The sequence below is a fragment of the Carcharodon carcharias genome, chromosome 12, assembly GCF_017639515.1.
Source record: "Carcharodon carcharias isolate sCarCar2 chromosome 12, sCarCar2.pri, whole genome shotgun sequence".
Taxonomy (NCBI): domain Eukaryota; kingdom Metazoa; phylum Chordata; class Chondrichthyes; order Lamniformes; family Lamnidae; genus Carcharodon; species Carcharodon carcharias.
Window position 1 is genome coordinate 150134058 of NC_054478.1, and position 70777 is coordinate 150204834.

General features: G+C 51.4%; 1 protein-coding gene across 1 annotated transcript; it reads right to left on the minus strand.

The window, feature by feature from the left end:
* Positions 1-572: 572 nt before the first annotated feature.
* On the minus strand, positions 573-56894 carry LOC121284744 (mucin-5AC-like; the record flags this gene model as incomplete). The annotated part of the gene is made up of 12 exons (XM_041200295.1): positions 56770-56894; positions 41183-41246; positions 36529-36755; positions 25181-25289; positions 9218-9495; positions 7022-7305; positions 6205-6570; positions 5435-5653; positions 4686-5241; positions 3247-3549; positions 1470-1841; positions 573-1017 (listed from the first exon to the last, which is right to left on the minus strand). Coding segments are annotated over exons 1-12 (3348 nt in total), but the record flags the coding sequence as incomplete, so codon positions are not given.
* Between the last annotated feature and the right edge of the window lie 13883 nt (positions 56895-70777).

Genomic DNA, 70777 nt, shown 5'->3' on the forward strand with positions numbered 1-70777 from the left:
GAGGAACAGGAGGGGGAGATGGTGGAGGAACAGGAGGGGCAGATGGTGGAGGAAGTGGAGGGGGAGATGGTGGAGGAGGATGTGGTGGAGGGGGAGGTGGAGGGGGAGGTGGAGAGGGAGAGGGTAGAGGAACAGGAGGGGGAGATGGTGGAGGAACAGGAGGGGGAGATGGTGGAGGAAGTGGAGGGGAGATGGTGGAGGAAGAGGAGGGGAAGATGGTGGAGGAGGATGTGGTGGAGGGGGAGATGGTGGAGGAGGATGTGGTGGAGGGGGAGCTGGTGGAGGAAGAGGAGGGGGAGATGGTGGAGGAACAGGTGGGGGAGATGGTGGAGGGGGAAATGGTAGAGGAAGAGGAGGGGGAGATGGTGGAGGAGGAGGGGGAGATGGTGGAGGAGGAGGGGGAGATGGTGGTGGAAGAGGAGGGGAGATGGTGGAGGAAGAGGAGGGGGAGATGGTGGAGGAGGAGGGGGAGATGGTGGTGGAAGAGGAGGGGAGATGGTGGAGGAAGAGGAGGGGGAGAAGCTGGAGGAACGGGAGGGGGAGATGGTGGAGGAGGATGTGGTGGAGAGGGAGATGGTGGAGGAAGAGGAGGGGGAGATGGTGGAGGAAGAGGAGGGGGAGATGGTAGAGGAAGGGGAGCTGGAGGGGGAGATGATGGAGGAAGAGGAGGGGGAGATGGTGGAGGAGGGGCAGGTGGTGGAGGAAGAGGAAGGGGAGATGGTGGAGGAAGAGGAGGGGGAGATGGTGGAGGAAGAAGAGGAGGGGGAGATGGTGGAGGAAGAAGAGGAGGGGGAGATGGTGGAGGAGGATGTGATGGAGGAGGAAGAGGAGGGGGAGATGGTGGAGGAAGAGGAGGGGGAGATGGTGGAGGAGGATGTGGTGGAGGGGGAGATGGTGGAGGAGGATGTGGTGGAGGGGGAGATGGTGGAGGAACAGGAGGGTGAGATGGTGGAGGAAGATGAGGGGGAGATGGTGGAGGAAGAGGAGGGGGAGATGGTGGAGGAAGAGGAGGGGGAGATGGTGGAGGAGGATGTGGTGGAGGGGGAGATGGTGGAGGAGGATGTGGTGGAGGGGGAGATGGTGGAGGAGGATGTGGTGGAGGGGGAGATGGTGGAGGAACAGGAGGGTGAGATGGTGGAGGAAGATGAGGGGGAGATGGTGGAGGAACAGGAGGGTGAGATGGTGGAGGATGTGGTGGAGGGGGAGGTGGAGGGGGAGGTGGAGAGGGAGAGGGTGGAGGAACAGGAGGGGGAGATAGTGGAGGAAGAGGAGGGGGAGATGGTGGAGGAGGATGTGGTGGAGGGGGAGGTGGAGGGGGAGGTGGAGAGGGAGAGGGTGGAGGAACAGGAGGGGGAGATGGTGGAGGAACAGGAGGGCGAGATGGTGGAGGAAGAGGAGGGGAAGATGGTGGAGGAGGATGTGGTGGAGGGGAGATGGTGGTGGAGGATGTGGTGGAGGGGGAGATGGTGGAGGAAGAGGAGGGGGAGATGGTGGAGGAAGAGGAGGGGGAGATGGTGGAGGAAGAGGAGGGGGAGATAGTGGAGGAAGAGGAGGGGGAGATGGTGGAGGAGGATGTGGTGGAGGGGGAGATGGTGGAGGAAGAGGAGGGGGAGATGGTGGAGGAAGAGGAGGGGGAGATGGTGGAGGAAGAGGAGGGGGAGATGGTGGAGGAAGTGGAGGGGAAGATGGTGGAGGAGGATGTGGTGGAGGGGGAGATGGTGGAGGAACAGGAGGGGGAGATGGTGGAGGAAGAGGAGGGGGAGATGGTGGAGGAGGATGTGGTGGAGGGGGAGATGGTGGAGGAAGAGGAGGGGGAGATGTTGGAGGAAGAGGAGGGGGAGATGGTGGAGGAGGAAGTGGTGGAGGGGGAGGTGGAGGGGGCGATGGTGGAGGAACAGGAGGGGGAGATGGTGGAGGAAGAGGAGGGGAAGATGGTGGAGGAACAGGAGGAGGAGATGGTGGAGGAACAGGAGGGGGAGATGGTGGAGGAACAGGAGGGGGAGATAGTAGAGGAAGAGGAGGGCGAGATGGTGGAGTAGGATGTGGTGGAGGGGGAGGTGGAGGGGGAGGTGGAGAGGGAGAGGGTGGAGGAACGTGAGGGGGAGATGGTGGAGGAACAGGAGGGGGAGATAGTGGAGGAACAGGAGGGGGAGATGATGGAGGAACAGGAGGGGGAGATGGTGGAGGAACAGGAGGCGGAGATGGTGGAGGAAGTGGAGGGGGAGATGGTGGAGGAAGAGGAGGGGAAGATGGTGGAGGAGGATGTGGTGGAGGGGGAGATGGTGGTGGAGGATGTGGTGGAGGGGGAGATGGTGGAGGAAGAGGAGGGGGAGATGGTGGAGGAAGAGGAGGGGGAGATGGTGGAGGAAGAGGAGGGGGAGATGGTGGAGGAAGAGGAGGGGGAGATGGTGGAGGAGGATGTGGTGGAGGGGGAGATGGTGGAGGAAGAGGAGGGGTAGATGGTGGAGGAAGAGGAGGGGGAGATGGTGGAGGAGGATGTGGTGGAGGGGGAGATGGTGGAGGAACAGGAGGGGGAGATGGTGGAGGAAGTGGAGGGGAAGATGGTGGAGGAGGATGTGGTGGAGGGGGAGATGGTGGAGGAACAGGAGAGGGAGATGGTGGAGGAAGAGGAGGGGGAGATGGTGGAGGAGGATGTGGTGGAGGGGGAGATGGTGGAGGAAGAGGAGGGGGAGATGTTGGAGGAAGAGGAGGGGGAGATGGTGGAGGAGGATGTGGTGGAGGGGGAGGTGGAGGGGGGATGATGGAGGAACAGGAGGGGGAGATGGTGGAGGAACAGGAGGGGGAGATGGTGGAGGAAGAGGAGGGGGAGAAGGTGGAGGAACAGGAGGGGGAGATGGTGGAGGAAGAGGAGGGGGAGATGGTGGAGGAAAAGGAGGGGGAGATGGTGGAGGAAGTGGAGGGGGAGATGGTGGAGAAAGTGGAGGGGGAGATGGTGGAGGAAGAGGAGGGGAAGATGGTGGAGGAGGATGTGGTGGAGGGGGAGATGGTGGAGGAGGATGTGGTGGAGGGGGAGATGGTGGAGGAAGAGGAGGGGGAGATGGTGGAGGAACAGGTGGGGGAGATGGTGGAGGGGGAAATGGTACAGGAAGAGGAGGGGGAGATGGTGGAGGAGGAGGGGGAGATGGTGGTGGAAGAGGAGGGGAGATGGTGGAGGAAGAGGAGGGGGAGAAGGTGGAGGAACGGGAGGGGGAGATGGTGGAGGAGGGGTAGGTGGAGGGGGAGATGGTGGAGGAAGAGGAGGGGGAGATGGTGGAGGAGGGGGAGGTGGAGGGGGAGATGGTGGAGGAAGAGGAGGGGGAGATGGTAGAGGAAGGGGAGCTGGAGGGGGAGATGGTGGAGGAAGAGGAAGGGGAGATGGTGGAGGAAGAGGAGGGGGAGATGGTGGAGGAAGAAGAGGAGGGGGAGATGGTGGAGGAAGAAGAGGAGGGGGAGATGGTGGAGGAGGATGTGATGGAGGAGGAAGAGGAGGGGGAGATGGTGGAGGAAGAGGAGGGGGAGATGGTGGAGGAGGATGTGGTGGAGGGGGAGATGGTGGAGGAAGAGGAGGGGAGATGGTGGAGGAACAGGAGGGGGAGATGGTGGAGGAAGAGGAGGGGGAGATGGTGGAGGAGGATGTGGTGGAGGGGGAGATGGTGGAGGAACAGGAGGGGGAGATGGTGGAGGAAGTGGAGGGGAAGATGGTGGAGGAGGATGTGGTGGAGGGGGAGATGGTGGAGGAACAGGAGGGGGAGATGGTGGAGGAAGAGGAGGGGGAGATGGTGGAGGAGGATGTGGTGGAGGGGGAGATGGTGGAGGAAGAGGAGGGGGAGATGGTGGAGGAAGAGGAGGGGGAGATGGTGGAGGAGGATGTGGTGGAGGGGGAGGGGGAGGTGGAGGGGGAGATGGTGGAGGAACACGAGGGGGAGATGGTGGAGGAAGAGGAGGGGGAGATGGTGGAGGAACAGGAGGGGGAGATGGTGGAGGAACAGGAGGGGGAGATGGTGGTGGAAGAGGAGGGGTGGATGGTGGAGGAACAGGAGGGCGAGATGGTGGAGGAAGAGGAGGGGAAGATGGTGGAGGAGGATGTGGTGGAGGGGGAGATGGTGGAGGAGGATGTGGTGGAGGGGGAGCTGGTGGAGGAAGAGGAGGGGGAGATGGTTTAGGAAGAGGAGGGGGAGATGGTGGAGGAGGGGGAGGTGGAGGGGGAGCTGGTGGAGGAAGAGGAGGGGGAGATGGTAGAGGAAGGGGAGCTGGAGGGGGAGATGGTGGAGGAAGAGGAGGGGGAGAAGGTGGAGGAGGATGTGGTGGAGGGGGAGGTGGTGGAGAAAGAGGAGGGGGATGTGGTGGAGGGAGAGATGGTGGAGGAGGATGTGTTGGAGGAAGAGGAGGGGGAGATGGTAGACAAACAGGAGGGGAGATGGTGGAGGAGGAGATGGTGGAGGAGGATGTGGTGGAGGGGGAGATGGTGGAGGAAGAGGAGGGGGAGATGGTGGAGGAAGAGGAGGGGGAGATGGTGGAGGAGGAGGAGAGGGAGATGGTGGAGGAGGGGGAGGTGGAGGGGGAGATGGTGGAGGAAGAGGAGGGGAGATGGTAGAGGAAGAGGAGGTGGAGATGGTGGAGGAAGAGGAGGGGGAGATGGTGGAGGGGGGGAGGGGGAGATGGTAGAGGAAGAGGAGGTGGAGATGGTGGAGGAAGAGGAGGGGGAGATGGTGAAGGAGGGGGAGCTGGTGGAGGAAGAGGAGGGGGAGATGGTGGAGGAGGGGGAGCTGGTGGAGGAACAGGAGGAGGAGATGGTGAAGGAAGAGGAGGGGGAGATGGTGGAGGAAGAGGAGGGGGAGATGGTGGAGGAGGGGGAGGTGGAGGGGGAGATGGTGGAGGAAGATGAGGGGGAGATGGTGGAGGAAGAGGAGGGGGAGATGGTGGAGGAAGAGGAGGGGGAGATGGTGGAGGAGGGGGAGGTGGAGGGGTAGATGGTGGTGGAAGAGGAGGTGGAGATGGTGGGGGAAGAGGAGGGGCAGATGGTGGAGGAGGATGTAGTGGAGGAAGAGGAGGGGGAGATGGTGGATGAGGATGTGGTGGAGGAGGAGGGGGGGGTGGATTGGGAGGTGGTGGTGGAAGAGGAGGGGGAGGTGGTGGAGGGGGAGATGGTGGAGGAATAGGAGGGGGAGATGGTGGAGGAAGAGGAGGGGGCGATGGTGGAGGAGGAGGAGGGGGAGATGCTGGAGGAGGGGGAGGTGGAGCGGGAGATGGTGGAGGAAGAGGAGGGGGAGATGTTGGAGGAGGGGGAGGTGGAGGGGAGATGGTGGAGGAAGAGGAGGGGGAGATGGTGGAGGAGGGGGCGGTGGAGGGGGAGATGGTGGAGGAACAGGAGGGGGGGTGGTGGGGGAAGAGGAGGGGGGGATGCTGGAAGAGGGTGAGGTGGAGGGGGAGATGGTGGAGGAAGAGGAGGGGGAGATCGTGGAGGAAGAGGAGGGGGAGATGGTGGAGGAACAGGAGGGGGAGATGGTGGAGGAAGAGGAGGGGGAGATTGTGGAGGAAGAGGAGGGGGAGATGTTGGAGGAACAGGAGGGCGACATGGTGGAGGAGGATGTTGTGGAGGAAGAGGAGGGGGATGTGGTGGATGGGGAGGTGGTGTTGGAAGAGGAGGGGGAGGTGGTGGAGGGGGAGATGATGGAGGAACAGGAGGGGGAGATGGTGGAGGAAGAGGAGGGGGTGATGGTGGAGGAAGAGGAGGGGGAGATGGTGGAGGAACAGGAGGGGGAGATGGTGGAGGAAGAGGAGGGGGTGATGGTGGAGGAAGAGGAGGGGGAGATGGTGGAGGAGGATGTGGTGGAGGGGGAGATGGTGGAGGAAGAGGAGGGGGAGATGGTGGAGGAACAGGAGGGTGAGATGGTGGAGGAGGGGTAGGTGGAGGGGGAGATGGTGGAGGAAGAGGAGGGGGAGATGGTGGAGGAGGGGGAGGTGGAGGGGGAGATGGTGGAGGAAGAGGAGGGGGAGGTGGTGGTGCAGGGGGAGGTGGAGGGGGAGATGGTGGAGGAAGAGGAGGGGGAGATGTTGGAGGAGGGGGAGCTGGTGGAGGAAGAGGAAGGGGAGATGGTGGAGGAAAAGGAGTGAGAGATGGTGGAGGAAGAGGGGGGGAGATGGTGGAGGAAGAGCAGGGGGAGATGGTGGAGGTGGGGGAGGTGGAGGGGGAGATGGTGGAGGAAGAGGAGTGGGAGATGGTGGAGAAAGAGGAGGGGGAGATGGTGGAGGAGGATGTGGTGGAGGAGGAGGAGGGAGAGGTTGTGGAGGCGCAGCTGGTGGAGGAAGAGGAGGGGCATGTGGTGGAGGGGGAAATGGTGGAGGAGGATGTGGTGGAGGAAGAGGCGGGGGAGGTGGCGCAGGGGGAGATGGTGGATGAAGAGGAGGGGGAGGAGGAGGAGGGGAAGGTGGTGGAGGAAGAGGAGGGGGAGATGGTGGAGGAACAGGAGGGGGATATGGTGGAGGAGGATGTTGTGGAGGAAGAGGGGGTGCTGGTGGAGCAGGACGTGGTGGAGGAAGAGGAGGGGGAGGTGGTGGATGGGGAGGTGGGGTGGAAGAGGATGGGGAGGTAGTGGAGGGTGAGATGGTGGAGGAATAGGGGGAGATGGTGGAGGAAGAGCAGGGGGTGATGGTGGAGGAAGAGGAGGGGGAGATGGTGGAGGAGGATGTGGTGGAGGGGGAGATGGTGGAGGAAGAGGAGGGGGAGATGGTGGAGAAACAGGTGGGGGAGATGGTGGAGGGGGAAATGGTAGAGGAAGAGGAGGGGGAGATGGTGGAGGAGGAGGGGGAGATGGTGGTGGAAGAGGAGGGGAGATGGTAGAGGAAGAGGAGGGGGAGAAGGTGGAGGAACGGGAGGGGGAGATGGTGGAGGAGAATGTGGTGGAGAGGGAGATGGTGGAGGAAGAGGAGGGGGAGATGGTTTAGGAAGAGGAGGGGGAGATGGTGGAGGAGGGGGAGGTGGAGGGGGAGATGGTGGAGGAGGGGGAGGGGGAGATGGTAGAGGAAGGGGAGCTGGAGGGGGAGATGGTGGAGGAAGAGGAGGGGGAGATGGTGGAGGAGGGGAAGGTGGTGGAGGAAGAGGAAGGGGAGATGGTGGAGGAAGAGGAGGGGGAGATGGTGGAGGAAGAAGAGGAGGGGGAGATGGTGGAGGAAGAAGAGGAGGGGGAGATGGTGGAGGAAGAAGAGGAGGGGGAGATGGTGGAGGAGGATGTGATGGAGGAGGAAGAGGAGGGGGAGATGGTGGAGGAAGAGGAGGGGGAGATGGTGGAGGAAGAGGAGGGGGAGATGGTGGAGGAGGATGTGGTGGAGGGGGAGATGGTGGAGGAAGAGGAGGGGAGATGGTGGAGGAACAGGAGGGGGAGATGGTGGAGGAAGAGGAGGGGGAGATGGTGGAGGAGGATGTGGTGGAAGGGGAGATGGTGGAGGAACAGGAGGGGGAGATGGTGGAGGAAGTGGAGGGGAAGATGGTGGAGGAGGATGTGGTGGAGGGGGAGATGGTGGAGGAACAGGAGGGGGAGATGGTGGAGGAAGAGGAGGGGGAGATGGTGGAGGAGGATGTGGTGGAGGGGGAGATGGTGGAGGAAGAGGAGGGGGAGATGGTGGAGGAAGAGGAGGGGGAGATGGTGGAGGAGGATGTGGTGGAGGGGGAGGGGGAGGTGGAGGGGGAGATGGTGGAGGAACACGAGGGGGAGATGGTGGAGGAAGAGGAGGGGGAGATGGTGGAGGAACAGGAGGGGGAGATGGTGGAGGAACAGGAGGGGGAGATGGTGGTGGAAGAGGAGGGGGAGATGGTGGAGGAACAGGAGGGCGAGATGGTGGAGGAAGAGGAGGGGAAGATGGTGGAGGAGGATGTGGTGGAGGGGGAGATGGTGGAGGAGGATGTGGTGGAGGGGGAGCTGGTGGAGGAAGAGGAGGGGGAGATGGTTTAGGAAGAGGAGTGGGAGATGGTGGAGGAGGGGGAGGTGGAGGGGGAGCTGGTGGAGGAAGAGGAGGGGGAGATGGTAGAGGAAGGGGAGCTGGAGGGGGAGATGGTGGAGGAAGAGGAGGGGGAGATGGTGGAGGAGGATGTGGTGGAGGGGGAGGTGGTGGAGAAAGAGGAGGGGGATGTGGTGGAGGGAGAGATGGTGGAGGAGGATGTGGTGGAGGAAGAGGAGGGGGAGACGGTGGACAAACAGGAGGGGAGATGGTGGAGGAGGAGATGGTGGAGGAGGATGTGGTGGAGGGGGAGATGGTGGAGGAAGAGGAGGGGGAGATGGTGGAGGAAGAGGAGGGGGAGATGGTGGAGGAGGAGGAGAGGGAGATGGTGGAGGAGGGGGAGGTGGAGGGGGAGATGGTGGAGGAAGAGGAGGGGAGATGGTAGAGGAAGAGGAGGTGGAGATGGTGGAGGAAGAGGAGGGGGAGATGGTGGAGGGGGGAGGGGGAGATGGTAGAGGAAGAGGAGGTGGAGATGGTGGAGGAAGAGGAGGGGGAGATGGTGGAGGAGGGGGAGCTGGTGGAGGAAGAGGAGGGGGAGATGGTGGAGGAGGGGGAGCTGGTGGAGGAAGAGGAGGAGGAGATGGTGAAGGAAGAGGAGGGGGAGATGGTGGAGGAAGAGGAGGGGGAGATGGTGGAGGAGGGGGAGGTGGAGGGGGAGATGGTGGAGGAAGATGAGGGGGAGATGGTGGAGGAAGAGGAGGGGGAGATGGTGGAGGAAGAGGAGGGGGAGATGGTGGAGGAGGGGGAGGTGGAGGGGTAGATGGTGGTGGAAGAGGAGGTGGAGATGGTGGGGGAAGAGGAGGGGCAGATGGTGGAGGAGGATGTAGTGGAGGAAGAGGAGGGGGAGATGGTGGATGAGGATGTGGTGGAGGAGGAGGGGGGGTGGATAGGGAGGTGGTGGTGGAAGAGGAGGGGGAGGTGGTGGAGGGGGAGATGGTGGAGGAATAGGAGGGGGAGATGGTGGAGGAAGAGGAGGGGGCGATGGTGGAGGAGGAGGAGGGGGAGATGCTGGAGGAGGGGGAGGTGGAGCGGGAGATGGTGGAGGAAGAGGAGGGGGAGATGTTGGAGGAGGGGGAGGTGGAGGGGAGATGGTGGAGGAAGAGGAGGGGGAGATGGTGGAGGAGGGGGCGGTGGAGGGGGAGATGGTGGAGGAACAGGAGGGGGGGTGGTGGGGGAAGAGGAGGGGGGGATGCTGGAAGAGGGTGAGGTGGAGGGGGAGATGGTGGAGGAAGAGGAGGGGGAGATCGTGGAGGAAGAGGAGGGGGAGATGGTGGAGGAACAGGAGGGGGAGATGGTGGAGGAACAGGAGGGGGAGATGGTGGAGGAAGAGGAGGGGGAGATTGTGGAGGAAGAGGAGGGGGAGATGTTGGAGGAACAGGAGGACGACATGGTGGAGGAGGATGTTGTGGAGGAAGAGGAGGGGGTTGTGGTGGATGGGGAGGTGGTGTTGGAAGAGGAGGGGGAGGTGGTGGAGGGGGAGATGATGGAGGAACAGGAGGGGGAGATGGTGGAGGAAGAGGAGGGGGTGATGGTGGAGGAAGAGGAGGGGGAGATGGTGGAGGAACAGGAGGGGGAGATGATGGAGGAAGAGGAGGGGGTGATGGTGGAGGAAGAGGAGGGGAGATGGTGGAGGAGGATGTGGTGGAGGGGGAGATGGTGGAGGAAGAGGAGGGGGAGCTGGTGGAGGAACAGGAGGGTGAGATGGTGGAGGAGGGGTAGGTGGAGGGGGAGATGGTGGAGGAAGAGGAGGGGGAGATGGTGGAGGAGGGGGAGGTGGAGGGGGAGATGGTGGAGGAAGAGGAGGGGGAGGTGGTGGTGCAGGGTGAGGTGGAGGGGGAGATGGTGGAGGAAGAGGAGGGGGAGATGTTGGAGGAGGGGGAGCTGGTGGAGGAAGAGGAAGGGGAGATGGTGGAGGAAAAGGAGTGAGAGATGGTGGAGGAAGAGGGGGGGAGATGGTGGAGGAAGAGCAGGGGGAGATGGTGGAGGTGGGGGAGGTGGAGGGGGAGATGGTGGAGGAAGAGGAGTGGGAGATGGTGGAGAAAGAGGAGGGGGAGATGGTGGAGGAGGATGTGGTGGAGGAGGAGGAGGGAGAGGTTGTGGAGGCACAGCTGGTGGAGGAAGAGGAGGGGCATGTGGTGGAGGGGGAAATGGTGGACGAGGATGTGGTGGAGGAAGAGGCGGGGGAGGTGGCGCAGGGGGAGATGGTGGATGAAGAGGAGGGGGAGGAGGAGGAGGGGAAGGTGGTGGAGGAAGAGGAGGGGGAGATGGTGGAGGAACAGGAGGGGGATATGGTGGAGGAGGATGTTGTGGAGGAAGAGGGGGTGCTGGTGGAGCAGGATGTGGTGGAGGAAGAGGAGGGGGAGGTGGTGGATGGGGAGGTGGGGTGGAAGAGGATGGGGAGGTAGTGGAGGGTGAGATGGTGGAGGAATAGGGGGAGATGGTGGAGGAAGAGCAGGGGGTGATGGTGGAGGAAGAGGAGGGGGAGATGGTGGAGGAGGATGTGGTGGAGGGGGAGATGGTGGAGAAAGAGGAGGGGGAGATGGTGGAGGAACAGGAGGGTGAGATGGTGGAGGAGGGGTAGGTGGAGGCCGAGATGGTGGTGGAAGAGGAGGGGGAGATGGTGGAGGGGGGGAGGGGGAGATGGTGGAGGAAGAGGAGGGGGAGATGGTGGAGGAGGGGGAGGTGGAGGGGGAGATGGTGGAGGAAGAGGAGGGGGAGATGGTGGAGGAGGGGGAGCTGGTGGAGGAAGAGGAGGAGGAGATGGTGAAGGAAGAGGAGGGGGAGATGGTGGAGGAAGAAGAGGGGGAGATGGTGGAGGAGGGGGAGGTGGAGGTGGAGATGGTGGAGGATGAGGAGGGGGAGATGGTGCAGGAAGAGGAGGGGAGATGGTGGAGGAGGGGGAGGTGGAGGGTTAGATGGTGGAGGAAGAGGAGGTGGAGATGGTGGGGGAAGAGGAGGGGCAGATGGTGGAGGAGGATGTAGTGGAGGAAGAGGAGGGGGAGATGGTGGATGAGGATGTGGTGGAGGAGGAGGAGGGGGGGTGGATAGGGAGGTGGTGGTGGAAGAGGAGGGGGAGGTGGTGGAGGGGGAGATGGTGGAGGAATAGGAGGGGGCGATGGTGGAGGAGGAGGAGGGGGCGATGGTGGAGGAGGAGGAGGGGGAGATGGTGGAGGAGGGGGAGGTGGAGCGGGAGATGGTGGAGGAAGAGGAGGGGGAGATGTTGGAGGAGAGGGAGGTGGAGGGGAGATGGTGGAGGAAGAGGAGGGGGAGATGGTGGAGGAGGGGGCGGTGGAGGGGGAGATGGTGGAGGAACAGGAGGGGGGGTGGTGGGGGAAGAGGAGGGGGACATGCTGGAAGAGGGTGAGGTGGAGGGGGAGATGGTGGAGGAAGAGGAGGGGGAGATGGTGGAGGAAGAGGAGGAGGAGATGGTGGAGGAAGAGGAGGGGGAGATCATGGAGGAAGAGGAGGGGGAGATGGTGGAGGAAGAGGAGGGGGAGATGGTGGAGGAAGAGGAGGGGGAGATGGTGGAGGAAGAGGAGGGGGAGATTGTGGAGGAAGAGGAGGGGGAGATGTTGGAGGAACAGGAGGGCGACATGGTGGAGGAGGATGTTGTGGAGGAAGAGGAGGGGGAGGTGGTGGATGGGGAGGTGGTGTTGGAAGAGGAGGGGGAGGTGGTGGAGGGGGAGATGGTGGAGGAACAGGAGGGGGAGATGGTGGAGGAAGAGGAGGGGGTGATGGTGGATGAAGAGGAGGGGGAGATGGTGGAGGAGGATGTGGTGGAGGGGGAGATGGTGGAGGAAGAGGAGGGGGAGATGGTGGAGGAACAGTAGGGTGAGATGGTGGAGGAGGGGTAGGTGGAGGGGGAGATGGTGGAGGAAGAGGAGGGGGGGATGGTGGAGGAGGCGGAGGTGGAGGGGGAGATGGTGGAGGAAGAGGAGGGGGAGGTGGTGGTGCAGGGGGAGGTGGAGGGGGAGATGGTGGAGGAAGAGGAGGGGGAGATGTTGGAGGAGGGGGAGCTGGTGGAGGAAGAGGAAGGGGAGATGGTGGAGGAAGAGGAGTGAGATATGGTGGAGGAAGAGGAGGGGGAGATGGTGGAGGAAGAGCAGGGGGAGATGGTGGAGGTGGGGGAGGTGGAGGGGGAGATGGTGGAGGAAGAGGAGGGGGAGATGGTTGAGAAAGAGGAGGGGGAGATGGTGGAGGATGTGGTGGAGGAGGAGGAGGGAGAGGTTGTGGAGGCGCAGCTGGTGGAGGAAGAGGAGGGGCATGTGGTGGAGGGGGAAATGGTGGAGGAGGATGTGGTGGAGGAAGAGGCGGGGGAGGTGGTGCAGGGGGAGATGGTGGATGAAGAGGAGGGGGAGGAGGAGGAGGGGAAGGTGGTGGAGGAAGAGGAGGGGGTGGTGGTGGAGGAAGAGGAGGGGGAGGTGGTGGATGGGGAGGTGGGGTGGAAGAGGATGGGGAGGTAGTGGAGGGTGTGATGGTGGAGGAATAGGGGGAGATGGTGGAGGAAGAGCAGGGGGTGATGGTGGAGGAAGAGGAGGGGGAGATGGTGGAGGTGGATGTGGTGGAGGGGGAGATGGTGGAGAAAGAGGAGGAGGAGATGGTGGAGGAACAGGAGGGTGAGATGGTGGAGGAGGGGTAGGTGGAGGCGGAGATGGTGGAGGAAGAGGAGGGGGAGATGGTGGAGGAGGGGGAGGTGGAGGGGGAGATGGTGGAGGAAGAGGAGGGGGAGGTGGTGGAGGAGGGCGAGGTGGAGGGGGAGATGGTGGAGGAAGAGGATGGGGAGATGGTGGGAAAGAGGAGGGGGAGCTGGTGGAGGAAGAGGAGTGGGAGATGGTGGAGGAAGAGGAGTGGGAGATGGTGGAGGAGAGGAGGGGGAGATGGTGGAGGAAGAGGAGGGGGAGATGGTGGAGGAAGAGGAGGAGGAGATGGTGGAGGAAGAGGAGGGGGAGATCATGGAGGAAGAGGAGGGGGAGATGGTGGAGGAACAGGAGGGGGAGATGGTGGAGGAAGAGGAGGGGGAGATGGTGGAGGAAGAGGAGGGGGAGATTGTGGAGGAAGAGGAGGGGGAGATGTTGGAGGAACAGGAGGGCGACATGGTGGAGGAGGATGTTGTGGAGGAAGAGGAGGGGGAGGTGGTGGATGGGGAGGTGGTGTTGGAAGAGGAGGGGGAGGTGGTGGATGGGGAGATGGTGGAGGAACAGGAGGGGGAGATGGTGGAGGAAGAGGAGGGGGTGATGGTGGATGAAGAGGAGGGGGAGATGGTGGAGGAGGATGTGGTGGAGGGGGAGATGGTGGAGGAAGAGGAGGGGGAGATGGTGGAGGAACAGTAGGGTGAGATGGTGGAGGAGGGGTAGGTGGAGGGGGAGATGGTGGAGGAAGAGGAGGGGTGGATGGTGGAGGAGGCGGAGGTGGAGGGGGAGATGGTGGAGGAAGAGGAGGGGGAGGTGGTGGTGCAGGGGGAGGTGGAGGGGGAGATGGTGGAGGAAGAGGAGGGGGAGATGTTGGAGGAGGGGGAGCTGGTGGAGGAAGAGGAAGGGGAGATGGTGGAGGAAGAGGAGTGAGAGATGGTGGAGGAAGAGGAGGGGGAGATGGTGGAGGAAGAGCAGGGGGAGATGGTGGAGGTGGGGGAGGTGGAGGGGGAGATGGTGGAGGAAGAGGAGGGGGAGATGGTTGAGAAAGAGGAGGGGGAGATGGTGGAGGAGGATGTGGTGGAGGAGGAGGAGGGAGAGGTTGTGGAGGCGCAGCTGGTGGAGGAAGAGGAGGGGCATGTGGTGGAGGGGGAAATGGTGGAGGAGGATGTGGTGGAGGAAGAGGCGGGGGAGGTGGTGCAGGGGGAGATGGTGGATGAAGAGGAGGGGGAGGAGGAGGAGGAAGGTGGTGGAGGAAGAGGAGGGGGTGGTGGTGGAGGAAGAGGAGGGGGAGGTGGTGGATGGGGAGGTGGGGTGGAAGAGGATGGGGAGGTAGTGGAGGGTGTGATGGTGGAGGAATAGGGGGAGATGGTGGAGGAAGAGCAGGGGGTGATGGTGGAGGAAGAGGAGGGGGAGATGGTGGAGGAGGATGTGGTGGAGGGGGAGATGGTGGAGAAAGAGGAGGAGGAGATGGTGGAGGAACAGGAGGGTGAGATGGTGGAGGAGGGGTAGGTGGAGGCGGAGATGGTGGAGGAAGAGGAGGGGGAGATGGTGGAGGAGGGGGAGGTGGAGAGGGAGATGGTGGAGGAAGAGGAGGGGGAGGTGGTGGAGGAGGGCGAGGTGGAGGGGGAGATGGTGGAGGAAGAGGATGGGGAGATGGTGGGAAAGAGGAGGGGGAGCTGGTGGAGGAAGAGGAGTGGGAGATGGTGGAGGAAGAGGAGTGGGAGATGGTGGAGGAGAGGAGGGGGAGATGGTGGAGGAAGAGGAGGGGGAGATGGTGGAGGAGGATATGGTGGAGGGAGAGGTGGTGGAGGCGGAGGTGGTGGAGGAAGAGGAAGGGGAGATGGTGGAGGAAGAGCAGGGGGAGATGGTGGAGGTGGGGGAGGTGGAGCGGGAGATGGTGGAGGAAGAGGAGGGGGAGATGGTGGAGGAAGAGGAGGGGGAGATGTTGGAGGAGGGGGAGGTGGAGGGGTAGATGGTGGAGGAAGAGGAGGTGGAGATGGTGGGTGAAGAGGAGGGGGAGATGGTGGAGGAGGATGTGGTGGAGGAAGAGGAGGGGGAGATGGTGGAGGAGGGGGAGCTGGTGGAGGAAGAGGAAGGGGAGATGGTGGAGGAAGAGGAGTGAGAGATGGTGGAGGAAGAGGAGGGGGAGATGGTGGAGGAAGAGCAGGGGGAGATGGTGGAGGTGGGGGAGGTGGAGCGGGAGATTGTGGAGGAGGATGTGGTGGAGGAAGAGGAGGGAGAGGTTGTGGAGGCGGAGGTGGTGGAGGAAGAGGAGGGGCATGTGGTGGATGGGGAAATGGTGGAGGAGGATGTGGTGGAGGAAGAGGAGGGGGAGGTGGTGGAGGGGGAGATTGTGGATGAAGAGGAGGGGGAGGAGGAGGAGGGGAAGGTGGTGGAGGAAGAGGAGTGGGAGGTGGTGGAGGGGGAGATGGTGGGAAAGAGGAGGGGGAGATGCTGGAGGAAGAGGAGGGGTTGATGGTGGAGGAAGAGGAGGGGGAGTTTGTGGAGGAGGGGGAGGTGGAGGGGGAGATGGTGGAGGAGAGGAGGGGGAGATGGTGGAGGAAGAGGAGGGGCATGTGGTGGAGGGGGAAATGGTGGAGGAGGATGTGGTGGAGGAAGAGGAGGGGGAGGTGGTGGAGGGGGAGATGGTGGATGAAGTGCAGGGGGAGGAGGAGGAGGGGGAGGTGGTGGAGGAAGAGGAGGGGCATGTGGTGGAGGGGGAAATGGTGGAGGAGGATGTGGTGGAGGAAGAGGAGGGGGAGGTGGTGGAGGGGGAGATGGTGGATGAAGAGCAGGGGGAGGAGGAGGAGGGGGAGGTGGTGGAGGAAGAGGAGGCTTAGGTGGTGGAGGGGGAGGTGGTGGGAAAGAGGAGGGGGAGATGCTGGAGGAAGAGGAGGGGTTGATAGTGGAGGAAGAGGAGGGGGAGATGGTGGAGGAACAAGAGGGGGATATGGTGGAGGAGGATGTTTTCGAGGAAGAGGGGGTGATGGTGGAGCAGGATGTGGTGGAGGAAGAGGAGAGGGAGGTGGTGGATGGGGAGGTGGTGGTGGAAGAGGAGGGGGAGGTAGTGGAGGGGGAGATGGTGGAGGAATAGGAGGGGGAGATGGTGGAGGAAGAGGAGGCGGCGATGGTGGAGGAAGAGGAGGGGGAGTTGGTGGAGGAGGATGTGGTGGAGGGGGAGATGGTGGAGGAAGAGGAGGGGAAGATGGTGGAGGAACAGGAGGGTGAGATGGTGGAGGAGGGTGAGGTGGAGGGGAGATGGTGGAGGAGGGAGCGGTGGAGGGGGAGATGGTGGAGGAACAGGAGGGGGGGTGGTGGGGAAGAGGAGGGGGAGATTCTGGAGGAGTGTGAGGTGGAGGGGGAGATGGTGGAGGAAGAGGAGGAGGAGATGGTGGAGGAAGAGGAGGGGGAGATGGTGGAGGAAGAGGAGGGGGAGATGGAGGAACAGGAGGGGGAGATGGTGGAGGAAGAGGAGGGGGAGATGGTGGAGGAGGTAGAGGGGAGGGGGAGCTGGTTGAGGAATAGGAGGGGAAGATGGTGGAGGAGGGGGAGGTGGAGGGGAGATGGTGGAGGAAGAGGAGGGGGAGATTGTGGAGGAAGAGGAGAGGGAGATGTTGGAGGAACACGAGGGGGACATGGTGGAGGAGGATGTTGTGGAGGAAGAGGAGGGGGAGGTGGTGGATGGGGAGGTGGTGTTGGAAGAGGAGGGGGAGATGGTGGAGGAAGAGGAGGGGGTGATGGTGGAGGAAGAGGAGGGGGAGATGGTGGAGGAGGATGTGGTGGAGGGGGAGATGGTGGAGGAAGAGGAGGGGGAGATGGTGGAGGAACAGTAGGGTGAGATGGTGGAGGAGGGGTAGGTGGAGGGGGAGATGGTGGAGGAAGAGGAGGGCGAGATGGTGGAGAAGGGGTAGGTGGAGGGGGAGATGGTGGAGGAAGAGGAGGGGGAGGTGGTGGAGGAGGGGGAGGTGGAGGGGGAGATGGTGGAGGAAGAGGAGGGGGAGATGGTGGAGAAAGAGGAGGGGGAGATGGTGGAGGAGGATGTGGTGGAGGATGAGGAGGGAGAGGTGGTGGAGGCGGAGGTGGTGGAGGAAGAGGAGGGACATGTGGTGGAGGTGGAAATGGTGGAGGAGGATGTGGTGGAGGAAGAGGAGGGGGAGGTGGTGGAGGGGGAGATGGTGGATGAAGAAGAGGGGGTGGAGGAAGAGGAGGGGGAGGTGGTGGAGGGGGAGGTTGTGGGAAAAATGAGGGGGAGATGCTGGAGGAAGAGGAGGGGTTGATGGTGGAGGAAGAGGAGGGGTTGATGGTGGAGGAAGAGGAGGGGGAGATGGTGGAGGAACAGGAGGGGGATATGGTGGAGGAGAATGTTGTGGAGGAAGAGGAGGGGGATGTGGTGGATGGGGAGGTGGTGTTGGAAGAGGAGGGGGAGGTGGTGGAGGGGGAGATGATGGAGGAACAGGAGGGGGAGATGGTGGAGCAGGATGTGGTGGAGGAAGAGGAGGGGGAGGTGGTGGATGGGGAGGTGGTGGTGGAAGAGGATGGGGAGGTAGTGGAGGGGGTGATGGTGGAGGAATAGGGGGAGATGGTGGAGGAAGAGGAGGGGGTGATGGTGGAGGAAGAGGAGGGGGAGATGGTGGAGGAGGATGTGGTGGAGGGGGAGATGGTGGAGGAAGAGGAGGGGAAGAAGGTGGTGGAACAGGAGGGTGAGATGGTGGAGGAGGGGTAGGTGGAGGGGGAGATGGAGGAAGAGGAGGGGGAGATGGTGGAGGAGGGGGAGGTGGAGGGGTGATGGTGGAGGAAGAGGAGGGGGAGATTGTGGAGGAAGAGGAGAGGGAGATGTTGGAGGAACACGAGGGGGACATGGTGGAGGAGGATGTTGTGGAGGAAGAGGAGGGGGAGGTGTTGGATGGGGAGGTGGTGTTGGAAGAGGAGGGGGAGATGGTGGAGGAAGAGGAGGGGTGATGGTGGAGGAAGAGGAGGGGGAGATGGTGGAGGAGGATGTGGTGGAGGGGGAGATGGTGGAGGAAGATGAGGGGGAGATGGTGGAGGAACAGGAGGGTGAGATGGTGGAGGAGGGGTAGGTGGAGGGGGAGATGGTGGAGGAAGAGGAGGGCGAGATGGTGGAGAAGGGGGAGGTGGAGGGGGAGATGGTGGAGGATGAGGAGGGGGAGGTGGTGGAGGAGGGGGAGGTGGAGGGGGAGATGGTGGAGGAAGAGGAGGGGGAGATGGTGGAGAAAGAGGAGGGGGAGATGGTGGAGGAGGATGTGGTGGAGGATGAGGAGGGAGAGGTGGTGGAGGCGGAGGTGGTGGAGGAAGAGGAGGGACATGTGGTGGAGGTGGAAATGGTGGAGGAGGATGTGGTGGAGGAAGAGGAGGGGGAGGTGGTGGAGGGGGAGATGGTGGATGAAGAAGAGGGGGTGGAGGAGGAGGGGAAGGTGGTGGAGGAAGAGGAGGGGGAGGTGGTGGAGGGGGAGGTTGTGGGAAAAATGAGGGGGAGATGCTGGAGGAAGAGGAGGGGTTGATGGTGGAGGAAGAGGAGGGGGAGATGGTGGAGGAACAGGAGGGGGATATGGTGGAGGAGAATGTTGTGGAGGAAGAGGGGGTGATGGTGGAGCAGGATGTGGTGGAGGAAGAGGAGGGGGAGGTGGTGGATGGGGAGGTGGTGGTGGAAGAGGATGGGGAGGTAGTGGAGGGGGTGATGGTGGAGGAATAGGGGGAGATGGTGGAGGAAGAGGAGGGGATGATGGTGGAGGAAGAGGAGGGGGAGATGGTTGAGGAGGATGTGGTGGAGGGGGAGATGGTGGAGGAAGAGGAGGGGAAGAAGGTGGTGGAACAGGAGGGTGAGATGGTGGAGGAGGGGTAGGTGGAGGGGGAGATGGTGGAGGAAGAGGAGGGGGAGATGGTGGAGGAGGGGGAGGTGGAGGGGGAGATGGTAGAGGAAGAGGAGGGGGTGGTGGTGGAGGAGGGGGAGGTGGAGGGGGAGATGGTGGAGGAAGAGGAGGGGGAGATGGTGGAGGAGGGGGAGCTGGTGGAGGAAGAGGAGTGGGAGATGGTGGAGGAAGAGGAGTGGGAGATGGTGGAGGAGAGGAGGGGGAGATGTTGGAGGAAGAGCAGGGGGAGATGGTGGAGGTGGGGGAGGTGGAGGGGGAGATGATGGAGGAAGAGGAGTGGGAGGTGGTGGAGGGGGAGGTGGTGGGAAAGAGGAGGGAGAGATGCTGGTAGAAGAGGAGGGGGTGTTGTGGAGGAAGAGGAGGGGGAGATGGTGGTGGAGGAGGTCGTGGAGGGGGAGATGGTGGAGGAAGAGGAGGGGGAAATGGTGGAGGAACAGGAGGGGTAGATGGTGGAGGAGGATGTGGTGGAGGGGGAGATGGTGGAGGAAGAGGAGGGGGAGATGGTGGAGGAGGGGGAGATGGTTGAGGAAGAGGAGGGGAAGATGGTGGAGGAGGGGGAGGTGGAGGGGTGATGGTGGAGGAAGAGGAGGGGGAGATGGTGTAGGAAGAGGAGGGAGAGAAGGGGGAGATGATGGAGGAAGAGGAAGGGGAGATGGTGGAGGAAGAGAAGGTGAGATGGTGGAGGGGGAGATGGTGGAGGAGGGGGAGATGGAGGAGGAAGAGGAGGGGGAGATGGTGGAGGAAGAGGAGGAGGAGGGTGGAGGAAGAGGAGGGGGAGATGGTGGAGGAAGAGGAGGAGGAGATGGTGGAGGAAGGGGAGGGGGTGATGGTGGAGGTGGGGGAGGTGGAGGGTGAGATGGTGAAGGAAGAGGAGTGGGAGATGATGGAGGAAGAGGAGGGGGAGATGGTGGAGGAGCATGTGGTGGAGGGGGAGATGGTGGAGGAAGAGGACGGGGATGTGGTGGAGGGGGAGATGGTGGAGGGGGAGCTGGTGGATTGGGAGATGATGGAGGGGGTGATGGTGGAGGGGGAGATGGTGGAGGAGGAGGAGGGAGATATGGTAGAGATGGTGGAGGAAGGGGAGGTGGAGAGGGAGATGATGGTGGTGAAGGAGGAGGAGATAGTGCAAGAGGAGGAGATGGTGGAGGTGGTGATGGAGGTGGAGGAGGTGATGGAGGTGGAGGAGGTGATGGAGGTGGAGGAGGTGGTGGAGGTGGAGGAGGTGATGGTGGAGGGGGAGATGGTGGAGGTGGTGTTGGACGTGGAGGAGCTGATGGAGGTGGAGGAGGTGATGGAGGTGATAGTAGTGGAGGAGGTGATGGAGGTGGAGGAGGTGATGGAGGTGGAGGTGGAGGAGGTGATGGTGGAGCTGGAGGAGGTGATGGTGGAGGTGGAGGAGGTGATGGAGGTGGAGGAGGAGGTGATGGTGGTGGAGGAGGTGATGGAGGTGGAGGCGGTGATGGAGGTGGAGGAAGTGATGGAGGTGGAGGAGGAGGTAATGGAGGTGGAGGAGGTGATGGAGGTGGAGGTGGAGGTAATGAAGGTGGAGGAGGTGATGGAGGTAGAGGAGGTGATGGAGGTGGAGGAGGAAGTAATGGAGGTCGAGGAGGTGATGGAGGTGGAGGAGGTGATGGAGGTGGAGGAGGTAATGGAGGTGGAGGAGGTGGTGATTTTCCTCCATTTCAGACACTGTACAAATCCAACATTCAAAGTCTGCCCTGCCTGAAGCTATATTTCCAATTCTCCCTCCCACTTCCTTTCTGTCCCTCCCTCCCTCGCTCCTTCGCTCCCTCCCTCGCTCGCTCTGACACGGCTCCCAATGCAGCAATGCCCCTTGGCGTGGCTGCCAACCCTCCGGAGATTGATGATCAGTCTCCAGGGTGCTGCTCTGTTCAATCCTGGAAAGAAAACATCATCGGGGCATGAAAACAATTGCTTCGTTTTTCATTTGATTTGAGCATTTCTCTTTACTAGATGTAAAAATATTGAAAGTGGGAAGAAAGAGGCTGTTTGGCTGACAGTCAAGCATCATCCGATTGGATAGTGAGTGTTTGTGCTTTCCAATTGACGTAGGAAAGCCGTGCGTCACAGGGGTGGATGGGTTGGCTGACTAATGGCTGGAGGGCGGGGTCAAGTCATGTGACGAAACCTCCAGGAACACATTTAATCACAGTTGGTAATCTAAGGCATGTGCCCAACATTGGGGAACGAAAACCAGTGTCTGCAGCAGGTGGCGACAGCCGCCAGTCCTGGGCTTTCCGACCTTCTGTCCAACATCAGCACCTCATTGACCCCCATCCCCCGAACCCCAACACCTCCTCGCCGACCCTGAGAAGGTCATATTGGCAGCCCATTTCTCAGATCCTCCAATCAGACAGGGCTATGCACGACCTTCAACCTCCACTTTCAGTTTTGTTGGGGCCATTGCTGTGGGGGGGGAGTGGGGGTGGTGGCAGGAACAGGCCTATGGTGCCACATCAGTGCCACTGGGATCTGCTCGAGAAGCGGGTTCTCCTGTTGCATGTGCTGGCTCTTCACCCAGGTCTGGCCGTAGCCCTAGTGGTGCACGCAGCACAAAGTGGGCGGTAACCACCCTTTTTCCCTCTGCGCCCGGCAAGTTGTAGTCCCCAGATGCAAAACATAAGAAAATGGGTCCCAGAATGTCGGGTGACATTTCTAGACAGTCTACTCAAAATCTAAACTAGTCTGGCATAGAACTCAAAGCAATGATGACGATTACTTGAAGAATAAGGCTAACCGGAAAGGATTTTAGGTTTCTCAGTCATTAATTCATTCATGATAATAACCAGTCCATTAAACTCTTCGGTACATTTGTCATGTGTCCCAGTCAATGGGAATAGATTGTCTAACTTTTAAGACCAGTGCCCTCACAGGAGCACAAAAGAGATCCATCCCATGGAACCCTTTCAATGAAGAGCGGGGAAGCTCTCCCCAGCGCCCTGATCGATATTTATCCCTCAACATCGCAAAACAGGCTGTCTGACCTGATCTGCTGTGCTCCCTACAGTGCAATAATGGTTACACTCCAGCTTTGGAACAATCTTGAGTTTCTAAAAGGTGCCACAAGAAACGAAAGTTTCTTTTTCTCAGGGAGAAAAAAAGAATACCTTCAGTCCCTGGTGATTTTTTTTGTTTTTTTCAAACCGGTTGAGTAAAAATGTAATGGGTGGCAAGTAATTAAACAAAAGTATAAGGTCCGATTTTAAATGGGGGAGGGGGTAAGAGTGGGACTGGGGTGGTGGGGGGGTAGGGGTGGGTGAGCGCCAGACTTGGGTTGCAGCCCACTGACGCAGGGCCTAAGCTATTTTAGCATCCAAGCTTCACACCTATGGATCCAGTCAGCATCCCACCCACACACAGTCTCACTAGTGCCAACGACATCAGGTCGGGTGGCTGGGAATCGGGCGAGTGTAGCAGGTGGGCCACAAAGGCAAAGGGCAGGACATTTGGCTATATTTTAACCCCTTGGAGCTGTCACCACCCTCCCCTCTTCCCCCCCACCCCACCCCACCCCACCCCTCAATAGCCCTCAACACAAGGGTTAAAATCAGCTCCATATGACTTTTTAAATGGCAGGGTGAGTTTAAGCGATGGAAGAAAGTAGGCTCATAATGGATTGCGGGCTATTTTTAAAGGAAGAGTATGCAGCGGGAGTTTTCTGGGATACCAGGTACATCCAGGAACATCCTGATCCAAAATCTCAGCCCAAACAGAATATGAAGTTCACCTTACAGATCTGTACACAGTAGGGCTGATAATTCCTTTGTACCAAGAAACCTTCCTGCTCTTAAGTCAATCCCATTTACAGTACAACATTAGCTGATAATGACAAATTCCTCCGTTAATAATCCTGGGAAAATATATTGTCGGGCATGCTACCAGATCCTGCTTTAAACAGACCACCAGCCATGTCACTGTTTTTATTTGATGAATGTTGCTCTTAAGAGTAAAGACTGCTCCATTTGTTTCAATGGGTTTGCTGTCCTCTTCACTCTTTCCAGTCATAAATCTCACACTTGCCCAGTGCTAACAACCTTGTATTATTACACAGCATCTTAAGCGCACAAAATAATTCATTTTCACTGCGTTACCAACAGGTAGAACCCCAGTGAGTCTAGTTCACTTGGCCCATTATCAAATAAAGAGAGCGTGAGGATCATGGAATCTAATTAATTAATTCATATGCATGTTGCTGTAACTTCTAAGCAAGTCGCTGCGAGTGAAGCTTCAGTTTCTGCTTAAGTTAACTATATCTGTCCAAGAGCGCTGCATTGAACTAGTTGGCACCAGCAGTTGATGTCAGAGATGACCAGGTTTGCAATGAAACCATGCTGCCAAAAGTATGTGGGTGATAATAGATTACCCTAATATCTATGTTTCTTTCCAGAGGTTGAAATGCGATTGCTGGAACTGAAGGGGCTGAATGTCAATTTTCTTGATGGTGCTCTGACGTTATTCAGGGTACTGTTCATGTGAAACCCTAGGCACGTTGCCCTCAAGGTGGCTGTGGTGGGGAAGAGACCGTTGTTCACCTCCTTGTGGATTGTGCCTTCGCAAAGAAGGTCTGGAGAGAGATGCAGTGGTTTCTGTCGAGGTTCATCCCGAGCAGTTCTGTGACACAGGACTCTGTGCTCTACGGGCTGTTCCCAGGGACACACACCGAGACAAACATCAGCTGCAGCTGGAGGATCATCAACTCGGTGAAAGACGCTCTTTGGTCTGCCTGAAACTTGTTGGTCTTCCAGCGCAAAGAGTTGTCCCCGACCGAGTGTTGCAGACTGGTACATTCCAAGGTCCAGGACTACGTGCTGAGGGACGCACTAAAGCTTGGGGCAGCCGCCACAAAGGCACAATGGGGAAGGGTCACTGTCTAAGACCTTTCTGCCACAGTGCACTGGGGGACTGGGAACTGTGTAGAGCCCCTCAGGCTGTACAGCTCACAATGAATGTATGCAGTGAATACTAATTGTATTATAAATGTATTGAAGCGCCTCAGAGTGCAACATGATGTATGTTGATAACTCCAATCCTATTGTCTGATTGTCTGCATTGACCATATTGAAATGACTGTAATATTCATTGATTGTATTGATGCACCTCGTGATCCATGTGTAAAAGTTGAATCTGATTGGACTTTTGTGATGGTGATTTTGAAATGTTTTTTAATGTTCTTCCAGATATTTTATGAATAAAATATATTTTTCAAAAAAAAAAGTGAAATCCCAGGACCTAACAGCACTTGCGATCCTCATTTTCCTTGCAGCTTAGACCCAATTAGATTTTCAATGGGCGAAGGAGAGGCCTCTGTTTCAAACTACCTCCACTCAGCTCAGCTCGCTGCCTTGAATAGACCAGCCTCAGTCACATGAACCTTTTTGATGTCTGTCACTCTTAAGAATGAGATGTCTCCATGGGCTTAAAGGCTTCTTAAATGACTTGTTGAAGAGCACAGTTGACATTGCCAGTTTCTGTCGGCTGCAAAGTTACTGCCATAGGCAAATGATCAAAGTAGAAACAGCCACAATGGTGAATCATTGGATGCTCAGCCATAGAAACAGAAACTTTAAGGCACAGAAGGAGGCCATTTGACCCATCATGCTGTGCCAGCTGAAAGAAAAGCTATCCAGCATAATCACGTTCCAGCTCTTAGTTGGTAGCCCTGTAGATCATGGCACTTTCATATCTTTTTTCAAAGAGTGGGAAACCTGATGTAATTGGGACAACCGGGTGAAAATTGCCTCACCATGTCAGCTGTGACTCAATGGGCGATGGGTTTAACTTTCATCCAGAGACCTGAGCAGGAAAATCTAGGCTGACACTTCAGTGCAGTACTGAGGGAGTGCTGCACTGTCAGAGGTGCCATCTTTCAGATGAGATATAAAACCAAAGCCCCGACTGCCTTGGCAGGTGGACGTGAAAGATCTCAGAGTGATATTTTGAAGAAGAGCAAAGGGGAATGGGGGGGATTTCTCCTTGGGACCTTGGCCAATATTTATCCCTCAACCAACATCACTAAGACCGGTCATTATCACATTGTTGTTTCTTGTAGCTTGCTGTGTATAAATTGGTTGCCATATTTCTTAAATTTAAACAGTGATTACACTTCAAAAGTACTTCATTGGGCTGTAAGGCATTTTGGGACACCTTGACGTTGTGAAAAGCGCTATATAAATGCAAGTCTTGCTTCTTTCTTCCCACAGAATAGCCAGGATTATGCTGAAGACATACATTGCATTAAATGCTGTGTTTTTACAATACTTTCCACCAGCTATTGTGTCGGGTGCATTGTTTATTTATGTTAGCAACACTGGACTATAGAGCCAAAAATAAATCACTTGTGCTCATTCCATTAGATTTACTGTGGAATTAAACCAAACTATCACCTCCTTCATTTCTAAATGAGGAGGAATAATGTGCAAGGTCCCAACAAAATTCTTAAAATTTACATTTCATTCCATTAGGGGATAGAAAGTTAATTGGTTTTATGTCTGTACCAATTATCATTTTAATATTCTGCAAGTTGATAAGTAGCGTAGCTAAACTGCAGACATGACCAGGAAGAGAAATGAAATGAAATACAGTGTAAGCAGCTGAGTGCCCCTCCTACACAACGCTCCCATCCTGTGAAGTCACAGAACCCAGTACCCAGGAGCACAGGACTTTCTGTGGTTTCTCAGGACCACTGGCGTGGTAATAACGGGGGCCTTGCAAGCATTGCCCACATTCTGAGGACGAGTTAAAAATAAAACCGCGTCTGCCCGGAATCAAATAACTTTACTTTTTAATCCAAACAAAAAGTTTTGATTGGGGTCATAGTTGGTACATGATACACAGACTCAAAATGCCAGAGATCAGTGTGAATACAAACAGGCCATATTCACCTGCCTTAAATAATGTGCATCTATTAACAAGGCATTGATTGCTTGCACCAAAGCTTTCCCTTTGACCTCTTGAAAGCATGGATGCCTCAATGGAGTACAGTCCTATAGGCACCAGTCGCCAACTTTGCCAAGTATCTATTTTCTCTGTGCGTGTGTGAGCTGCTGACCGTGAGAGTCAGCAGCCCCTTCAATCATGGGTGATGGTTGCGGGGGAGGGTGGGTCGTTGGGAGGTGGGTGGGGAAGGGTTGTACCACCACAATCACACTCTCCACTGATGTCCACCGAACAAGTGGAGTCTAACCCTAAACATAACACTTACATTCTGATGAAAGGCCATCAACCTGAAAGGTTAATTCTGTTTCTCTCTCTCCACAGATGCTGCCAGACCTGCTGAGCATTTCCAGCATTTTCTGTTCTTGTTTCAGATTTCCAGTATCTGCGGTACCTTACTTTTGTATTAATGCTTACTTTGTATCATCTTCCAATGGTGCAGAAATCAAGAGCAAATTGTAACTTGTGACTATTTTAATATTTTATTTTATATCAGTATCCGTCCAAGCCAATTCTTTTTTACTTCAAAGATAGAATTACAGTAGATTTTAAATTTTAACACGGGGAACTAGGTGAGAAATTAGTTCCCTGGGAAACCAGACTCTATCTTCTCGAAAATTAACCCTCAATCTTCCAGGTCTCGTTCAGAAACTTTCGATTCTGCTGCTATGTAAAGTGCATTTTGTGTCCTTTTTGTTCTCACTGTAGTCAACATAATGGATGGACTATTAACTATACCTCCAACTTAAATTACAAGAAGCTCATGTCATTGTGCTGGGTGACCTACACTGGCTGCCAGTCCGGCAGGACCTCAATTTTATACTTCTCAGACTTGTTCTCAAATCATGTCCTTGCCCCTCCCCCTATCTCTGTAACCTCTCCAGCCCCACAACCCTCGGAGATATCTGCACAGAGATATCTCCAAATCTAGCTTCACCACTGGCTGCTGTGTCTTCAGCTGCCAAAGTCCTAAGCTTTGGAATTCCCTCCCTTAACCTCTCCACCTCTCTGCCTCACCCTCGTCCTTTAAGATATTCCTCAAAACCTATCTCTTTGACCAAGCCCCACACCAAGGACTTGAGCACGTAATCCAGGGTGACACTCCAGTGATATAATGCACGAATGCTGCAATATTGGAGGTGCCATCTTTTGAATGAGATGTTAAACCGAGGCCCCATCTCCCAACTCACGTGGGCATAAAAGATCCCATATTGCACTATACAAAGAAGAGTAGTGGAAGTTCTCATATTAAACTAGGCAATATTTATCCCTCAACAAAATCACAAAACAAATTATCCAGTAATTTATCTCACTGCTGTTTCTGGCATCTTGCTGTGCGCAAATTGGCTGCCAAGATTCCCTAAGTTATGACAGCACATTATTGGCTGTAAATGGCTTTAGATTGCGCTGAAGGTGTGAGAGGCACCACATGAACACAAGTTCTCCCTTGTCTTTATCTGCTGTCCATACATGTATCTATTCCTCCGAGAGTGACTGGGTCATGAGCAAGAGCAGAAAACACTGGCTGATTTTTTTCCAAGAACATCCACACCTGGTACACTGTTCACTCGAGCCCCCCACCCAGACCTGTTACACTGTTCACTCGAGCCCCTCACCCAGATCTGTTACACTGTTCACTCGAGCCCCTCACCCAGATCTGTTACACTGTTCACTCGAGCCCCCCACCCAGACCTGTTACAGTGTTCACCTGAGCCCCCCACCCAGACCTGTTACACTGTTCACCCGAGCCCCCCACCCAGACCTGTTACACTGTTCACTCGAGCCCCCCACCCAGACCTGTTACACTGTTCACCCGAGCCCCCCACCCAGACCTGTTACACTGTTCATCCAACCACCCTCTCAGCAACCCCTACCGCCACCACCCACCCCACCATCATCTCCCCCACCCCCCCCACATCCCCAATACCTCTCCACTCATTATCTTGAATGAAATCCATTAAGAAAAGACTTATCCAAGGCTTGAACTGGGGGCTTTCCTTACTCAGCATCAATGTCGCATTTTACTAAGTTAGCCGCACTCTTTCAGCCAGTATCTCAGGAAGCACACTGGAATAAAGCCCATAAACTATTGTTTAGTGTGATCTAAGTGGAAACATTCCAATGTGTCGTGCATTATGGAGAAGTCCCAAAAGATTTCCAAGCACTGTAACTGCTTTAGCAGTAAAAACAGGAAGTAACGGGAGGATCATTAGCTTTCGTTGTTGCTTCTGTGTCACATTTCTGTATGTCTTAGCTACTCTTGCTTTCTAAACATGTAAAAGATTAACTGCACAGAGTAGATAGGGCAGTATTTAAAGTGATGGGTTGTTTACATAACAGTTTGGAAAGTGAAATACAGCTCCTGTGTTTCTTCCACAGATGCAGTCTCGGACCAGCCTTGCTGCCTCTAATTGTACTGACTGTGAATGTACTGCCCAGTGTGTGACTGAGCTACACAGGCCAATATCAACACTCACCCTGCGGATAGTGAGGGAGGGGCTGCTAGGGCCTTAGCGAGCCTCACTTATCTGTACTCATATTGTTCCCAAGACTCACAGTTTCCTCTCATACACCACATAGCAGCGGTAATACAATCAGCCTGACTGTAACAGCAGCCCCGGATAAGGGAGGGACAAAATCCTTCTGCCAGGCTTCCACTCCAGTGAGCTCTGGTACAAGGGGAGTATGGAAGCCTGGACAGGACAGAATCAGGTTAAGCTGTGGTCCCTGCCATAGTCTCATAGTGGCTGAGAGTTGGGAGGGTGGGGGTAAATTTCCTGACCATTGTCAGCACATCAGTGGTGTATAAAGGGCATGGGCACTTTATCCAGGCCAGAGAAAGCATCTTTCCAGTCGATTCCACATTTTGAAAATGTCCCCTCGTTCTCTGTGGTCCTCCCAGTGATCCACCACCATTGTTGCAACCCAGTTGGGTAAAAGAGGAGTTTTTTTTCAGTAGTGAACTGCCCATTTCCGGGTCCTCCTGCTCATTGCTCTGCCACCTCACTGTCTTACACTTTCTACTTAGCTGTTCGTAGCAGCCTCCCATTTTCAATTTCATGTTGCCTATCGTCATCGTGTATAGGGAGATGGTGGCGCAGTGATAATGTCCTGAGACTAGTAATCCAGAGGCCCATGCTAATGCTCTGGGGACACAGGTTCAAATCCCACCACAGCAGCTGGTGGAATTTAAATTCAGTTAATAAATCTGGAATATAAAGCTAGCCATGTCAATTATCATAAAAACCCATCTGGCTGACTAATCCCCTTTGGGGAAGGAAATCTGCTGTCCTCACCTGGTCTGGCCTACATGTGACACCAGACCCACAGCAATGTGGTTGACTCCTAATTGCCCTTTGAGATGGCTGAGTAAGGCCACTCAGTTCCAGGGCAGTTAGGGATTGGCAACAAATATTGGCCTTGCCAGTGACACCCATGTCCCATGAAAGAATAAATATTTGTAAATATTTCTCCCTCTTGGTCTACATCCCTCTAGCCTTCCTTCAATCATCTCATTCAGCCTTAGAATATGGTCAATCCAACCTTGTTGCCTTTTCTTGCTGATATTCAATAGCGATCTTTCCTCTTCTGATATTCAATATCTTCTGATATTCTGATATTCAGTAGCGATCTTTCCTCTTCTGCCATCCTGAGATCCTGTGGTGCATGGTGGTGAAGGGGGATACTACAGCCAATCTTTACTCAGGCTTATTTTTATTCACGGAGTGGAACTTTGCTAGCGTATACCTCCTAACCCAATCACACATTGACCCAGATTTTCATGGGGACAGAAGGGATTTCCGACTTCGTCAAAATGATTCCAGGATGTCCCAGAACCAGCCACTTTCACCTGGGGTGGGGGCGGGGGGGGTGGGGGGAGGGAAATTAACAGAGGCAGGTTATACTTTGCACGTCTGTAGTTCATGGAGGCAGCTGCACGTGTGAAAATGTATCTGCCTTCAAACAGATCCAGTTTTTGGTGGTGGGATGTCCAAAACACGACATGTGGGCTTTAGACATTTGGGCAAAAGGCCTAAAGCTGCCTGAGTTATTTGGAGAGGTAGGGCAACCTTTTGGAAAGGCCCAGGTACCCCTTTAGAAGAAGTGAAGTGCCCTTTAGGAGAAGCCACTTGCCCTCTGGGATCGTTAAAATTGGACATGAATGTGCGTAAAATGAACTCAGTGGAACTGTAAAGATGTCAAGGCGTTTAAATCCCTAAACCCTTTATATTTTTTGAAAGAAAACATTCTGTAGTTGAAAAAAAATCAGCGCTTGCAATTTCACTAACTGTCCGCGGACGTATAAAGAACAAAGAACAAAGAAAAGTACAGCACAGGAACAGGCCCTTCGGCCCTCCAAGCCTGCACCGATCATATTGCCTATCAATTAAAACATTTTGTACTTTCGGGGTCCGTATCCCGCTATTCCCATCCTATTCATGTATTTGTCAAGCTGCCTCTTAAACATCACTATCATACCTGCTTCCACCACCTCCTCTGGCAGCAAATTCCAGACACTCACTACCCTCTGTGTAAAAAATTTGCCCCACACATCTCCTCTATAGTTTTCTCCTCTCACCTCAAATCTATTTCCCCTAGTAATTGACTCTTCCACCCTGGGAGATGCCTGCGGGTTATCATTATCGGATTAGTGCTGCCTGACTGATTCCACAACCTATCATTATCACTGCATGGGGGGTAGGGGGTTGCAAGTCGACAGTTTGATTGACAACTTTAAGTCTTTGATATGGGGCTATGAGTACAAACGTGTTTTCATAAGGGGTTAAGCACTTGAATAAAATGTTTGTTTTCATAAAGGATTAAGTTATTGAAGGAATTTAAATGTATTGAATGGGCTTTTATCATTACAAGCATTTTTTTAAAGACAAAATCTGCAATGGACACCTAGAGTTTTATTTTAATATAAAAGCAAAATAGTGCAGATGTTGGAAATGTGAAAGAAAAACAGAACATGTTGGAAAAACTCAACAGGTCTGATAGCATCTGTGGAGAGAGAAAACCAAAGTTAACGTTTCGAGGCTGTATGACCCTTCTATAGACTCGAAATGTCAACTCTGTTTTCCTCTCCACTGATGCGGTCAGACCTGTGGAGTTTGTTCCAGTATTTTCTCTTTTTACAATATTATTTTGTTTAATCTCAAAATGGTCTCCTGACCTTTGCCCTATGGTGGATACTGAGAGGGTTGGCATGGAAGGTATAAGGGCAAAGGGTGGGGGTGGGCATGGGTTGGCATGAGTTGCAGTAAGTTGGAATGCCCCATAAGGGGCGTAGGGTGTCGGTGGGGCAGCATAGGTTGGCAGATAGGGCATCGGAGTGGGTAGGGGGCATGAAACAACATGAGTTGGCATTGATGGGGCACAGGGAGTGTGTGGGGCTGAGGGTGAGCACTAGGGGGCTGTTTTTGGTCCTGTTGTTTTTTCTTTACAGCTGGACAAAGCCCCAGAGCACTGAGGTGGGCCTTTTAAACCTCCCCCCCACACCCCCCCCACCACCGCTCCCACTCGGCACCCAGCTGCCCCTTGTGGATGCCTCCAAAATCTTTCTGTGGGGTGGGGGGGGGGAGAAACCTGACTCTCATCGACACCTGACCACCCCCCAACCCCCACCCCTGGAATGAAAATCCGAACATGCACGGCACTTCCTCCCAAGTTGGAGATTTTCCCGACTGTGCGCTTCCAACTCAGGAGTTTCACTAAATGTTTCTGTATGTGTGCTCAAGTAAAGCCTCAATTAATACCCTCTGTCTGCATATAATTAAACACAATTGAAATACTATTAACACCGCCCCCCCTGGCCTTGCTTGTATCTGTCGGTGATGTAGCAGCGGTAAGGTTCCAGGGGGCTACATTGTTGGTGCACACTGGGCAGGTTAGGTAGAGCAGCTGACAGGGTCAGCGGGCTGGAGTGTAAGCGAGGGGCTTGGGAGCCTGATCAGTTGATACACTGACCTCGACAGCTCGGAATGTGCGCCCATTTGTTGCAGTTACCTCTACAAAGGCCTGCACTTTCTTCCGATTGTAGATCACAGCGCCAGCCTGCCGGAAGGGCTGTCGACTTCCTCGTGCCCACCCACCCAACCCAACCCAACCCCATCCCCACCAACATCAGCCAGGGTGGACCAGGTACAACATTCTTTATGGGAATATAAATGTGAATTTTACTATCACGAAGGATCAAGGGAGCAGCATAGGAGGCCGGGGGTGGGGGGGTACCGGGCGAGGGGGGGCGTGAGTGGGGGTGAGGGGGGGTGGGGGGGTGGTGGTGTAGTTAAGGCAATTCAGACACGATTCATGGAGAATAAAGCTCGGTAGGTACTGTTCCCCCAATAGAATATGCCGGCAGGCATTGGGGGAAACTCTATAACATTAGCAATAGGGGTGGAAGGTGGTGTAGTGGTATTGTCACTGTGGTAGTGATCCAGAGATCCAGGGTAATCCTCTGGGGACCTGGGTTCAAATCCCACCACAGCAGATAGTGAAATCTGAATCCAATAAAAATGTGGAATAAAAGCCTAATGATGTCAATTGTCATAAAAACCCACCTGATTCACTAATACCCTTCAGGGAAGGAAACCTGCCACCCTTACCTGGTCTGGCCTACATGTGACTCCAGACCCACAGCAATGAGTTTGACTCTTCAGTGCCCTCTGAAACAGCCTAGTAAGTACTCAGTTCTCAAGGGCAATCAATGAATGCTGGTCTAGCCAGTAACACTCTCATCACATGAATGAATAAAAACAAAATACAGGGATGGATTCATCTACTCATTGCTGTCCTTTACAGCAGAGCATGTCCCACTCACAAGCTTTGAGGAGATGGGATTGCTGGTTCACTCAAAGTCCAGGAAGCAATGAAGGTACCCACATTGCACCAAAGGTCACCACAGATCACCCACTCAGCTACACCAACAGGAAGAGAGTCAACTCCCTTGGTGACGACAAGCAGAGCATCCTCCTCAACATATCCACAAAAGACAGAAGAGATGACCATTACATTTTTCAGAATGCCATCAGTCCAGGATTTAAGCTGATAACCCATGTCGATGCTCTAACTCAGTACTGGGGCAAATTTTATATTGAATGTGCCATCCTGCGGATGAGACATTAAACCAAGGCCCATCCTACCCCTCTGCTGCTTCAGGTGTAGGTTGAAAGTCCCAAGACACCATCTGAAGGCAGGAAATTTTCTTGGGTAAAGATTCTTCTCTCAACCATCACCAGAAGAAGCAAGTTAATGACCTGTCACCTTTTGTTTCTAGGAATATCCTGTGTGCAAAATGGCTGCCACGTTTGATCCTACAATGAATCAACGTTTCCAAAGCAAATTTATTGGCTGCAAAACTTTGGATGTTTCAACTGGTGACAGTATAGTCAATGGTAGCTTCTGTTTGACAACCTCATTAATACCATTGGCTTGTTTATATTATTAATGATGTGTCGCCAATGGCAGTTTCTAACCCAAGCACCAACACATTGCCCTCAACAGAATCCCAAACCCTAAGCAATATCCTTAACTATCATCCTAACCTCACTACTGTAACACTAACCCTAAACCCAACCCCTAATCTTAACCCTAACCCTATACCCTCACCCGTCCAAAATTCTGAGGCTGCATTCCCATCATCTCTGGTAGGTGGGTGGATCACCCCTATGACCAACCACAAATGTTAACCCTAACCCCAATTTCTGATCTTGACCAGAACCATAAACCTAAGCCCAACTCCGAGCCAAATCCCTAACCCTAATCCCTAACCGTAACCTTAATTCCTCAATCCTGTGTTATCAATATTGTACTGCATGACTGATGTCAACTCCAATAGACAATGTGACATTGTCAATTGACATTGACATTGCACTGTCAATCATCAACCACTCTATTAAAATTAATGCGTGTGAAATGACTTGAACCATTCCAAAGAGACTTGATAAGGGTTTAGATAAATGTGTGTTCCTTTCACAGTTGAATGATAAATCTCCTTCATGTAGAGAGATTAACTTTCACATGTTCAAATAAAAAATGCACTGTATTTACAACAGCTTGCTTCCTATCAATCAACCCAGGCCCAGTAGGATGGATATTGGAGTTTAGAAGAATGAGAGATGATCTGATCGAAACACATAAGATTCTGAGGGGGTTTGATAGTGTAGATACCTGGAGGATGTTGCCTCTTGAAGGGGAGACTAAAATTAGGAGACATAATGTGTAAGTAAGAGGCCTCCCTTTTAAGACAGAGATGAGGAGAATATTTTTTATCCTCAAGGGTCATTGGTGTGTGGCATTCTCTTGCCCATAAAGTAGCGCAGGATGGGTCTTTAAATTTATTCACAGCTGAGTTATACAGATTCTTGTTAGGCAAGGGAGTCAAGGGTTATGGGGAGGGGTGGGTGGGTGTGAAGAGTTGGAAAGTAGAGCTGAGACCACAACCAGGTCAGCCACGATCTTATTGAATGGCGGAGCAGGCTCGAAGGGCTGAATAGCCTTACTCCTGCTGCTAAGTCCTGTGTTCCTGTGATAACCATTTATTAAGCTCTGCCTATCTTTTCCAAAAGAAAACACTGAAGCTTTACTTTGTAGTCATGGTTATAGTGACTCAGAACTGCCATTGTTCATTAATGAGTCCAATTAAGCACCAGCCTTTCCGGGAAATGGTTATTACAAAACAAAAATAAAAATACCTGGAAAAACTCAGCAGGTCTGACAGCCTCTGCGGAAAGGAACACAGTTAACGTTTCGAGTCCGTATGATTCTTCAACAGAACTAAGTAAAAATAGAAAAGAGGTGAAATATAATCTGGTTTAAGGGGGTGTGGGACAGGTAGAGCTGGATAGAGGGCCAGTGATAGGTGGAGATAACCAAAAGATGTCACAGACAAAAGGACAAAGAGGTGTTGAAGATGGTTATATAAGGCCCTCACACCTTCCTCTCCCTCCCAGAACCATGATAGGGTCCCCCTTGTCCTCACTTTTCACCCCATCAACCTCCGCATTCAAAGGAACATCCTCCGCCATTTCCACCAACTCCAGCATGATGCCACCACCAAACACATCTTCCCTTCACCGCCCCCCCCAGTGGCATTCCGTAGGGATCGTTCCCTCCAGGACACCCTGGTCCACTCCTCTATCACCCCCTACACCTCACCCCCCTCCCATAGCACCTTACCATGCAACCACTGAAGGTGCAACACCTGTCCCTTTACTTACCCTCTCCTCACCGTCCAAGGGCCCAAACACTCCTTTCAAGTGAAGCAGCGCTTCTCTCAATTTAGTCTACTGCATTCGTTGCTCCCAATGCGGTTTCTTCTACACTGGAGAGACCAAACGCATACTGGGTGACCACTTTGCAGAACACCTTCGGTCTGTCCGCAAGCATGACCCAGACCTCCCTGTCGCTTGCCATTTTAACACTCCACCCTGCTCTCTTGCCCACATGTCCGTCCTTGGCTTGTTGCATTGTTCCAGTGAAGCTCAACGCAAACTGGAGGAACAACACCTCATCTTCCAACTAGGCACTTTACAGCCTTCCAGACTGAATATTGAGTTCAACAATGTTAGATCATGAACTCTCTCCTCCATCCCCACACTCTTTCCGATTCCACCCCCCCTCCTTTTTTCCAATAATTTATATAGATTTTTCTTTTCCCACCTATTTCCATTATTTTTAAATGTATTTCCATCCATTGTTTTATCTCTACCTTTTAGCCTATTTCGATTCCTTCACCCCACCCCACCCCCACTAGGGCTATCTGTACCTTGCTCGTCCTGCTTTCTACCCTTAATTAGCACATTCCTTAGATAATATCACCACCTTCAACACCTCTTTGTCCTTTTGTCTGTGACATCTTTTGGTTATCTCCACCTATCATTGGCCCTCTATCCAGCTCTACCTGTCCCACCCCCCCCTTAAACCAGCTTATATTTCACCTCTCTTCTATTTTTACTTAGTTCTGCTGAAGAGTCACTTGGACTCGAAACGTTAACTGTGTCCCTCTCCGCAGATGCTGTCAGACCTGCTGAGTTTTTCCAGGTATTTTTATTTTTGGTTTGGATTTCCAGCATCAGCAGTTTTTTTGCTTTCATCTTATGGTTATTACAATGCTTTATCGGATAGTTTGGTTACAGCACAGAAGGAGGCCGCTCAGCCTTCAAACCTGTGCTAGCTCCCTGTAAGTGCAGTTTACCCATTCCCGCTCCATCTTCTCTACAGGTGCTTATCCAATACCCTTTTGAAAGTCATGACTGAATCTTACACGGGGTGTGTGTATCCTGTCAGGAAACATGAGGAGCTACGATCCAGCAGGCTTTATTAAATAAGGAGACACAGCGTTCACCTTCGCTCCTATCCAATAAATTTAAATATCATAAATGGAAATAATGGTATGCTTAGTGGTGTTACTCAGACTACACTCCTTCCTGCTCTTTCCCCTTGTTGGTTGTGGGCGGTGAGTTGAAATGCCCTTTCATTGACATTATGTAATTCTACGCCGTGACATGATGAATGAGGACAATGGGCAGTTGGCACTGCTTATGCCACCTCACTGGGGCAGAATGTCGCTATTTCACAGAAGCGAGAGTTCCACCCGCTGTTCCCAGGTCCCTCACTCACTCTGGTGTGAATATACACGGCACAGTGTCGGCCGGTAAACAGCAAAAGTTGGCAGGGGTGCGAATCCCGGCAGCAGTCACTGGATGAGGGCGAGGAGAGACACCTCAGGCAAGTTTCCTCTCGTTGCCCCCAAGAGCAAGAGGTGCCTGAGGAACAGGGTCATTCCCCCCAAAGGATAGGGAGCATGGCTGATTTATCACTTCCTAATCAGGGATGCTAAAGGTAGTGGTAGACTGGAGATCAAGCCTGTGGGCCTTCTGGAGTCTCTGTTATTCTGCATTGGATTAGCACCAATAAACTGGCTGCTGATATTGACACTGAAACACGAGGAGCAACTGACTCTGTCGCCTGCCTGAGGATAGCCCAAGTCCGTCAGTCCCACGACCACACTGGTCAGTATCAGTCCCCCCATTTGTGGATCCCATTGTCGAGCTTACAGCCAACTGAGCGACCCTTTGGTGTTTATATTGGCGCCGATGCCATCCCAAAGAGCTTCACAGTGAGGCACAAACTCCGAGCAATGACAAGATGGTGGCAGGGTTGTGCTGAACCACGAAGGGGAATGCTGGCCAGGATGAGGAGGTCGAATTGGACGCGTGGGCGTGAAGGGGGCCGGCTGACGGGCTGGCGGGGTGGAACAGGTCTCAGGCCGCGGCGAGCAGGGCTTTAGGCAAATTAGGATTCATTAGCGGGGAGCTGAAAAGCCAATTAAAGGGGGAGTTTGTTTGAGCAAATTGTGTCCGGAGGCTACAGAAGCGTGGACAAGGTTGGATAATTCAGCTTGCTGTTGAATCTGTTCCACACGCTTGTGCAGTCTGTTGCTGTAGTGATAACTATGCAAACCTCACATCCTAGCTACAAATCATATTGATTTAACACAGGTTATGAGATGCGGCTTGGCTGAAGTCCCACATTTGTTTTCTTGTACAAAACGAAACATTGTCATCAACTGTTATTTGATACAGGCTTGCATGTTGTCTCTCTCTCTCTAAGGAGAAGGTGCTGTGTATTCAGGGTGCACAATTAAATGTAATTCTCATCAGCAGAGCTGAGCGAATTGTGTACGTGGGGTCTGGCCCTTGGCTTTTCCTGATGTACGCTCGTTTATATTACATTAACCCTACCACACACACAAAACAAAAAACAAAGTCCATTGAAAGCTCCGAGATACCAGCCCTCCTCACGTTATTATTTAATGTAGATTTTTAAACTTTCTAATTTCAGGATCTAACACCTGGTTCCTCGCACATCTCACACACACTGCTGAATTTCAGACTTGGTCTTGTTAAGCTATAGTTCTCAACACACCAGGCACCAAGCCTAGCTGCAAGGGCCAAAACTTACTTTAGAGAGACGTGGAGAGACAAACGGTATGTGATCTGAAAACAATACGCTTGAAGAAGGAACTTATCGTCGAGCTGTAGGTATATAGTGAATCGGCCCTCTGAGTAGCTGGGAACAAATAGTGACTGACTGTGTCTGGCTGTGGCTTTCTTTAGACAGTTTCCTTCTCTTTTTCTGCCTCCTGTTGGCTAGTGATTCAATCCGAGCTGGACCTGACCCTGTCTTTGCCGGACATCTGTGTGGGACGTTTACCACCAGGGAAGACTAGGCAAATCAAACAACAACAACACATTCTTATAGCACCTTTAACACAGCAAAAATGTCCCAAGGTGCTTCATCAGGTTCAAGAAGTAGGTTTTAATCGACGCCTTAAAGGAGGATAGAGAAGTAAAGAGGTCGAGTGGTTTAGGAAGGGCATTTCAGAGCGTAGGGTCTTGGCAGCTGAAAGCAGAGCGGCCAATGGTGGAGCGATTAAAATCAGGGGCACTCAAGAGACCAGGGGCTGAATCTTCTGGCTGGTGTGCGGGGGGTGGAGTCCGCACCCCAGCGCTTAAAATGTCGGGCGAGTGTCCTGATGTCAGTGCGTGCAGCATCGCGATACTTGGGTCAGTGGGTGCGCTCACCAGCGGGACGCTCACCCGCCATTGATTAAAGGCCTCGTGAAGGCCCTTAACTCTCCAATCGCCCAGGATTTTGAGGGGGGCCCATGCGAACTTCAGGTCAACGCACAGGCCCAACGGGCAAGCGGGTGGGTGTTTTTTTTTTTACAAACCTCGTCCAGTGGCGGGATGAGGTTTGATCGCAGTTTTGAAACCTTTTAATAAAGTGTTTGTGCTCTTCACTAACGGGTCCCACCTCGTGTGACATTTTCACAGGAGGGGGACGTGTTCACGATTTAAAAAATTTGTCTATTTTTAGACTTTCACAGAGTTTCAGCGAACTCCCTGAGGCAGCACTTAGCCTCAGGGAGATGTACGCCCCATCATGTGCATGTGTGAAAGAGCAACTCTGACAGTTGGGGAATACCCCACCCCCCCCAGCACAGGGAGCGCATAGCGCTTCCCGTTGGGTGTCACGCTGGGCGGGCCTTAATTGGGAGGAATATACTTGCCTTGGAGGCAGTGCTGCGAAGGTTCGCTAGATTTGATCCCGGGATGAGAGAATTGGCCTGTGATGAGAAGCTGAGTCAATATTCCCTGGACCTAAGAAGAGTGAGAGGTGATCTCGGTGAAACATATGCGATTCTGAAGGCGTTTGATGGGGTGGACACTGAGAGTTTGTTTTGCTGGCTTGGGGAATCAGACACACAGGGGTCACAGTCTCAGGATATAAGGGCTCAATCATTTTGGACCGAAATGAGCAGAATTTGTTTTCACTCAGAGGTCTGCGAATGTTTGGAATTATTTACTCCAGAGGGTTTTGGGTGCTCCACTGTTGAATATATTCAAGGCTGGGATCAACAGACTTGTGATTCCTGGACGGTAAGGGATGCAGGGAGTGGGCAGAAAAGTGGAGCTGAGGCAGAAGATCCAGCATGATTGTACTGAATGGGTGGAGCATGGTCGAGGGGATGTGTGGTCCTATTTCTTTAAGTTCTTATAGGTCTGGAGGGGGTTACAGAGGTGGGGTTATGAGAGAGACCTTGGAAAGATTACAGAGACGAATTGTAGGTCCCTGTTTGGCACCTTATTTGAATTGCGCTAGCCCAGTAAAGATCGGCAGTGGAGCGCAGGATCTTCTGGCCTGTACGATTCAGTCGCACACTGCCTGAGCTAAGTGAGCACCGATGGATATTTGGTTTTCTTGTGGTTTGTAGGTCTTGTGGTTTGCCAAAGAACGCGCCACTAGCCTATGCAAGGGGGCTGGGTTTGCTGGCAGCAGGGTGAAGCTGGAGGCCTCTGCCTCTCCTTAAATGTTTGCTCCGACTCCAGCGTTGTTACCGTGTTGAGCGCTCCCTGTAGGAGAAGAAATCCTCTTCAGGCATTCCCTGGGATTTTCAAAGACAGAGGCAGCAGCAACATTGCTCTCAGACAGAAACCAGGCCTCCCATCAACAGGAAGTTAGAATAGGAGACCAATGTGTCCTTTTATCATTCATTACTTTTATTGATTCCATAATTATTCCATTAGATCAATAATTAAAATGGTATGGCATTTGGGACTGCCAGGAAGTTCTCAGGGTGTTAGACTGAAATAGTGAAAGTTTGGGATTTTAATCCTACACTTGCAGTAATGATTCATCCCCTGGTGTCCTGGGACATATTCACTGCAGCCAAAGGCATTCACATGCAGTAAAGACATTGTAATATATTGGGAGCAAAGCCATGACCTTTAATTCAATACTGCTATTAAAAGGTTGCTTTTTAACGGGTGTACATTGTTAGTATAATGTGCAGGCAGAGTTGGGCGGGCGTGGGAAGGTAAATTTCCAGATCGTGTGTTTTGGAAATTTGACTTAGTTGAAAGCGGTGCATAGTGTGGTCTTGTAAGCCAGATTCTGAAGACCCCAGAGAAAAGGTCTCAGGGTGGGCTATGAATTTCCCAGGTTTGCAGGGCTTTTCCAGTGATGGATCAACATTTTTTAGACAGAAACAAAAAAAAAAATGCTGGAAAAACTCAGCAGCTCTGACAGCATCTGTGGAGAGAGAGACAGAGACAGAGACAATGTTCCCAGTCCCTATGACTCGAAACGTTGTCTCTGTCTCTTGCTCTCTCTCCACAGATGCTGTCAGTCCTGCTGAGTTTTTCCAGCATTTTTTGTTTTTGTTCCAGATTTCCAGCATCTGCAGTATTTTGCCAATATTTTTAGATGGTCTTGGGGAGCCACAGAAGTGTTGGGAGAAACGCCTTTGTGCACAGTTACATGTTGTACACTGTGGCTTGCCATAGTCATGTGAATCATGTAGCCTTAGTGAGTTAAAGATCGAGGCAGAAGCCATTTTATCCACCCCATGGAACTCTGTGTCAGGAGTGTGCAGCTGAAATTGAGTGGATTTTGATAGCTAGAAGAGAGCCAGTCACTGTAAGAAACAGCAGAGAATAATAAAACTTCAATCTTCAACCTTCAACTTTACACCCCAGACCTCAATGAGGAGCAGAAAAGCCAGTCTTGTGACATTTTATAGACCTTGAAGACCCACTTTGAACCCTCTACTAATGTTACTTATGAGCACTATATGTGTTCGACACCAGAGCGATCACTATTTGTTGGGGATCGCTAGGACTGTATCAGTATTTACCCAGAAAAGTTTGAAAGTGGCTACTTCAAGTTATCAGTAGTGTATTATGGCCTTTGAGTTTCTATGACACAGTAAATATCGGGAATCAACGTGACGCTACACAACTTTCAAACTGCACACATGGCAACCAATATGCAACAATAAGTTCCATAATGTCAACAGGCCAAGTTTCACAACACCAGGTGAGTGATATTCTACGGATCCTTTAGGCATTAAAGAGCTGCTGAGTTGGGCAAGATGGGGTCTTGAGATATAATGCCCATGTTTAGCCCATGTTTAGCACAGGCACCATCTTGCTAAGGGAGTTGAAGGGTGGACTAGGCCCAGAGGATCTTTAAGGAGCTGATTGACAATCAAATTGTCATTAATGGGGCTGCATGCTATCTTGATGGCTGGTGGTTGACCTTACACCCTCTGCTAATAGCGACCAGCTGAACAGGAGTAAAGAAGTCCTTAGGGGGATTTCACGCACGGCTTAAAGGCTTGGTCACCTTTTACTGTTCACTTACTGTTGGGTATTTGAAGAGAACCTTTGAAACACAGCAGGGGACTTTCTCCGAGACGTGGTCAACACTTCACCAACAAGATATTAACACTTATTCCAGAAACTCTCTAAGACTTCACCCAAAAAGGGTGCAAGCTGAGCTATTCCATTGTATTAGGGGCAGCACAGGAGTTGCCTGGGGAAAGGGGGTGCTTGGTCATGGACATCTTGCCAGGGGTTGCACTTGGCTTGCAGGAGGAAGGGGGGGAGGGCATGAGGCCGGGCACAACAGCACCAGCTGTGGGCACAAGGCATCCCTCCTTCTCTGGACCTCCTCCACCAGGACCTCCCGGACCATAATCAAGAACCCACCCACTCTCTCTCTCTCTCTCTCTTCCTCAGCCCCTGAAACATCCTGAAACATGCTGCTGTGTACCCAGTCAGAGCACTCGCACATTCAGTGGAACTGGGTGCGAGGAAGCCACACATAATGTTCCATGAAAATTGCTTTGAATCAGCATTTGAATGTTAAACCTGCCAATTCAAATCTCCAGACAAGTTCAAATTTCGGTAATCAGCAATTAGAATGAAAATTACCAGGTGAAACTAGGCTTTCAAACCCAGTAAGCCTGATTAGCACAGCACCTAGAGAGTGCCTGTTTTCACCCTTTCACCAAAGTAACTCCCAGCAGTTCCAGGGCATTAACGAACAGCGTCAAGTAGAAGAGATAGTCTTATAGTTTTTTCAACCCCGTGTTCAAATCCTTTCACGGACTTGGCCCCCTATCTCTGTTGCCTGCTCCGGCCCTGCAAACCTTCGAGAATTCGTCGTTCCTTCAATTCTGTTTTTTTGTGTATCAACCAATCCTTTGTCCCACCATTGATGGCGATGCATTCATCCCTCTAGCCCCTAAACCCTAGAACTGTCTCTCTCTAAATCTTTCCATCTCTCTGCTCACCTCCCCTACTTTAAGGCACTCCTTAAATTCCCAACTTTTTGACCAACCTTTCAGGCCGTCTCCCAACACCTCCTCACGTGACTCGGCATTGATTCTCGGTTAATGTCCTTCCACATTAAAAGCACTGGATAATATGTCACTTTCTGATACAAATTGCTATCTCTTTTCTTATTCCCTGAACTCCCACCTAATGCTACTGGTTGACCACGCCCCGTTTATGAAGGTGTTGTTAGACCCGTACCTCAGTATCTCAGCGAACCTACGGCTCTTAGTATATTCCCACTATTTTAATTTCAGCTCAGGAGACTGGTTGCCCAGAGATATTGCTGCTACATCCTGTTCTTTTATCCAAATGAAAGGATCAGATTAAGCACTTAGATCATTCACTCAGAGGATCCAGCCTCTCAGAATCCGAATGAGATTTAACCACAATATGAAATCAGCTTAAGATAAACTAAAGTATAAAATTCACCGAGGCATTTGAAATGTGGAAGCTAAGATGTCTGCATAGACAGATCACAAGGCAGATGAAGAGATGCTTTGAAATTGGGCAAACATCTCTAAAAAGTGACATCCAGAAAAGAGAGTGTCAGAGTATTTCAGCCATTTGATCAGAGCTAAAAAGCTCCAGAGATCTCTTCGAGAGGGCAAAGTGGAGTCCAGAAGTCGAAAAGTGAAATCCGATTGCTGGAACTGAAGGGGCTGAATGTCAATTTTCCTGATGGTGCTCTGACGTTATTCAGGGTACTGTTCATGTGAAACCCTAGGCACGTTGCCCTCGAGGTGGCTGTGGTGGGGAAGAGACCGTTGTTCACCTCCTTGTGGATTGTGCCTTTGTAAAGAAGGTCTGGAGAGAGATGCAGTGGTTTTTGTCGAGGTTCATCCTGAGCAGTTCTGTGACACAGGACTCTGTGCTCTACGGGCTGTTCCCAGGGACACACACCGAGACAAACATCAACTGCAGCTGGAGGATCATCAACTCGGTGAAAGACGCTCTTTGGTCTGCCCGAAACTTGTTGGTCTTCCAGCGCAAAGAGTTGTCCCCGACCGAGTGTTGCAGACTGGTACATTCCAAGGTCCAGGACTACGTGCTGAGGGATGCACTAAAGCTTGGGGCAGCTGTCGCAAAGGCCCAATGGGGAAGGGTCGCTGTCTAAGACCTTTCTGTCACAGTGCACCGAGGGACTGGGAACTGTTTAAATCCCCTCGGGCTGTACAGCTCACAATGACTGTCTGCAAATGATTGTAATATTCATTGTTTGTACTGATACACCTTGTGATTCTTGTTGTAAAAGTTGAACCTGATTGTACTTTTGTGATGGTGATTTTGAAATGGTTTGGAATGTGGTTGAAGATATTTTATGAATAAAGTATATTTTTGCAAAAAAAAAGGCAAGTTGGAGTGCAGCAGAGAGAGGAGTCGACCTAGGCTTAGTTAGATGATGGACATCACAGAGTGGTTGTAGATGGGTTACAGTGGATGTGCGGAGATGTGCAAGACAAGACAAGTGCAGCATAGCGTAACATGAGCTCTCCTGGCAGGAATAGTTACAAACAGGAAAGGAATGGCAAGGTAAAGGAATCAGCGTAAAGAGGTGAATCATGGCATTTGATAGATAAGTAAATTATTTAATAGTGGTTTAATTGGTGTACATAACAACAGTGATTTGACTTCAACGTAATTGATTAGCTGCAAATTGCCAGGGGACATCCTGAGGTCAGATGCAGCACCATATAAAGCAAGTTTGTTCTTCTGTCCCAAAAAGCTGTAAACGGAAGATAACCACAATTTTGAGTATTGCAGAAAAATAAGAGTCAGCCATTCGCCGACTCATTCCTCAGGGCAATGCCTTGACCAATTAGGGTCAAGTTGCCTGGTTTAAATTTCAAACAATGCTTGGCAGATAACTGTCAGTCACCATCATTGGTGCATTCTCCATGGCAACGCCTCTCGCCAACCACCCAATACTCTCTTCACATACAGTATGAATTGTTGTTTTCCCCTTATATTGGTATTCTTGTGAGTGTCCTGATGAGTGCAAGGCGAAAAGCTTAGACACGTCTCTTTTTCCAGAAATACTCAAGCCGTGTACCACCAAACAACTATTTGTATAGCCACAATTCAGAGCTTTTGTTTGGCATCTTTGCTATTTTCACTTTGTATTAATAAGTAGCACAGGGAAGTCTTCAGTCTGCTGAAGGAACAAAAATATGTGCAGGCTTCAAGGTGACTAAATTGAAGTCTAGCAGATGCTAAAGTAAATGTCACAGTTAATGCTGGTGTGTAGCTCACTAAACATGAGAACACAAGTTAAAAGTTAGAGGATTAGACTAAGGAGGGAAAACAGGCAGAACATATTACCCACAGGGTAATTTGACCTGGGGAATAAGTTACCAGGGAAGGACATTGAAACAGAGGTTATAAATAAATGCAAAGAGTAATTGGATATATTTCTGGAGAGGGGAAGGATTAAGGAGTGTGGCGCGGAGATGGGAAAGTGTGATTGAAGTCGATCAGAAGGGACAGCCTTCTTGCACCTGCTGCCCTTTCCTTCATCCTAAAAACTCTTATGCAGCGCTCATGCATCGCCCTAGCTGAGAGCTGCTTAAGAGCTCAGAAAGGGTGACCAGAGAGTAAATCACACGGGCTAGTTATAATACTGGTGCCGTGGCCTGACTAGTCAGAGGTCTTACAGCAGCAGGTTCAGAGGAGACACGTCGGGAATACTCACAGCGATGTTTGTTGCGAAACAGCGGCAGAGCTGCTTCTTCTCTGATCGTCTCACTTCACTCACACAGCCGCGGAGGATGGGCTGCAAGGGTTAAATTCCTACCTCGACCCCATGAATAAAAGAAACGCAGCTGTGAATTAAATGCAACATTACATCATTTCCCACGAAAGAGCATTTCTTTTCACTGGTATCTGTTCTCCCCTGAAGCAGCAGCCAGGAAATTCAGCCTTCTCGTGCCCAGCTGCGTCAACAGTTGTCATAAGGACTGATTTTAACTTTGGGTGAGCGGGCGGGTTTTGAATGAGTTAAACTCGTGCCCATTTTCATTTTTCTCCACAGAAATTCGTGTCTGGCAAACAAAAAATGCTGATGAAGCTACCCCTTTAAAGCACAACTTAAAGGTATTGACATGATTGTTATAGCCTGTTACAACATGCTGTAATATTTCAAAAAGGAACACACACACACACACAGCCTGATAGAATGAGAGACTCCCACCTTCCCCCACCCCAGAACATCCCCAGTGCTCTCTGCATGTTTCAGCTAGGTTTCTCGTTTACCGAGTAATACTGACTTGCCTCCACTTATTTTGTCTGGAATGTGGATCACTGCCTGCATTAACGTCTGCCTAGTGATTCATGGGCATGTTTTACAATTACATCATTTTGAAAGGAACTGGATAAACGTTTGAGAAGTGGGGTCAGAAACGGATAGGTGGAAGGGGCAGCCCGGCTGGAGGTTGAGTAGGTAACTGCAGTTGAAGGGCTAGCACTGGCACAGATGTGGCAGGCCAAACACCCTCATCTGTCGAAGGGTCATGAGGACTCGAAACGTCAACTCTTTTCTTCTCCGCCGATGCTGCCAGACCTGCTGAGTTTTTCCAGGTAATTCTGTTTTTGTTTTGGATTTCCAGCATCCGCAGTTTTTTTGTTTTTAACCCTCATTACCCGCTGTAAATCGACGAGATGCAACTTTTTGACCCACTGAATATCTGGTCTTGGATGAGCCGCAATATTCTTCTATCCGACGTTGGGAAGAACAAAACCAATACCTTCTTCCTCTGACATAAGCTCCCTAACTGTGGCGGTGATCCTATTCCCTCTCCCTATCCTTCCCTCATAGTCATAATCCTAGACAGTACATTCCCTCTGGGACACCCTGGTCGACTCCTCCATCACCCCCTACACCTCAATCCCCTCCCACGGCACCTTCCCATGCAACTGCAGAAGATGCAACACCTGCCCCTTTACTTCCCCCCTCCTCACCGTCCAAGGGCCCAAACACTCCTTTCAAGTGAAGCAGCATTTCACTTGCACTTCCCTCAATTTAGTCTACAGCATTCGTTGCTCCCAATGTGGTTTCCTCTACATTGGAGAGACCAAACGCAGACTGGGTGACCGCTTTGCAGAACACCTTCAGTCTGTCCGCAAGCATGACCCAGACCTCCCTGTCGCTTGCCATTTTAACACTCCACCCTGCTCTCTTGCCCACATGTCTGTACTTGGCTTGCTGCATTGTTCCAGTGAAGCTCAATGCAAACTGGAGGAACAGCACCTCATCTTCCAACTAGGCACTTTACAGCCTTCCAGACTGAATATCGAGTTCAACAATTTTAAATCATGAACTCTCTCCTATATCCCCACCCCCTTTCCGATCCCCCTTTTTCCAATAATTTATCATTTTTAATAAAAATATATATATTTTTTATATGTAAATTTTTCTTTTTCCACCTATTTCCATTATTTTTAAATGTATTTCCATCCATAGTTTTATCTCTACCTTTTAGCCCATTTCAATCCCTTCCCTTCCCCCCACGCCACCCCCACTAGGGGGTGTACCTTGCTCGTCCTGCTTTCTACCCTTAATGTCATCATTAGCATTGTCCTTAGCTAACATCACCACTGTCAACACCCCTTTCACCTTTTGTCTATGACATCTTTGACAATCTCTCTTTGCCTCCACCTATCACTGGCCCTTTATCCAGCTCTACCTGCCCCACCCCCCTCAACCAGTTTATATTTCACCTCTTTTCTATTTTTACTTAGTTCTGGTGAAAAGTCATACGGATTCAAAATGACAACTGTGTTCCTCTCCGCAAATGCTGTCAGATCTGCTGAGTTTTTCCAGGTATTTTTGCTCTGTTTCAGATTTCCAGCATCCGCAATACTTTTATTCTAGACAGTGTGTCAGGTTGAACCAGAGTGTTTGCAATCTCAGAGTCCTAACTGACCCTGAGCTGAGCTTCCCACCCTATATCCTATCCATCACTAAGATCATTTACTTCCAATTCCATAATATCGCCCATCTGCATCCCTCCCAACCACACATCTATCTGCTGCTGAAACCCTCATCTGAGTACTTGCCTCCTCTAGCCCCAAAGTTACTATTTTGTCCCTGGCTAGGGGGTCTATCCTGCAACTTCCATAAACTTTAGCTCAGCCCCAAACTCTGCCGGCCCTGCAAAGGCTGTCCTGCAATGACTCCTGCTATTCTAACGCCTTTAATTTAAAAATCTCATCCTTGTGTTTAAATCCCAACTTAGTCTCACCCCTCACTATCTCTGTAAACCTCCCCCAACCCTACATTCCCCACCTCCCCATGAACTCTTGACACTAATCATTCTGACCTATTGTGATTCACCGTGCTCCTTGGACCAACATAGCCAGCCCTACACCCTGGGATTCCCTCCTTGTGTTTCTCTGCCCTTTTACCCCTCTCTCCTTTAATATTCCAATTTAAACCCATCTCTCTGACCAAGCTTTAAGCCACTCCTCCCAGTACCTCCTTCTTTGGGTCTGTGGCGATGTTTCTCTGATTAGGGGTCTGTGAAGAGCCCTGGACAGTTTTCTACGTTAAACAAAGCAAGATCATGAGAAATAGAAGCAGGAGGAGGCCATTCAGCCCCTCGAGCCTGCTGAGCCATTCACTAAGATCATGGCTGATCTGACTGTGGCCTTAATTCTACTTACCTGCCTGCCCCCCCACCCATAACCCTTGACCTCCTTGTCGATCAGAAATCTGCCTAACTCGGCCCTGAATATTTTCAATGACCCTGCCTCCACTGCTCGCTGGGGGAGAGAATTCCACAGACTGATGGCTCTCTGAGAGAAGAAATTCCTCCTCGTCTCTGTCTTAAACTGCATTACCCCACGAGGATAAAGGTGCTCAGAATAGTGTAGGTTCTGCTGAGTTTTTCCAGGTATTTTTGTTTTTGTTTTGGATTTCCAGCATCCACAGTTTTTTGTTTTTATCTCTGTGTTTAATTGACTGCCACTTCTCTTCAAGTAATGCCTACCTTGATGAAATTTTGCTCTTCTCTCCATCAGGATTTTTGAATCTCTCTTTTGCCTTGTTCACCTTCATCGCTTTCCATTTCTCTCCTGGTGTTTGACTTGTCCCACCCCACCTTAAACCAGCTTATATTTCACCTCTCTTCTATTTTTACTTAGTTCTGTTGAAGGGTCATACGGACTCGAAACGTTAACTGTGTCCCTCTCTGCAGATGCTGCCAGACCTGCTGAGCTTTTCCAGGTATTTTTAATTTTGTTTTGGATTTCCAGCATCCGCAATATTTTCCTTTTATCTTAGTGTAAGATGTTGTTGAAACACCAAGGCAAGGACGTTCCTTCCTTTTCAGGAAAAAATACACGATGGGAATTCGTTATATTTCTCCATTTAACTTTGTATCACGAGTCCTGAGAATGTGGTGTAGCTAGTGGGTTATATACTATTGGGGAAAATAGGTGCTCTCCCATTCTCCATTCAAAGAGGAGTTTCACCCCCACAGTCGAGACCAACTGAATAAAGAGCACACTGACCTTAGACATTCCTTAGCCCTCTGCCCTCTGGAACTCTCCCTTGTGTCCACCTCCCTGCCTTCAGCAGACTTTGAAATCTCAGTCCCTTTGACCGGATCTCTGTGCCCCTGACACTAAAGCAGTGTTGCTCGTTGCTTGCTGATTTTCTTTGGCCTTGCCATGTGTTCTGAGGTGCTTTCTCTCAATGCAAATTGCTGATGTTTATCAGTGATGTAAAATTCATCCACCTTTCCCCCCCCCCCCCCACCCCCCAAAGGAAATGTACAAAGTTAAAATTCCAATCGCGGAACCGCACCTAACGTTGGACATTATGTCCCGGCCATCTTCAGATGATCGTTAAAGCAGAAAGGTTGGCAAACACGAGGCAGAAAGCCCTACTGGCACTGACATGGGTTTTATGGCTAAAATCATTCATTGGCCAGAAGCCTCATCCCCTGTCCCAAGTAGCGGAACTGATTTGAGTGTTGCGGGTGGAGGGTTGGCTAAAAACCATGGCTGAATGGAGGGTTGTAAAGTAGGTTTCTGAAGGCTGGAAGGCAGCTAGCAAAGAAAAGCGATCTTGGCTGAGAATCCAGATTGCTTGGATGCAGGGACTCTAAGGTTGAGGAATATCCAATGTAAACTCAGAGTATCGAGTTCAGGATTAAGGGCACATTGTTCCTATAGATATTCAACACTGATCATTCTTGGATCTGCTTTATTTTGAAAAAAAGAACCCTACTTGAACGTGAATCTTCCCACTTATTGATTTTCTCTCCTCCATTCCAGACACACACTGAGGTCCAATTTCATATAGTTCTGAAGCGGTGTCAACTGTGGCTCAGTTGGTAACAGTCTTGCCCCTGAGTCAGACGCTGTGGGTTCAGAATCCCACTCCAGAGACTTGAGCACGATAACCCCAGACGGACGCTCCAGTGCGGTACCGAGGGAGTGCTGCACTGTCATAGATGCTGTGATTCTGATGAGACATTAAACTGAGGCTCCAGCTGCTCTCTCAGATAAAAAGTACCTCAAAAATTTGGGCAACGGGTGAAGCTGCTGTTTCATGCTGCTACTATGCAGTAGCGACACGAGTAGCATTTTCCACTAATGGGATGCTGCTGTCAAACCAAAAAGACATCCCTGCCTACCAGACAAAAAAGTCATGCGCTCTATGAATTTCAGTGCTGGTGTAGACTGTATGTCCCAATTTTCTGATGGATTGTATCAAGTAGCATGTCTCTTCAGCTGTTTGCAATAGGCAGAGCACTGACTATACTCAACCAACTCATGCATGTAAAACTCAGAACATAATGTCGAACATTAGATGCCATTCTGTGATTGGACAGCACTTGCTGAGCAATCCCGAGGTTGTTAAGAATTACACTAACAACCAATTTAAGATTATTGGTCAGGCTCGCAAAGTGCTCAATTTAAGCCTTTTAGGAGCTGCATATACTCATATGCAGGATCCTCTGCAGGCAAAAGGGACATGTCCAGGCATTGTGCCTTCTTTGAATTAAACAAAAGTGTTCCCTGGTGCATTTTCCATGTAAATGCCTTGACCAATCAGAGTCAACTTGCCAACCAATCAGCACCCTTTTCTCGTGCAGTATAAATTGTTGCTCCCTTTGAAATTTGGCATTCTTGCATCTGTCCTGATGAGTGCAAAAGATGGAAAGCTGCAACAGCATGTCTATCTTTTCAGAAATGTTTTAAATATTTTTGAACTCATGGAATGAAACTTGACTTGATGGTAAAAAGGACTTTGTGACATGGAGGTAACAGCAAACCAGAGAGTTTAGAGACTTGTCATCAGTATTCACTTGCTTCAAATCAACATTCAACTATTTGAAAACATTTTCCAGTTCAATGTTTCAAGGCCATTTTTTGGTCCCAGCCGTTGTCTGGGTGAGATACCTGATGGCATGATAGTTGCCTCTGGCTACGTGTTGTAATATATTGGACCAAGAGTTCTTGCCTTCTAAGCTATTTAAGTATGTGCCATGGAGCTTTTGAGCCACCAACAAAGTTTATTGCAATGTTCCCATTAATTTGCATATTTGCCAAGCTGCAGACAGCTGCAGAATTTGATTCGGGATCGATCCACCCAGCAGCATTGAGACTATTCCAAATCCCTGTGTAACACAAACTAAACAAAGCAACAGACAAGAAACAAAATGGAGCTGAACAACTGATACTGGACTGGGTGTTAAGAGTCACAGAGTCAGGAACGGCCAATCAGAGCTCATTCAGAATCCCAGCAAAAAGAAAGAAATGAATTAATAAGTTGATGCATTTTCCAAAGGAGTTGCTTTGGTGAAATTACTTTATTTAACTTAGCTGTTTAATTTAAAGTGCAACTTTGAATAGCAGGCTATATTTTTCCAAAAGCACATTTCTGCTGAAATAATGCTGAAAACAATGCTTGTACCTTGTAGGAAAACTTTATTTCAGAGCTTTGAAGAAGTGTAAAAAAGTGAAATAGATTAGAACAGATAAAAGTGTGGCTGAACTGACCGAGGTCTCAAGTCACAGCCCAGACTTCAATTTGCTGTGTCCCTTCTGGCCATATGAATAAAGCTTTAATGTCACCCCTTTCATTTCATGACAAGCCCTGGGCACTTGAGTCAGCTTTGCCTCTGAACCTGTGTTTCCATTGCAGCACAGAGCATGTTAAACCTGTGGAGCTTGTCTGTCAGTGTCAACCTGACCCCGCATATGAGAGCAGTCAGGGGACGTGGGCCTGAAACCAAGTCTCCAGTGGATTCATTTTAATCCAGCTGGCCCCTGCCAACATTTCATTGTGTGTTTATTGCACAATGATCCCTTCAACTTGCTTCAAGCGCCCAAGGAAACACAATGATCTCGATTCAATTTAATTTAACTTTAGTTACAGTTTGACTTTGAAGACACCGGCTCTTGACTTCTTTCCAGAGCGGCCTCTGTTTGTTACTTTTGGCACGTGTACAGAGAGGTCTGGGATGAACCTTTCCATTCTCGCCTTGGCCGAGGGATTTTCACATCCACCTCCCCCCAGCTTGGAGGCTTTGTGGCCGACTGTCTGGACTCTCCTCTCGTCTGGGAGAGCTGGTGGCTCCTGAAGGATGTCAGCTCGCCCGGGCTGACCCAGGGCCGACCCCGATGGGAGTTTCCCGGAACCAGCTTCTGGGCGAATGTTTCAGTCGGGGACGTGGGAAGTGGTCTGCCGCTGCTAAATGTTTTCAAGACCCTGCAATGGGCTGGCAGCTTCTGGGACATGTTGGACAGACATGGTGGACTCCACCCCACCCGACGTGGGGGTGGGGTGGGGGTGGGGGTCGGGGGGAGGAGGGGTGTTCCGCTTCCGCAGCAGGACTGTCTGATCACCTCAACAGGCGATACAGCTTCAGGAGTCCCTGACATCTCTCGCGAGGGAACTCACGTGCAGCCTCCCGATACACAGCCGTCTCTTCCAGCACTTGGCAGGGTGTGGGTGGGCTGGGTTCTGGGTGGGACTGCAAAGCGTCTCATAGCCTTCAGTGCTGTGGACCAGTAGGAGAGACAGCGGCGGGGTATCTCTCACATTGAGAAGAGGACATGAGGCCATTGGTCGGTGACAACACGCGGAGAGGACCTTGACTCCCTTCATCAAAGCCTAGTCCCGAGACCCAAAAAATAAAACAGCAGGGATGTGCTGGGCCCAGCAGATGTGCCGTTGTTCCTGGCCGCAAGCCTGGGATCCTGGGGGGATATCGACCTCAAACATCACGTGAGTCCCCGAATGAGGCTTAGCCCCCCCTTTCCTCACTTCCACTGGAGCAGCAGCTCGGAAAGTATTAGAGCAGGTACAGTACTCACACCAGGGTGACTATCACGGTGCAGATCTTTCCTTAAGCCAGTAAAAATCTACGATGCTGTTTGAAATCTTCAGCGGGTAGAGGGTGCCCCGCAGTGCCACTTGACATGGATGTCAATTTTGGTCCTCAGACAGAAAATGAAAGGACAGGGACAGATATTAGACGTGATTGTCAGTGCAGGGGACCATGAGCCATTCGGCTGTAGTGCTTTTCCACGAATGCCAGCGGCAAATCCCTCTTTGTAGTTACATGATAGACCCCTACTACCCCCTGCTTCCTTGTGCCCTCAATGTCTAGTCACACTGAAGCTGCTCTCCAATGGTCGATCCATGTGCTGTCGAGCAAAGCAATGAAGCATTAGTCAGGCCAGCTGCAGTTCTTCCTAACTCCCTCTCCCTCGTCCCCACAGAGTGTAGTCCCTGGAAGGGAGCCCATCCGGAAACAGCCCCATTACCGGAGGACCCATAACGCTTCAGAGAACCTACAAAGTACCTTCAAATCCATGAAGTTCAGGAGGACTCACAAAGTGCTGCAAGAAAAAAACCTCTCCCAAAAGCTTGCTATAGCTTTATCTGCAAGTATCCAAGGATCCTTTTAGAGAACCTAAGTAGAGCTGCCTTAGGATCGGTAACACCCTGTGGTGGCTGGGTGGGAGCAGGAAGTGGCTGGAACCAGGTGGTGAAGCCAGATAATGGTGTGGGAATAGTAATTGAATGACATGTTCCTGAGTTGAATGTAGTCACGAGTCCCCTTCCTATTTTCAGTGGGAGTTTGGATCACATTGGCTAGAAAACCTGAGCAGCGATGAGAGCAGCAATAAGTGCGCAGGACAAACAATGTTTCACTTTCCATCCTACTCCTAACCCAATTTTGAGCATAGATTGGGATGGTTAAAAAGTCAACTTCGCCTCCCACTGACCCTTCAGCAGATTAAAGGAATCTGGCATCATCAGTGGCCATTTTTCTTTTCCCAAGAAGGATTGAAAATCATTGCATTAAGTCTGAGAAATTTGACATGAGACACAGACTTGACATTAAAGGAAGGACTTGGCCTTTCATAAGAAATAAGAAATAGGAGCAGGAGTAGGCCATTCAGCCCCTCAAGCCTGCTCCACTATTCAGTAAGATCATGGCCGACCTGATGTGGCCTTAACTCCACTTTCCTGCCTATTCCCCGTAAAACCTGACTCTCTTGTTGGTCAAGAATCCATCTAACTCAGCCTATAGTGCATTCAATGACCCAGCCTTCACTGCTGTCTGGGGTAGAGAATTCCAAAGAGAGAAGAAATTCTTCCCCATCTCCGTCTTAAATGGGAGACCCCCTTATTCTGAAGCTGTGCCCCCTAGTTCTAGATTCCTCCATGAGAAGAAATATCCTCTCAGCATCTACCCTGTCAAACCCCCTCAGAACTTCATTTGTTTCAGTGAGATCATCACTCCAAACCCCAGTGAGTATGGGCCCGGACAATCCTTTCATCCCTCACAGCCTTACAGACAGGCACTGCATTAAAAGCCTACCAGGCCCCCTAATTACCCGGTGTATCACTAGGCCTGGAGGTTTTATCGCATGACTTAGCCCCAACACTCCAGCCATTAGTCGGCCAACACGTCCATCCTTACACCAGTTGGAAAGCAAAAAAAAAACTCATTACACAACTGGATGATGCTTAACTTTCAGCCAAACAGCCTTTTCCTCTTACTTTCAACGTTTTTATATCCGGTAAAGAGACACGTTCAAAGAAAATGTAAAAATAATAATCCTCTTTGGAATGCCCGGATGATTTTTCTCCTGGATTGCACACAGCATTATCCTGGAGATTGATCTACAATTCCTGGAGACTCCAGGTTAATCCTGGAGGGTTGGTAACCCTCTCACACTCAGTACAGAATGCCTGCTGGGACCTGAGGTTTGTGGTCATGGAGCAAGAAGGTCATTCCATTTCTTTCCTCAGGGAGAAGATGGGTAATAATAGCAGGGTGTGAAATGCCACAATTGGACCATCACCCCATGGTGTGGGCATGTATGTTGATGCCAGCTGTCATGCTGATCTGGACACCTCACTCCTGTTGGGTGCCAACTTTCCCTGTAAGATATGAGGAGTGTGCAGCTTGCTGAATGCTTCCCAGTGTGTGAGGCAGCTTAGACCGCGAATCGGAATCCCCTCTGACAGGGGATCATACATCTTCCATGGAAAACCCCGCATTTTTCAAACCAGCAGGAGCTGATGACATTTGTCTGGACTTTGCGTGGAATCAACTTAATGGACATTGGAACAACAGGAAATATGTTTTGACATGTCTGAGTTAAATTGTTATAAAAAGCAGAGCAGACCTCAGCATCTGGGCTGTAGTTGGGAGAAGGGTTGAGTTTGGTCACCTTGACTCAGGTTTACAGTCAACGCCGGACAGACCAGCAGTGTTGCGGATTGTAAATTTTAGCCAAATCATGGTGATATTGGTCTGAGGGTCTTTCTTAAGGTTTCAGGACAGGACGTGGTGTTTTGCCTGTGTTCCTGTAAGTTTTAACCGAGTCGTGGTGACTTTGTGTCGGGTACTGAGAATAGGTTGTTTTAAATTTGGGGTTTTGTACCGCGGGGTTGTGGGTGATTCGATAAAGCGATTGTGAATTATCAGAAGAAACTTGTCTCGCTGGTCACTCTGCTCAAGCCAGACACTTGTGAATCTGGTGTCACGCACTTGAGTGTGGGGAGGGTCTCTGAAGGAAAGGGGGGAACCCCTACAGTAGCTGGGTGTCGGGAAGAGACAGAAGTAGGTACAAGAGCAGCCCTGCTGGTGCAATGAGAAGAGATGGCGATGCAGTGGAATGGAATGATTGGATGAAGGAAAGGGGTGAGGGCTTGTGAGTGAGGGGCTAAACACGGGTGGTACAGGGCTGTGCAGAGACCTACAGAGGTACAGATAGGATGGAATCATTTTTCTGTCAGCTTACTTTCTCTATCCCCAAACACAAAAGATGCATGTGTCCACTTTGTGACCTTACTTGCTGAGGACTCAAATCAACCTGCACTAAAGTCGGAGCAGAGCATGCCCATCAGCAGAATTTCCTGCTCTCTGCCAGACCCCCCACCCCCCCCCACAGTTTCACCGGCCCCTGCGTTTTTAAAAGCTGGGGCTGTAATCCGCAGTCAAGGCTTTGACATGAATTGACTTTGTTCTCCTTTTCCTGTGCAGAGAGTTGGTCTCACCAACCCCCCACCCCCCCCACCCCCCCACCCCACCCCCAAGGCTTCTCACCATTGTGTCAGGCTAGGCAAGCATAAAAGTCCATCTCCTGGCACTCTGAAAGCCTTGCAGTGCAGCTTGGAACTTGGTCGGTTTTGTGTTGGTTTTGCTGCTCACAGTGTGGTTTGACGAGAAACCCCGGCAGCGACTCCCCACGGAAACCGGGAAGGTTGTCTTTGTCGGAGGCACCCTCATCCCGAAACTTTTTTATTTCCAAAACTCAATTCCGGCTGCTTTTTCGGGATAATCACTTTTCACCTGTGGACTTGAACAGCAAACGTTGCTGTAATCCTAATCCTGACATTCCCCCCCCATCACCCCCTCGCCCCCCCCCCCCCCCCCCCACCCCCACCACCCCCTGCATTAGATGCCCTCTCTAAGGGTGGTTGGGGGTTCATGAGCGGGAGGAGTGGGAAGTTTGGCTCCCCCCTGGTGTGGCAGACAGTGGCGGTGCCCTCGCTCACGCGCTGACTAAATTCAGCCAAGTCCGGAAAAGGACCAGGAATCAATCCTGAGCCCCCTGCCTGGAAGGAAAACAGGAAATGCTGGGAAAACTCAGCAGGTCCGGCAGCATCTGCGGAGAGGGAGAAACAGAGTTCGCGTTTCGAGCCTGTCGAAGGGTCACACGGACTGGAAACGTTAACTCTGCTTCAGTCTCCACAGAGGCTGTCAGACCTGCTGAGTTTTTCCAGCATTTCCTGTTGTTCTTTGGACGGCGCATGTTGGGGAGACCCTGTTTGCCTACTTGCGTTTTAATTTGATTCAGCGGTTAAAAACTGGCATATTTTGATTATACAGAGAATGATGATGAGCAAACCGAATGATTTTTGACCTGAATTTCCTGATGAACATTAAAAGCCTCGGTTCGAGTTTCCAACAAGGCCTCTTAAACTGTGGCCTGTGGAGAGTTTTCACATCTTGGTCGTCTCTGCCAAGTAAATACCTGGTGTCACATTTTGCCAGCACTTGCTGTTCTCTTTCCATTGTCACCTCCTCGTTTAATTTCTCCCTTTTAATGGCTTATGCAGATCAGATTCGGTACCAAGGCTTGTGGTTTGCTAGAAAACAGAAACCTGCTTTCGAGTAAGCTGCAAGGTTTTCATACGAAGGTTTTGCCTCATGGTCAGGATGTCTACAGTTCCACTTGAGCTCCTGAGAGAATACCATCTCACCGCTGATTGTGTATATCGGAGAGTGGGATTGGATTGAAGATGCTGCGATAACAGGAGTGTCGATATAGGATTTGTTTTCATGAATTGTAAACAGCCCAAACTGGACATGTCAGCGCCCATAGGCAACGGGACCCATCTCCACAACAACAACTTGTGCTTTTATAGCAACCTTTACTGTAGTAAAATGTCCCAAGATGCTTCACAGGAAATATTACCAGGCAAAATATGACCACCTGAGGAGATGTTGGGTGAGATGACCCAAAGCTTGGTCAAAGAGGTCGGCTTTCAGGAGTGTCTTAACAAGAGGGGAGAGGGAGTTCCAGAGCGGAAGGTCTTGTCAGGCCAATTAAGGTAATTAAAACTGCAATTGCCTGTTACTGTTGGTGCTCTGTCCAACCTGATGGTGGGCAGGCGAATCTGCCAGGCGGACTTGGTATTTCTCATGAAACTTCATCCAATGGGGTGGGATGAGGTTTCTGTTGTTCAACAGAAGAAAAATAACAATCTGCAGAGAGCATTTTTATCGTGTGCACTTTCAGTTGGCTGAGAGTAATGCTTGCCCATTTTTTTCCTGAGGGAGGGAGTGAGGGAGGGGGAGGTGGGGAGGGAGAGGGAGGACGGGGTAGGGGGAGTGGGAGGGGGCAGAGGAGAAAGGGAGGGAGGGGGATGGGGTGGGTGACGGATTGAAGGGGGGGAAGGAAGAGTGTGGAGAGGGAGGAGGCGGGGAGGGAGGGAGGGAGAGAGGGGTTGGCAGGAGTGAGCGGGGAGGAGGGAGGGAGGGGTTGGGAAGAGAGGGGGCTGTTTGAGCCTGGGTGGGGAGGGAGGGGGGGACAGGGGGAGGGAGAGGGTGGGGGGAGGTGGGGGAGGGGAAGGGAGCTGTGGCTGAGGGAGGGAGGGGTGGGGAATGAAGCAGGGGGAGGAAGGGTGAGAGAGGCAGCGGGGGGAGGGAGGGGCCATGGGGAAATGCAGGGGCTGGGACAATGGGGAGGGAGGGAGATGGAGTGAGAGGGAGGGGTTGAGTGAGGGCGCATGTATATGTGTGTATGTGTATGTGTGAGCGAGAGGGTGAGTGTGTATATATGAGAGAGAGGGTGAGTGTGTGTATGTGAGGGAGGGTGAGTGTGTGTGAATGAGAGAGAGACGGTGAGTGTGTGTGTTAGAAAGGGGGATTGAGTGTGTGCGTGTGAGAGAGAGTGAGTGAGAGGGGGCGAATGCGTGTGCGTGTATGTGTGTGAGAGAGAGAGGGCGAGTGAGTGTGAGTCTGAGTGTGTGGGTGAGAGAGAGAGGGTGAGTGTGTGTGAGAGAGAGGGTGAGTATGGGTATGAGAGAAAGGGAGAGAGAGAGAGAGAGAGAGTGGGGGTGAGCGCATGAGAGAGAGAGGGTGAGTGTGTGCGAGTGAGAGAGATAGTGAGTGTGTGTGTGTTGGGGGGGCGAGTGTTTGTGTTTGAGACGGGGTGAGTGTGTGTGACAAACAGAGGGGGTAAGTGTCTGACAGAGAGATGGGAGGTGAGTGCGTGAGAGAGAGATAGAGGGTGAATGTGTGTGTGAGAAAGAGAGAGAGAGAGGTGCTGAGTGTGTATGAGAGAAAGGGAGAGAGAATAGGGGTGAATGCGTGAGAGAGAGAAAGAGAGAGGGGGGTGTGAGAGAGAGAGAGAGGGAGTGAGTATGTGTGTGTGTGTCAGAGAGAGAGAGGGTATGAGATTGTGTGTAAGAGAGAGAGAGGGGTGAGTGTGTGTGTGTGTCTGAGAGAGAGGGAGGGTGTGAATGTGTGTGTGAGAGAGAGAGAGAGAGAGGGTGTGTAAGAGAGAGAGGGAGGGTGTGAGTGTGTGAGAGAGAGAGAGTGTGTAAGAGAGAGAGGGAGGGTGTGAGTATGTGTATGTGAGAGAGAGAGAGAGAGAGGGTGTGTAAGAGAGAGAGGGAGGGTGTGAGTGTGTGTGAGAGAGAGAGAGAGGGTGTGTATATGAGGCTCACTCCCAGTATCAAGGATCTCACTCACCCTCACCCCCACACAGCTCTCCCGATTGGTGAGGGTGAGTGAGCATACTGAGACTGAGAGTGAGCTGGACACACACTCTCACCCGTTCACACTCAAACTGCCATCTTCATTTATGACTCACTTCTTAAATTATCAATTTATTGTTGTGACATTCTTTTGCTCAGCAAGTTGTTACTTTTCATACGCCAGTTTTTATCTGAAATTCATGATTAGCGTTGTGCCTAAAGTTACTTTTCTAAAATTTCCTGATCGGCCCCACTGATTGTGAGAAAGATTGAAATGTGCCCCCACCCCACCCCCCCCCCCCCCACCAACCACCCCCACACCCCCCACCACCCCCACCACCCCACCCCCGACATGGAAAAGTTAGTCAGGCCTGGGGTAAAGGAAAGGGATGCCTGGTGGTGAATTGTGTTTCTCTGTGTCTGTTCCTTAGTTTACTGATAAGGAGACAACTGCGTTACCCTCGAGTCACCAAACAACAAACCTGACAAAGGGTTTCGCTTTTTAGAAAACTGCGTCAGAAGAGCAGGAAAATTATCAAACAAATTAATGATATTTCCGCTAGATTTCCTTCAGCCCATGTAGTGCCCCAAGGTGGCAGTAGGTGTCAGCCGTACTGTGCTGGGCAGGGTGTGCTCCTCCTACCATGGCGATGCGCCGTGTCTAGTGTGAGTCCACAATCAGCACACACTTGACTTGCATTGGGTGGGGGGGGGGGGGTGGGGGAGCAGAAACATTCCCTCACAGCGGGCAAGAGGGGAGGGTGACCCACTCGAGCATGAAATGCCGGCTGAGAGCACCGCTGTCTAGGCGCGGTCAAGTTCGGTTGGCGGGGGGTGTGCCGGAGTTGGCAGCGCGCCCGTCAACAATTAACAGGCCTGTTAGGGCCGTTAAATAACCAATTAACCTAAATTTTTCACTGCCCGTCCAAGCTGATGGTCGGTCGGGGGGGGTGGGTGGGGGGTGGGGTGGGTGGTGGGGAGGGCGAAGAGGCCTAGTGGCCTTTGCTTTATTTTTTTTTGGAAACCTCATCCACGGGCCGGATGAGGTTTCCAACGGCAGATAAAAATAAAATAAGTTTTGAACTGGAATTAATAACATGTCCCTGCAGGTGGTTCGGTGAGGACCGGACATGTTTTATTCCTTTTTTATTTTCTTTCTTTGCTTTATTTAACGGCTCTGAGTCTCGGGGAGGTTGTGAAGGGCTCGCTCGCGTGGAGTTGATGCTGGCCCTGCTTGCGCTCTGTCTGTCCGGCCCCCCACACACACACACACACACGCACACACACACACACACACACACACACACACACACACACACACACACACACACACACACACACACACACACACACAGCAGTGCTGAGCGCTGCTGCTTGCATGTCGCGCCGGGCAGGTCTTAATTGCCCTGCCAGCGTGAAATCGGGGTCCGGTGCCGATTGCGGGCTTCCCAGCTGCCCCTTCCGATCCTCCCCGCCAAGGGCAGAATTCTGTCCTGGGTCCTGATGGACCACAGGGAAACCAACTTGGGTTACTGCGTTATGACTCACTGCCGTCTGCTCTCCCATCTCCGAGGCGCCGTTCAGAGACCGTGTCTATTCAGCCCCTCTAGCCTCCTCCGACAGAAACTTCAACCTTCTTCCCATCGCGTCACCTCTCCCCCCTACTATTTAAGGTGCTCCTTAAAACATACCCCTTTGACCAGCTTGCCTTGCCCCTATATCACCTCACGTGGCTCGTCGTCGGGATTTGTGTGAAAATGCTCCCACAAAGCGCCTTGGGAAGCTTTCCCATGTTAAAGTCGCTACGCAAATGCAGGCTCTTGTTACTGGCGCCACGATGAGGCTGGTCACTAAACGAAGGCTGTGTTTAAATCCCTCCTTGCCCCTCCATTCCTGCCGGCCCTGAATCGCTCTGTTTCAGGGCTCTGGTTTCTCCTCCCAATGAATGGAGGCTGTGCCTTCATGTCATCTGCAGCCCAACACTCTTTGAAATTCCCTCCTTAAACCTCTTGGTCAGCTCTGCTCCTCTAAGATTCTCTTTAAAAGGGCCCACCAGTTTTTGTTCACCCGAGTGAACACATCTTTCAGTGCCTCTGTCCTCACTCTCTCCCCCCTGCTACCCCTTTGCAAATCACCTCGGAAGGTCGTTGATGTGGAAATCATCGACTGACTGCTATGAGAATGACCAGTCCGCACAGAGTACGTGAAATCATAAATATCTTTCATTCCTGCTGCTGGGATCTTTGCACCAGGAATAGGAAGCCCTGTTTCCTTCATTTAACTGAGGAGTGCTGGCTGACTTCCTGTGCACGACTAGGAATTGTCTTCCCTTCCAGTCCTGTCAAAGCAGCGGAGTGAACAGACTGGTAGGCGAGAGCGTGGGTGGGACTCTGACAGCAGGAAGCTTTACTAAAGCCCCAGACCGCGCCAAGGTACAGTTGATCTCGAAAACTGATTTCAACAACCGGCCACGGCTATCGACTCATCACAGGGGCCCAAACTCAGGATATAAGCAGCAAACAGGCCCTGAGAGGCCCTCTCTGATACGGGGCCTACCCCAGCCACCAGGATGCACTCTCCGAATGAGCAATGCCCCTCGGTGCCGTGGCCCCGCCTTCTCCCCTTAGCCTCGCGCATCCTTCCTTTCCCGGATAACAATCCAATCCTGCTTCGGAAAGCCTTGATCGAACCTTCCTCCAGCGTCGCTGCGTGAAGAGGTTTCTCCTCATGCCTCCGTTGCCACCTGCGGTGTTACAGATTGTATTCGAGTTAAACGTAGGGAGGTGACGATCAAATGGGAGAGATTTTTTTTTTCACGGAAAGACCAGGCCAAAGGCACGGAGGGAACGTCCCATACTCTCTTGGCCGTGAGCCTATGGAATTGCTGGGTGCTCAAAGCCAAGATGCATAATGACACCTCCTTGCGCATAACCTGAGATCTGATGATGTCCTTCATTATGATGAGTCTTTTGGCTGATAATTAAAACGGAGCTGAATTTTTGTTTGGTCCATCCGGAAGGATGCTGTCAGTGTAGGGCGTAATACTGGAGACTTCCGGTGATGATTCCCTCTCCCTGTTCTCCAGCATTGACGGTTCAGAGCAAATGAAAGGAGCGTGTCTGACACAACTGTTCACATGAAGTAACACCTACCCCAAACAGCACACATTCCCATCAGGTAACTGACAACTCGTTCAGCCATGATGGATGGCGCTTTGAGATCAAGGAGCCCATCCCTTTGGTGTGGGGGTTGGGGGGGGTGTTGGTAATGAAAGCCAAAATACTGCGGATGCTGGAGATTTGAAATAAAGGCAGAAGATGTTGGAAAAGCTCAGCAGGTTTGGCAGCGTTGGTGGAGGGAACGTTTCGAGTCCGTACGAATCTTCTTCAGAACCTGAGGTTTCAAGGAAGGGTCATACTGGACTCGAAAGATCAACTCGGTTTCTCTCCCCATGCATTCTCCCAGGCCTTTTTGGTCAACCTTGTTCCTGCCCACCTGTCTCCTCCCCCACTCCCTCAAACCCTGCGGAAAATGATCCAGAGATTGAAGTTCCTCACCCAGGACACCCTTCAACGTGTCTCACCGTGTTTAGTCGCTGACCTTTGTTTTTAAAGGAAAAGGTCATGACATAAAGATCACGGTAATTTTTTACGTAAGGACAGCTCTGCCGAATTTTCCACCTGTCATCTCCCCCTCTGGCCTCTTTGATCTATTTGCACCCACGATAGCACGTTTGGCTCTGTAAACCCGCGACTGCCCCCGAGATCCTCACTTGACCCAGCAGGGCAGGAAGGGTGGATAGGTGAGGTAACAGGGTGTTGGGGTGTCCCGTGATGGCAGTGCTGAGGTCACTGAACCTTAATGGATGCTCACCATCTGTTTACACTACAGGAGAGAATTGAAATTAAGGTTCCTCTACTTCCATCAGGATCACCCTCTCCTGTTCATAGGCTCACTCTTCCTCCCTGTGGCGTTCTTTGATCAGCCGGCCATGGGAAGTCCTTATAAAGGTGTCGCTGTGTCCGAAGACTTGTACCGAGAGAGAGAGAGAAAAAAGACTGGTGCAGGAAGCAGCAGCCCTTTAATAACTGCTAGTGGCTGACATGTCATCGACACTCAGCTTGCCGACGGTGCTTGGATGTATTCCTGGAGGTTTCATCACATGGACCTTCCTGCCTCTAATCAGCCCACCCAGCTAAATAACTCTAATCGCCACCCGTGTTATACCCTGTCCTAATTACAGAGGGCCCACATGATTAAATGAGGCAGGGTCCACAGGCCATAGGCCCATGTAGCCCCTTGGCATCAGTTGTCAATTTGGCACTGCACCAGACTGCATTACAGGATGGAGTGAATAGACCATCCACTTCATAATCGCGGGTTGGGGGGAGTGGGGGGAGGGAATCAATCTTATCGCATAAACCCTTCTTCATTGGAGATGGAAAAGAAGCTAATTATCTTCCTCGCCCTCCTTGATTACACTTCCTGTTTCCCGAGCAACAGAAAGATCTGGGCGGCCCAGGCTGGTAACTGTCTTCACCCAGTCACCTTCCAGCCTCTCTGCTGATGGTTGATGTGAAGCGATTGGCAAGGGAGGGGGAGGAAAATAATCCAAACCGGAAAGTGCAGGAGTCCCAAGAGCCCCCAACTTCAGATTCCTTACATTGCTGAACTGTGAACGTGCAGCCAGAGTTAGAAACTGAAGCTGGGATTAGGTCCTCGTTTAGTGTATGGAAGCAATGAAATGTTAACACTGAAAGGAAATTGAAACTGAAGGATCAAAGCTCCTTGGCACAAGTGGAATGATTTTGCGAGATGTGTTCCATTGTTAGCAAGAATAGCTCAATGGCAAAAGACAGAAACTCTCCATAGAAGCTGTGGTATAGTGTCCCTTTAAGAGAATGCAAGTGTACTGATCATGTGACAGCAGTGATGATTCACTGTACAGCGTGGGCAAATGGGAACTGTCAGTCTAGTCCTGGAGGTTTCAGAGTGAGTGCGTATGATTTGGTGCTCTGCCCTGTCTCAATAAACAATCACTGTTTATTCATACATCGGTCTCTCCCCATTATTGATTTCAAGCAGCAACTGAAGAGCACCTAGGAAGGCGTGCAGTTGGAGTTCGATTGGCCAAGGAACTCAGTTACCCAGGACGTAAAAATGGCGATGAGGATAAAGAACAAAAGAAAATAAATTTCAAGGCGGGTGAGCAGAACATTAGAAGGAGCATCTGTTCACGTCTTGTAAAATAGGTGACAGCCAGCAATCAGAGCAGAAAGCGGTGCCGCAGTTTAACATCAAAAAGAACCCTGCAGAATCACAGGGATCCCACCAAAACCTGAAAAGAGCACAAAACCCGGCAGAGAAAAGCCGACAACCACAGAGACAGAGTTAAATACACCTAAACTGGTAAATACATGAAAAGTGGCTACGGACAGAAAATTATAAGAGACACCAGAGAGAGGGTGACCCCGCGGTAAGTCAAACACTTAAATTCTTCATTAGGAAGTGCAGTCCCCTTGCAGTTGTTCACGATGCCGCAGCTCGGGAGTGTCGATCCATTCGACCCCATTGCAGGTGGCTGGTCTCAGTATGTCGAGCGCCTAGCGTTCTTTTTTTTACCGCTAATGACATCGCGGGGGGTGAAGAAGAAGAGGGTGATTCTTTTGTCCTCGTGTGAGAGCGAAATGCATGGGCTGATTCGCAGCCTTACGTCACCTAGTGCCCCAGACTCAAAAACTCTCGAAGAGTTAATAATAATTGCACAGATCCACCTGAGACCAAAGCCCTCAGTCACTGTGCAGAGGCTTTAAGTTCAATTCAAGGAACAGGCTTCCAGAGGAGACAAGAGCTGACTATGTGACCGTTTTAAAGGCTTTAATTGAGCATTGAGAATTCGGACTGTCCATTAGTGATATGTTGAGAGATCGGCTGATATGTGGGATTGGAGATGATACTATCCAAAATGTGTTTGCTAGCCCAACCTGGTCTAGATTTCAATAAGGCGTTAGAATTAGCTACCGCTGTTAGAAATTCCAAAGTTATAAAAGGGACACAAAATGGCGCCATCCATCTGGTTGAGTAGGACAATTTGACAAGTAAAGGCCCAAAAACTTCGGACTCCACAGAAAGGCGGGAAACGCTCTCTCGCTCCAGACCATTGAAAAAACAACAGTACTGCAGTGAAAACCCACCAAATGAATGAAAGAAATACACCCAGGCCTCCAGTGAGTGAATGACAACTCAAACAAGCCGCTGTGGCTACATAAGACGGCACTGCAGAGAAAGGATAAACAGCACTATAAAGGCAAAAGGAAAAATCGTGCAATATGCCTCATGGAAGGGCCAGAAGAAATAGAATCAGACATCCATTCATTATATAACCTCAAATTGGGTGTAACTGAGCCAATCCGAGTAGTCATTATGGTTAACGGACAACCCATTAAGGTGGAAGTTGATACAGAAGGGTCGATGTTGATCATTGGAGAGGATACATTTAGATATCTGAGTAAAGGAACCCATCCTTTGAAGTTGGAAGTTTCGGACACAAAGCTGAGGACATACACGGGTGAAGAAATAAAGGTGAACGGGATGTGTCAAGTCAAGGTACAGTACGAGCAACAGTCTGAAAAATTACCCCTATTTGTAATGTCAGGCAGGGGACCGAGCCTTCTCGGAAGGAACTGGCTGGGAGAGATAAATCTTGGGGGCCCACTAAGTTCCCATTTCGAAACCAGGAGTGTTGCTGCAAGAAAAAGTGAGTACCCAAAGACCCAATGGGAGAAGCCGGTAGAAGTGTTACACTGGGTCAGAGTTCAAGCTGAAGTCAGCATCCTTCAGAAGGAAATGGAAAATCTACTAAAGGACTCTCGTGCGCTTCAAAATTCAATCAGCTCCCAATTTGGGCCAGGAAAGAGATATGAGGAAGAAAAGGATGAGTTATGCCTGTCTCTGGTCGAGCTAAGGAGCGGATGAGCTGAGAAGAGGCAACGATGTGAGATTCTCCAGGAACCTATTAATGAGAATAGGGAAGAATTGGAAGAGCTGAAGCAGCAGCTGCGTAAAAGCCCTGAAGTGGCCCTGAATTCTCAGAAGACCTGTTGGAAAACCCAACTACTGAGCTCATTCACACTCAGCTCGCGCCTGAGTCTAGTCCAGCCAGCAGCGAAATTAAAGAGGAGACAGAGATACCGGTCAGTGCTCCCAAGAAAAGGACATGCAGGATGAATAAAATAAATTTTTGACAGTCCTCGGAAAGTTTAAAACAAAAAGTATTTTTTTTCCTCATCGCTCTATTGCTTTGTGCTTGTTGCCCTTTATTTGTTTCAGCTCGGAGGGGAGGGGCAGCAGGAGTGAACATGACCACACCCGGAAGATGGTGAAATCATCCCCTGAGGGACATAATGGGCAACTGCCCCTGAAAAGGAGGTCTCAGAAACACCAGCTGAGGTCATTGGGCTACGATGCTTAACCCGTCAATGAAGGCCTCCTGAGAGACTTGACCTGTAAATAGTTATTGTGTAAATGGTTAATGTGCTTTAAACTTGTTAGCTGTACTTTTAACTAAAGGGGGAGGGATATGGTAAAGTGAGGTGCCCTGTCCCTTTAAGAGAATGCAAGTGTGCTGACTATGTGACAGCACTGACGAATCACTGTGCAGCTTGGGCAACTGGGAACTGTAAGTCTAGTTCTGGAGGTTTCTGAGTGAGCACGTGTGATCTGGTGCTCTGCCCCGTGTCCCAACGAACCATCACTGTTTCTCCTTACATCAGTCTCTCCTCATTACTGGTTGCAAGCAGCAACTGAAGAGAACGTAGGAAGCTGCACAGTTAGAGTTTGGTTGGCCAATGAACTCATTTACTCAAGACATAAAAGAAGCCTCTCTGAAAATTTGGAATGGTCACCTCACAAGGTTCAATGCTTCAAGGCTTCGGTCTGCTGCAGCAGACAGGGGTACAAAAACCATTTGAAAAATGATATGAGAAAAATATGTTGGGAGGGCAATGGAACATTCAGCACTGAGATTTATTCATCAAGGGGTACCTGGGAAGTTGCACTGACATTCCTGGGGATCTTAAGTTCCTGCTGGTGTAAATATGTTACTGAACAATTAATTATATAAATTTACTGAACATGTTTCTATCAACACCTGAGCTTGTGAAGATATGAACATATGATCATGTTCCATGAACATATTGTCATGAAGAGATGTTAATTTATATAATGTTATTGGAAATTAGTTTTTAAAAATAGAGATTTAGTCTGTGTGTGTGTTAATTGGAGTGAAGCCAGCTATAGTCTGGGTGCTTTGATGCATAGAAAAAAGGAGGTTTGAAATGGTAATTAGATAAACTTGGAGGCAATTTGCATTTTTAAATAAAGCAGTGGGAGTGAAATTTTGCACCTAGCTAGGAGACACCAAGCAATGTTTATATTACTAATAAAATTGGTACTAAGAAAGGCGTTCAAAGGGCCTGGTGATGTAATGAGAATTTACATTCAAAGAGAAAGGCTGGGTATAACAGAAAGGAGTTTGCATGTGCAGGCCAGAGGCATGTAAGATCTAAGCCTGTAAGCTTACCACTGTCTGCAAAGGAACCAAATTGAAAGGAACTTCATTTTGAATTCGTAAGGTGAAAAATGCTTTGCCTGGTGTCTGGTTAAGTCTATTGGTTATTGTTGCCTTAGTGGAGATTAATTTGGGAATTTGTTAAAGTGTTATAATAGTCATAATTTGTAGCTATGTGTTTGTGTATAAATTGTTGTCAATTAATAAATGTTTCATTAATTTTGATATAAAAACTTCTCGAGAACTGGTGGTCTTATTCCTGAATTCAGAGCTGCAACTCAGAACATACCAACTGAAAATATAGGTTATGACAGTTGTTTAAAGTTTCCCTCTGGGATTTTTAATAACTCAGCCCTTACAGACTGCTGTGTTATAACAGTATGAACATGTTTCAATGCTATTCCTCCATTTCTCTGATAAATGCAGCTATACACTTAACACTTTGCCACAATGATCCAGATCAGCATGGTATTAGAGTATCAGTAAAGCATTAGAGAGAAGGAGTAATACAAATTTAGAGGCAGGGAGCAGTGCAGCATTAGAGAGAGGGAGCAGTGCAGCATTAGAGAGAGGGAGCAGTGCAGCATTAGAGAGAGGAAGAGGTGCAGCATTAGAGAGAGGGAGGAGTGCAGCATTAGAGAGAGGGACCAGTGCAGCATTAGAGAGAAGAAGAAGTGCATTAGAGAGAGGGAGCAGTGCATCATTAGAGAGAGAAGCAGCGGTGTAGCATTAGAGAGAGGGAGCAGTGCAGCATTAGAGAGAGGGAGCAGTGCAAGATTAAAGAAAGGGAGCAGTGCAACATTAGAGAGAAGGTGCAGTGCAACATTAAAGAGAGGGAGCTGTGCAGCTTTAGAGAGAGAGGGAGCAGTGCAGAATTAGAGAGAGGGAGAAGTGCAGCATTAGAGAGAGGGAGAAGTGCAGCATTAGAGAGAGAGGAAGAAGTGCAACATTAGAGAGCGGGAGCAGTGCAGCATTAGAAAGAGGAAGTAGTGCCGCATTAGAGAGTAGGAGCTGTGCAACATTAGGGAGAGGGAGCAGTGCAGCATTAGAGAGGAGGAGCAGTGCAGCATTAGAAATTGGAGCAGTACAACATTAGAGACCGTGGGAGCAGTGCAGCATTAGGGAGAGGTAGCGGAGCAGCATTAGAGAAAGGGAGCTGTGCAGCTTTAGAGAGAGAGGGAGCAGTGCAGCAATAGAGAGAGGGAGAAGTGCAGCATTAGAGAGAGGAAGAAGTGCAGCATTAGAGAGAGGGAGCAGTGCAGCATTAGAAAGAGGAAGTCGTGGAGCATTAGAGAGTAGGAGCTGTGCAACATTAGGGAGAGGGAGCAGTGCAGCATTAGAGAGAGGGAGCAGTGCAGCATTAGAGAGAGCGGAGGAGCACTGCAGCATTAGAGAGAGAAGGAGCAGAGTAGCATTAGAGAGAGGGAGCAGTGCAGCATTAGAGAGAGGGAGCAGTGCCGCATTAGAGATGGGAGCAGTGCTGCATTAGAGAGAGGGAGCAGGGCAGCATTAAAGAGAGAAGGAGCAGTCTAGCATTAGAGAGAGGTGGCAGTGCAGCATTAGAGAGAGGGAGCAGTGCAGCAGTAGAGAGCGGGAGCAATGTAGCATTAGAGAGAGGGTGCTGTGGAGCACTAGGGAGAGGGAGCTGTGCTGAATTAGGGAGAGGGAGCAGTGCAGCATTAGAGAGAGGGAGCAGTGCAGCATTGGAGAGCAAAGTAGCAGTGCAGCATAAGAAAGAGGAGGCAGTGCAGCATTAGAGATGGGAACTGTGTAACATTAGAAAGAGGGAACAGTGCAGCATTAGAGAGAAGAACGGTGCTGCATTAGACTGAGGAAGCAGTGCAGCATTAGAGAGAGTTAACAGTGCAGCATGAGAGAGCAGGAGCTCTGCAACATTAGTGACAGGGAGCAGTGCACAGCATTAGAGAGAGGGAGCAGTGCAGCATTAGAGAGAATGAGCAGTGCAACGTTAGAGAGAAGGAACCGTGCAACACTTAAGAGAGAAGGAGCAGTCTATCATTAGAGAGAGGTGGCAGTGCAGCATTAGAGAGAGGGAGCAGTGCAGCAGTAGAGAGCGGGAGCAATGCAGCATTAGAGAGAGGGAGCTGTGCAGCATTAGGGAGAGGGAACTGTGCTTCATTAGGGAGAGAGAGCAGTGCAGCATAAGAGAGGGAGCAGTGAGTATTAGAGAGGGAGCAGTGCAGCATTAGAGAGAGGCAGAAATGCAGCATTAGAGAGAGTTAACAGTGCAGCATTAGAGAGCAGGAGCTCTGCAACATTAGTGACAGGGAGCAGTGCACAGCATTAGAGAGAGGGAGCAGTGCAGCATTAGAGAGAGGGAGCAGTGTAGCATTAGCGAGAGTGAGCAGTGCAACATTAGAGAGAAGGAGCAGTGCAGCATTAGAGAGATTGGGCAGTGCAGCATTAGAGAGAGGGAGCTGTGCAGCATTAGGGAGCGGGAGCTGTGCTGCTTTAGGGAGAGGGAGCAGTGCAGCATTGGAGAGCAAAGTAGCAGTGCAGCATAAGAAAGATGAGGCAGTCCAGCATTAGAGATGGGAACAGTGTAGCATTAGAGAGAGGGAACAGTGCAACATTAGAGAGAGGGAACAGTGCAGCATTAGACTGATGAAGCAGTGAAGCATTAGTGAGAGGGAGCAGTATAGCATTAGAGAAGGGAGCAATGCAGCATTAGAGAGAGTTAACAGTGCAGCATTAGAGAGCAGGAGCTGTGCAACATTAGTGACAGGGAGCAGTGCACAGCATTAGAGAGAGAGAGCCGTGCAGCATTAGAGAGAAGGATCAGTGCAACATTAGAGAGATGGAACCATGCAACATTAAAGAGAGAAGGAGCAGTCTAGCATTAGAGAGAGGTGACAGCGCAGCATTAGAGAGAGGGAGCAGTGCAGCATTAGATAGAGGGAGCAATGCAGCATTAGAGAGAGTGGGCAGTGCTGCATTAGAAAGAGGAAGCAGTGCAGCATTAGAGATGGGAACAGTGCAGCATTAGAGATGGGAACAGTTCAGCATTAGAGAGAGGGAACAGTGCATTATTAGAGAGAGGGAACAGTGCAGCATTAGACTGAGGAAGCAGTGCAGCATTAGAGAGAGGGAGCAGTGTAGCATTAGAGAAAGGGAGCAGTGCAGCATTAGAGAGAGTTAAGAGTGCAGCATTAGAGAGCAGGAGCTCTGCAACATTAGTGACAGGGAGCAGTGCACAGCATTAGAGAGAGGGAGCAGTGAGAATTAGAGAGGGAGCAGTGCAGCAATAGAGAGAGGGAGAAATGCAGCATTAGAGAGAGGGAGCTGTA